The sequence below is a fragment of the Pinus tabuliformis genome, chromosome 3_2 (genome assembly GCF_031772625.1).
Source record: "Pinus tabuliformis cultivar Carrire ecotype Pingquan chromosome 3_2, CPIR1, whole genome shotgun sequence".
In the NCBI taxonomy this organism is placed as follows: domain Eukaryota; kingdom Viridiplantae; phylum Streptophyta; class Pinopsida; order Pinales; family Pinaceae; genus Pinus; species Pinus tabuliformis.
The window spans coordinates 932,747,050-932,819,138 of NC_142302.1; the positions used below are offsets into that span (position 1 = coordinate 932,747,050).

General features: G+C 42.3%; 1 protein-coding gene across 1 annotated transcript; it reads left to right on the forward strand.

Moving 5' to 3' along the window:
* Positions 1 to 849: 849 nt before the first annotated feature.
* LOC149183707 (uncharacterized) lies at positions 850 to 19,102 on the forward strand. The gene is made up of 2 exons (XM_089415038.1): positions 850 to 2,187; positions 16,874 to 19,102. Exons 1-2 carry the CDS (start codon positions 850 to 852, stop codon positions 19,100 to 19,102), a joined length of 3,567 nt encoding a protein of 1,188 aa, XP_089271164.1.
* Positions 19,103 to 72,089: the final 52,987 nt, after the last annotated feature.

The following is a 72,089-nucleotide window of genomic DNA, read 5'->3' on the forward strand; positions in this document are numbered from 1 at the left end:
GCTCCCCCATCTCCCTCTACACTGCTGGGGAGATGACTCGGTCAAAGCAATAGGGAACGCAGTCGGAAAATACATAGATCGAAGTGAACCCAAGGATAACATGCAAGCCTGCGCGCGGATATGTGTTGAAGTTGATCTGGGACGCGGACTACCGGAAGCAATCAAACTGAAAGTAGACGACTGGTGCCATATCCAACAGCTGGACTACGAGCAGATACCCTTCAAGTGCAAGGTATGTCACGAATATGGACATTTTGCTAATAGATGCCCTAAGCTTATAACTGTAGAATCAATAGAGCAAGAAGGACAATGGGAAACGGTAAAAAGAAAAAAATCGAACCCATCCCTGAAGCATGCAGAATCTGAAACCCCGGGGCCTTCCCAGCAACATCCCTCTCATCCTCAATCATCCCATCAGCAACCCCCCTCATCCTCTCAGCAGCACCCTCCCCATATCCCCTCCTCACCCCCTCGAATCTCTGACCCCTCCATTCCTCCTTCTTCCAATCCCTTTGCAACCCTTTCTGAGGAAGATCCCGAGCAGGATCCCCTTTCATCTGATCAGCATCTCCATACCTCTCCCCCTCATTCTTCTCAGCCCTCTCCTGAATCCAACTCCATAAGGATCACCAGAAGCTCATCAAAGGACCATGGTGCGTCCAGTGACATCCCTAAAAAGCATGGGCCTGGCAGGAAATCGGCTAAGCAGCATAGAGAAGAAAGTGCACAGAAAGATATAGCAATGGGATCCCAGACACCTATAGAATCCTACATTCTGGGACACTCAGACAAGGAAAACAACAATAAAGGCAAAGAGAGGCGGGCACCTCTCCATACCACTGGTAAATCATGATGAAGCTGCTATCCTGGAATAGCAGGGGACTAGGGCACCCCTCCAAGAAAGCAGCCCTCAGGGAACTAATTCAAAGTGAAAAGCCCGAAATTATACTCATTCAAGAGACAAAGCTAGATCAGTCCGAAATCAACAGACTCATCAATCAACAAAAGCAATACAGTGGCTGCGCCAGTGAAGCAAGAGGTGCCTCGGGTGGCATTCTAACAATGTGGGAAAATAGTAAATGGAGTTGCAGCTTCACCAAAATCCATCAGAACTGGATTAGTGTCAAACTGGAAAGTAAGGAAAATGGAGCAGAGGTAAAAATATACAATGTTTATTCACCAAACCACTACAGGGAAAAAGAAGTATGCTGGAACACTCTGAACACAAATATAGAAGAAGATCATGACAGCAATATTATTCTTGCAGGGGATCTAAACCTGGTCATGCATACCAACGAGAAAAGAGGAGGAAACTTTAGCTCAGATCCATTTAGAAACAGGCTTGAGCATATTATGCAGGAGAAAGATCTGGTAGACATAAAACCTAAGAACAGAAGATACACATGGAGCAACAGGCGATTAGGAGCAGGTAATATTATGGAAAGGCTCGACCGCTTCCTCATCAACATTGCCTTTCTATCCACCTTCTCTACCGGTCAGTCAGACATCCTCAACATCTCAGCCTCGGACCACTATCCAATCACGCTCACCCTGCACAGTCATAGTCAGATTGGACCCCTCCCTTTCAAATACTCTCCCCTTTGGAGCCGAATCCCTGCAGCTAGAGATGCGGTGTGGCAAGCGTGGACCCAGCACGTGGAGGGCTCCCCGACATATATCTGGGAATCCAAGCTGAAGCAAACTAGGCAGGCCCTCAAATCATGGGCAAAGATCAACTACCAGGAACCCGAGCTAGTTAAAAAGGACATCAAAAAACAACTTGAGTTAGTCCAGCAAAATATTGAAGCGTCTGGACTCTCCCAGCAAGCAAAAGAAGATGAGATACGATTGTATACCCAGCTGAGGCAAACAGCTAGAGATGAGGAGATCAAATGGAGGCTAAAGTCAAGACAGTTATGGCTGCGCGAAGGAGATAAAAATACCTCATATTTCCATAAGCAAGCTACAGTCAGGAAGGCAAGGAACACTGTGAGTATAATTAAAGACAGCGAAGGGAAAAGCTACGAGACTCAAGACTCCATTAAAGAAGCAGCAACCGCTCACTTCAAAAATCTACTAACTGAGGATAAGAGCGAGGAGGATTACTCAAGTCTACTTCAATACATGACTAGAGATGTTACCCAAGGAATGAACAGCAAACTCACGCAAGAAATAGAAGAGGAAGAGGTACAAAAAGCAATCTGGAGTCTCCACCCGGACAAAGCTCCAGGTCCTGATGGGTTTCCAATAAGCTTCTACAGAGAGTTCTGGCACCTGATCAAAAAAGACCTCCTAAAGATGATCCGCTGGACCCTTCGGAAAGGCAAACTGGGGGGTTTCACCAACTCAACTTATCTAGCTTTAATCCCTAAAGAGAACAGGCCCTCTACCTTCTCAAGATTCCGGCCCATATCCCTATGCAACTCTGCATACAAAATTATTACAAAAATTTTGTCCTCCAGGCTCAAGCCTCACCTCCCCGTATTAATCTCAGAAAATCAAGGAGGCTTTCTGCCCAATAGACACATCTCTGATTCCATTCTTCTTGTGCAAGAGGCTATACATTCTAGCATAAGTCGAAAGGAGAAAGGCTTTGTCCTAAAACTTGACCTTGCCAATGCCTTTGATAGGGTTGATGAGCCCCAATTTTGGTACAATTTGGGCTCATTTTGGGCCTATTTTGCTTGCTCAAACCATTCATTTTTATTGTTTATGCATACACTTCTTAGTTTATTCATGTTGTTTGTAGGAGAAAGGATAGGCACTTTATCTACGTAGCTAATGCATTGTGATCCCAGGTTTTGGCATTAAAAGGGAGCAAAAGACAACGAAAAGGTGGCAAGGAGACAACGAGTTGGCATTGCTGACGTAAGGAGAGGTTGTCCACAGTCTTGGGGGACATTCCTCGTGATCCTCACCAAGAACTCCGAGCCCCACTCCATCCTCCCTCCGAGCTTAATACACGGCCAGCTGTTCTACAGGAACAGCAGTTCAAAACTGCTCTACAGGAAACAACATTTATGATCATCCTACAGGATCAGCAGTTAAACTATAGATTGAACAGCCGAGCTCCTAGAATCACGGATACTTGTTGGAGCATCATTTTGTATAAGTATAGAGGCCTTAGCCTTGGTTAGGTTGTTGAAACTCTCGTGTTACTATTGTAATTTTGGAGCACAGCTCAAGTTTCGTTCTCTTTTGTAAGCCAATTTGGCATGCTATCAGATTATGAATAAAGAAGACAGTTTGTGATCTAGTTCTGAGTTTCTTAAGGAGACTATAGCTCTCAGGTTAGGGCCCAACCTGAGAGCCATAGATCCCCTCTGCTGTAGTGTTGTTCCCATTTCATTTCCAGCACTTTGAGCTTTTCATTTGTACATGCAATTCGAATTACAGGTTGTTGAGTTGGTCTTTTTCATGAGTAGATAGGATTTTCTTATGGTGAGTTTGTTTACAGTCGTTTAGTGTAGCAGAGGATAGATAGAGTCCATTGGAGCTCCAACAAAAAGGCTGTTAGGACTCACTGCCATCTTTCTTGAAGATTGGGGTGCAGCCCATAGCTAGCCACCAAAAACACGCATTTCTTCACTTGATGATTGCTGCAATACAGTCACTGTTACGTTAGATGCTTCCTTGTCATCCACTCATGCACTGCACTCCTTTACCACAACTTCATGCATATTCTCCTTCGCGTTTTTGATTGTTGATCATTGAATTATGAGCACATGTAGTTAGATTGATGCACTTTCGGTTTGATAACAGTCATAAGCATTCGTTACATTTACACTTCTCCCTCTTGGCCCATTACCTTCTCCTCCACCTTGATCACACATGCACACACATCTTCTCGACCTTCAATTCGCTCTTCTATCTCTCCAAAGACTTTCACTCCTCGCATAGCTCCATTCTCTAGCCCTCGTTGTTGACCTAGTCCTCCATCTTCCAACCTACTCCCTTCATTCACTCCCTATCCCATTCCTTCACTTCTACATCCATCACCAGCCTTATCCCCACCTTGCACATCTCCCCCTACCATTCCATTAATCCTCCATCACTCCAACCACTCATGGTAGGTCATCCTGTAGCCATTTGTAGACATCCTGTAGAAAATAGAGTATCCTGTAGGATCCTCCACAGCCATCCTGTAGGAGGCCACTCTCTCGGTTGCTGAGCATCTGAATGCGAGGAACCTCCATGGATGGATGCTAAGGATCCTTAGGGGCCTCCCCTAGCCTTCCCAACCTGTCCCACGCTTTCCTTCCTTCTCCATCCCATCTGCACAACCAAACCCTAATTAGCACACAATCACAATCATTCCACACATTTAAAGGGAAAATACCAAAACATGTCTTTTATGATGCAAACAACTTAGATCCATGCATTTCCACTTATTAGAGGTAACAGCAGCATTGGTAGAAGTTTCCTTCGCATTCCTTGCAGTATAGAGGTTAGACTAGTTAAATTAGGGTTTCCTAGGTTTACATGCTTTGATTTGCTTTCAGATCATTTTCGCCAAGTAGAGTAGTTTTCTCTGAGTTAGCTTTCATCCATCATTGATAAAGCTTCTTCTGTGAGCCTATAGAAGTTGGCTTGAGCCCTAGCGGACTTGTGCCAACTGACCAAGTGATAGCTGCGACAAGAGCTAGTACTTGTGCATACAGCACCATCGCTTCCAAATTTGTACGAACTACCGGGTTGATAAAATGAGAGACAGGAAGCCCCAGGAGTTGTAGCATTATTGCTACAATACTGGAGCTCACCATCTTTTTGGCGCCGTTGCCGGGGAAGCGTCAGAGTATTAGTAATTGTTGCTTTTCTTCTACTTTCGTACTCCTACTTCTGCTTAGTAGTTTATTTCATTTCCCTTCTGCAAAAGTAGCTTAGCATTTCCTACTTTCATAGCTTAGCATTTCCTGCTTTCATAGATTAGAATTTCCTGCTTTCATAGATTAGCATTTCCTGCTTTCATAGCTTAGCATTTCCTGCTTTCATAGATTAGCATTTCCTGCTTTCATAGATTAGTATTTCCTGCTTTCATAGATTAGACTTTCGATTCTGCAAGTGTAGATTAGAATTTCAAATTTTGCAATCAATCTGTTTCATTTTTGCAGGTGCAAAGGGAAAAACAAAAGCAATCAAAAAAGAGAATTCTTTTTCATTTCATGCCTCGTAGGAACCGAGATAGATCAGGCAAATTCCTACCAAACACCCCCACCACATCACTTAGTCACCCTTCACTCTTCGGTGGTGACAGTGATTCAGAGGAAACTATAGGTGAACATCCCAAGACATACCGAAATCCTATAGAAGAAGAAGAGTTAGAGACCACTCCACCTAAAGCTATGGCTGACAATAGAGAGGATGAGAGGATAGAAGGAGCTTTCCCCATCCGAGAGACCAATGGTGAGATGAAAATGAAAAACATTAGCCCCTCTGCTTTGCCTCACTTCCATGGAATGACCACTGAGGATCCTGATACCTTCCTATTTGAGTTTTCTGTCCTCTGTAGAACCTATGACTATACTGAGGATGAACAAAAGCTAAAACTTTTCCCTTCTACTCTCAAGGATGCAGCACTACGCTGGTTCATGGGTTTGCCTGGGAATAGTATCACCACATGGGCTCAGATGCAACAAGCCTTCAACACCAAGTACTGGGATTATTGTAGGTCCAAGGAAACAAAGGGGGAAATCTTTCGGATGACCATGGGAAACGATGAATCTTTAGAGGACTATGAGGAAAGGTTCCAACTTAGTTACAAGCGGGCCAGGTGCACACTTGACCCTGAATCCCTTAAGTTGGTTCTGCTCCGAGGAGTACCTGAAGATCTCTTAGATACCCTTCACATGTTAGCTGGGGGGGACATTTACCAACTGCCTTATGAGGACATCAAGACTGTGTTTCAAAATCATTCCAGGGCAGCTAGAAAACGAGGTAGAGGAAACCTCCTCTCCACCGGTGTCCCTTTCTCCAAACATGAGCTTACAAACCAATTAGAAGATCTTAAGAGTGAGGTGAGACATACCATTGCCATGCAGCTGGACACATTCAGGATCCAGCAAAAGAAAGAGGAAGCTGAGAGAGCCTTGGCTGTCTTCTGTCCTAGGTGCACCAGAAGACACCCTAAGAATGAATGTCCATTGCATTCGGTTGAAGTGTGTTTCGTTTGTGAGGAGGACCACCCAACAAATCAGTGTCCAACCTTGCCTGGGTTTAAAGCCATGTACCAAGGAACTGAAGCCCCCACTGAACCTCTCTACTTCATCAACCAAAGGAGGCCTCAAGGATCTAGACCTTATCAGCAGGGGATGCAAGGGGCATCTCAAGCTTATTACAACCCCAACCACTTGACTCCCATGCCTTCCTGGGGTCCCCCTGCTCATCCTTCCTGGTCCATGCCTCCTCCATGGTCTTACCCACCTCAGTACCCTACTCAACCTACTTCTCATCCATATCACTCACATACCCAGTCGCAGCCTCAATGGAGTGCACCTCAGTCGGGGTGGAGGCCTCAATACAACAATCCTCCCGCCATTCTGCCTCCACCTCCAGTTCAGCCACAACCATTACCTCCTGCTCCTCCAAGGCAACCTCAAATGCCTGCTCAACCGAACCCGAACCCCAACAATAGACAGGCTCAGCAGGTATATACTGGGGAGACCTCGTGCCCTACCTATGCTGTGGAGATCCAGGAGATCAATCTTAGATCTGGAAAGACTCTTCCAGATCGCCAACCTCCTCCCCCAGAGGAGGAGGAAGACCATCAGGAAAGTGAACCAAAGCCTATTCCACCCTTTCCTGAGAGACTTACAGCCACCACACAACCCAACCCGGAGGAAGATGAGCTTTTGGGAGAGCTCAAGCAGTTGTGTGTGAAGATACCTCTTCTCCAGGCCATCAAGGATGTGCCAATCTATAACAAGCTGGTTAAGGAGAAGTGTTTCAAACATCCAGGCAGACGGAAGAAAGATGCTTCAACTATCAATGTCATAGGACAACTGTCTGACCTTATGCTAGGACAAGTCATCTGCCGAAAGTACTTAGATCCTGGAAGTCCTGTAGTAGATGTCCACATCAATGGCACCATCATACCCCACACCCTGATTGATCTGGGGGCTGCCATTAATGTAATGACCAGGGATACCATGTGCAAGCTCAATCTTCAAGGTTCCTTGAGGAAGACCTCGACAGTACTGCAATTAGCAGATCGCTCCACTGTGACTCCCGAAGGAATTGTGGAGGATGTCTTGGTCTCTATTGACTCTTGGGAGTATCCTGCAGACTTCCTGGTTCTGCAACCAAAGGCAAAGCTTACTGGATATCCCCTCATTTTGGGAAGGCCTTGGTTAGCCACTGTAGATGCCTATATCAGTTGTCGTGCCGGAAATATGACCATAAAAAATGGTCCTATGTCCAAGCAACTTGTCCTATACCCTCCTGCCCAACCCTCTTTAGAGCATGACTTACCACTCTGGTTGGAAGAAGGAGAAGAAGACGAGGTGTATTCAGCACCTCTATGTACCATAGAAACCAATAGAAGAAATCCCCCAACCGAGGATGATTTGATCGAGAACTTGATCCAAAACCCACCTACCAGTGCACTACCTTTAGAAAAATTGGTGGAGGATGCCCAAGCCAGCACCTTAGTGGATCTTTGTACAACCAACCCTGTCACTCCCAGAGTTAAGAATGTGGAGTTCGGCCCTGAGAGAGCATTGAAAATCAGCTCCTCCCTATCTCCTTCTCAGGAAAAGGAGCTGTGCAACCTGTTGGCCAGCCACTTAGATGCTTTTGCTTGGAGCTATAAGGAGATGAAAGGAGTCCATCCCTCGGTCTGTACTCATCATATATACATCAAAGAGGACTGTAAACTGGTTAGGCAACCGCAGAGGAGAATGAATCCAGCCCTTAAAAACATTGTCAAGGAAGAATTGCTAAAACTGTTAGATGCCAGATTCATCTACCCCATCTCAGATAGTGAATGGGTGTCCCCTCTAGTGTTGGTTCCCAAGAAGAATGGGAAGTGGAGGATCTGTGTAGATTACCGGGAGCTGAACAAAGCTACCAAGAAAGACCATTTCCCTCTACCTTTCATAGATCAAGTGTTGGATGGACTGGCAGGAAAGAAGTTCTTCTCTTTCCTGGATGGGTTCAACGGGTACAATCAAATCCAAATCAGCTCGGAAGACCAAGATAAGACCACCTTCACTTGTCCTTGGGGTACCTTTGCCTACCGAGTCCTTCCCTTTGGGCTATGCAATGCTCCTGCTACTTTTCAGAGAGTTGTCTTGAGCATCTTCTCGGAGTTGGTCCATGATGCAGTGGAAATCTACATGGATGACTTTACCCCTTATGGGGCCAACTTCCAGGAAGCATTGTCCAACTTGGGAAAGGTCCTAACCAAGTGCATCGAGATGAACTTGTCCCTTAGCCCTGAGAAATGTGAATTCCTAATGACTGAAGGGACAGTGTTAGACCATACCATTTCTTCCCAAGGATTGCAGGTGGATCCTAACAAAATTGCTCTCATCAAGAGGGTTCCACCTCCTCAAAAAGTAAGGGATCTTAGGAGTTTTTTGGGATTAGCGGGATACTACAGGAGATTCATTAAGGACTTCAGCAAGCTCGCCTCGCCATTGTTTGGCTTGTTGGCAAAAGATGTGGAGTTTAAGTGGACTAACGCTTGTCAGAAGAGTTTGAATGAGTTAAAGGACAAGTTGGTGTCAGCACCAATCTTGAGAGGTCCAAACTGGGCCCTACCTTTCCACATCCACACTGATGCCTCAAACAAAGCCATAGGGGCAGCTTTAGGACAAATTGAGGAAAAACTTCCATATGCCATTTACTTCGTTAGTAAGAACTTGTCCAAAGCTGAGCTGAATTACACTGTAACCGAGAAAGAGTTCTTAGCTGTAGTCCATGCACTAAACAAGTTCCGTCATTACATTACCGGATATCAAACATTTGTACATACTGACCATGCTGCTATTATATATTTGATGAATAAACCAGATGTGAATGCTCGTATTATTAGATGGTTACTTTTATTGCAGCAGTTTGATCTAACCATTGTTGATAAACCAGGAAGAGAAAATGTTGTTGCTGATTTTTTATCTAGATTGGATTTGTCTGCAGGTGAAGCTGAGACGGTGGATGACCAGATGCCTGATGAGCATCTATTTTCTATTTCAGTACTCTCTCCATGGTTTGCTGATATAACAAACTATCTTGTTTCAGCTCAGTTTCCTCCGCACCTCTCTTCAAAGGAGAAGAGAAAAATCATCAGAAAAAGTACCTCATTCACTTGGATCGGGGGCAACCTGTTCAAGCTTGGCCCTGATCAGATCTTAAGGCGTTGTGTAAGGGAGGAGGAAGTCTTTGACATTCTCCTCACCTGTCATGATGGGCCTTGTGGAGGACATTTTGCAGCAAAGAGAACTACCTTCAAGATCCTGCAGGCAGGCTACTATTGGCCCACACTTCATCAAGATGTCAGAAGATATGTCAGCCAGTGTGACCAATGCCAAAGAATGGGGAAACCTACCCAAAGGGATGAGATGCCTCTCCAACCTCAAGTGACTCTTGAGCCATTTGAGAAGTGGGGCATGGACTTTGTGGGTCCAATCAATCCCTCTTCGAGGCAGAGTTCCTACATCATTGTGTGTACTGACTACTTGACCAAGTGGGCAGAGACTAAAGCAATCAAAGCAGCAATAGAAGAGAAGGTGGTCGAGTTCTTAAGAGAGAACATTTTCTACAAGTTTGGCTACCCAAGAGAGCTGGTGACCGATCAAGGGAGCCAGTTCACATCCAACTTGGTTGAAGATCTACTAGCTCATCACAAGATCAAGCATAGGACTTCCACCCCCTATCATCCTCAAGCAAATGGGCAGGTGGAAGTCACCAATAGAGCATTAGAAGGGATCTTGACCAAAGTGGTGAGTAGCAGCAGGAAAGACTGGGCAGATCGCCTAGTTGAGGCCACATGGGCTTACAACACCACTTGGAAGACCACCACTGGTTTCACACCTTATGAGCTGGTCTATGGGAAGAAAGCTTTGTTGTCCATTGAGTTTGAGTATAACACTTTGAGGATGGCAGCTCAGCTGGACCTAGATCTCAGCCATGCACAACAAGAAAGGTTATTGCAGCTGAATGGACTGGATGAGCACCGCATGCAGGCCCTCCTTCACTCAGAAGTGGTTCAACTTCAGAGGAAGGTGTGGCATGACCAACATCTCCATGACAAGCAATTTCAGCCGGGAGATTGGGCCTTGTTGTATGACTCCAGATTCAAAGATTTCAAGGGGAAGTTGAGGACCAGATGGCTAGGACCATATGTGGTGGAACAATGCCATGATAATGGATCAGTCCTCATTCGAACCATTGATGAGGAAGCCATTCCCATGCTTGTCAATGGGCACCGCTTGAAGATCTACAAAAGACCTCTCTCAAGACAAGAGTTTATCAACACTATGGAGAAATCTGTTTTGGTCATAGAGAAGGGTTTTGCCTCCACTTTGGGCATACCCTGAAGGATCTAAAACACAAAAAAAAAAAAAAAAACAAAAGAGAAAAAAAAGAGAAAAATAAAGATCCTTGGGTGAAAACCTCTCTGAGGCGCCCAAGGCAGGCAGTAGGGGTGAAAACCTCATTGAGGCGCTCCTATTGTCTTTCGAAAAAGAAAAGAGAGAAAAATAAAGATCCTTGGGTGAAAACCTCTCTGAGGTGCCCAAGGTAGGCAGTAGGGGTGAAAACCTCATTGAGGCGCTCCTATTGTCTTTCCAAAAAAAAAAAAAAAAAAAAGAAAAAAAGAAAGAAAAAAGGAAAAAGCAATCAGCACCGTAAAAGGTTTGCATGCAGATGTTCTATGGAGGAGAAGAAGCCTCTCCACTCCAAGCCAGGGGCCTTCATCATGCTAGCAAAGATGTCATCAGCACCTCCTCCAAGAACAGCAATGTTTTTTTAAGGTATGTGCAATTATTATCATGCTTTGGATCTTCTACAGGAGGATACAATTTTTCTACAGGAATAGACAGTCTTCCTACAGGAAGACGCGGATCTTCTACAGGAGAGTGCCAATTTTCTACAGGAAGCTCTGTGTTCTACAGGAAACTTCCTGTAGAAGGTTATGATGGCCGAAATGTGTTTCAAATGAAGATCTAGCGACTGAGGAGTGGATTGAATGCATGCATGCCAATGATGGCACCCCTGAACATTTCCATTATCGTCCTCCACCATCCTCGTCGCCATGCAACCAAGATCCCTGCAGCAGCACAACAAAGTAATCAGTTCTCGTGAGAAAGCATCTGTCAAAGAAAAACTAGGCACCGAGAACCATACCACATCCACGTTGATACATCAGAAGCGCTGGGATCGTGATCGAGAAGCCAGAACCGCCAGCATGCAGCATACACCCGAGGAGAAAGAACGGTGACAAGACCCCTCGCGGGGATCCTGTAACAGTTCAACCTGCTCAAGTGAAGACCGTTCACAGCATCGCCATCTGAGATCAAACACGGGCGCATGAACGCAGAACCATTCACTCCATCGCCAGCATCCTGTAACCACGAGCCTACAGGAATGTGCAGCCACATGCGGCAGGTAGATCCATCGCTCAAAAAACTGGAAATCATGTGCAGCCGCGCGCAGGTAAGTGTTCTAATCCTTCTCTCCATCAAACTGCATGATTATTACTTCGATTTGTTTTGCATGGCATAAAGGTGAATGGTTGAGCGGCCTAAAGGCCAGTGATTGGCCACGTCGGTTAGTAAAGGGATAGTCAGAGGACGAGGTGGCAGCCACGACGAAAGAAACACGCAGCAAGAACGTGAAGATCAGTCCCGTCAACCGAGAAGTGAATTTTAACCGAAAAGGGCGGCAGCAGATCTGTGGGAATGAATGCGGCAACAAACAAATGTGCATGCGGATGATGGGTGACGTCACCCAACGGTCCGGCGAGGACAACTCACCCCCGCGCCACGAGCTGCGCCGATTCAAAATCTAATCGGCTCGATTAAGCGTGTATCTCCATCAACCTCACTTCAAAACTCGAGTCGATCCTCTGCTTACCTCTGCATGTTGATACGCTGAGCTCTCGGCTATTTGAACATTGGTAAAGCACCTCTCGACCGCCAGCCAACTAAAGCTCTTCCCGAAGCCTGCGCACTGCTCCTAAAGGAACAGTTTCTACAGGAACGCCGTCCTACAGGAAGCAGTTTCTACAGGAACGCGGCTCTACAGGAAGGTGAAGTCTTCACGTAAAAAAAGGTGGCAGAAAAGAGGTAACCCTGCAACTCCTTCCGCAATTGTTTTTCCAAAGGTGGCAAAGTCATTTTTTCACCAGCTGGTCATAAAAAGTTGGATTGCCGTGCCTATACTATCGCTCCTACAGGATAGCTGTATAATCAACTGTGGTCTGAAAATTCATTGCATGTTCTGTCTTTAAGACCGAATTTCCTGTGTATCCACCACCTCTGGTATAAACCACTGTGTTCATCATGTCTGGCGGGTTTATCAGGCGAGAGCCCACTAATTCAAATGCATTAAGGAGAAACCCGGCAGTGGTTGAGCTCTTCACTAGAGCACAATGGATGCCTTTCTGTGATAAACTACAGGGCTACGATGATGAAGTAGCCGAGGAATTTTTGCAGGCTCTGCAGCCTAAATCACAGACATTGGCCACGGTAACCTTCAGAGGTCTCAGCCTCAAACTCACCCCAGAGCATATCAGTCGGATTACAGAGCTGCCCATGGGTCTGCCGTGGGACAAAGAAGAGCGGAAGATGAGCCAGCAAGCAAAGAAGGAGTTCTTCCCACCGGAAGAGTCATTCACCGAAGACAAAAATGGAGTCAAAAGGGCAAGCCTGTTGCCGCCATGGAACGAAGTCAGTTTACAAATTATGAAATATATCACCTGTGAGGGTTGATATAGCATTGGATATGCGTATCACTTCAGGCTGCTTAACGAACTAAGACACCAGATTGACCTCCCTGCAGCACAGAGGTTGAGCATTCCTTACTTTCTACTACAGTCCTTAATGGAGTGTTCCACCAAGCTCAAGGACGGAATTCCGGACCAGATAGCCCACCATGGGCTAGTCAAGCTCCTCGTGGAGGATGCTCTCCGCTCATATAAAGTCCCCCTCGCTTGGGAATCATTTAGGAACTTATCCAGAACGGGGAACATAAAAATGTTGCTTGAAGAAGCGGAATCCTCTAACGGAGAAGAAGAAGAGCCAGCAGCCGGGAGTAAGAAAGGAAAAAGCCAAAAAGTTCCGGCTCCAGCACAGAAAAAGGAACGAAAGAAGAAGGAAGAGGGAAAATATGACAAAGTCAAAGAGGACACCCCCATCCTATCAGCAAGGGAATAGAGGTTGAAAAGCAGGGCAGTCAAAGCTGAGGTGGCCCCTGCCAGCCCAAGCACCTTGTCAGCTTCTGTAGTCAAAGCCAAACGCAAAAGCCACGAAACAAGGCAAGAGAAGGTGGTGAGAGTTGCATCTGCAGGAACGCAATCACATGCTTCTACAGGAAGCCCGAAAACGCAAACTCAGGCCTCTACAGGAAACCCGAAAACAAAGACAAAGGTTTCTACAGGAAGCCCGAAGATCAGTACGGAGCAGGCTTCTACAGGAAGCCCAAGAGCAACGACCAAGGCTTCTACAGGAAGCCCGAAAATTGTTGGAAAACAAGCTTCTACAGGAGGCCCAAAGACGGAGACAAAGGCTTCTACAGGAAGCCCGACAGTACAACCACAGGCTTCTACAGGAAGCCCGAAGACAGAGACAGGGGCTCCTACAAGAATCACAAGGCTGGAAAGAGGGGTTTCTACAAGAGGCCCGAAGGTCATTGCGAAACAGCCTCCTGTAGAGAGCCCGAAGACAAAGAAAGAATCTTCTACGGGAGGCCCGGAAGCAGGCAAAGCAGGGTCTTCCACAGGAAGCCTGAAATCAAAAAAGGAGGGACCCTCTACAAGGAGCTCCGAGGGAGCAAAACACAAGAAAGAGAAGGTTGACATCCTCGATAAGGAGGCAGCAGCGGCACTGGCTGCCCTCAGCACACCTCCAAAACCGAAAGAGAAAAGGGAGAGGGAGACCCCTCTGCCACCTGAAGCCAGGAGAAGCAAGAGGATGTCCCCGAGCAAGCCACAACCTTCACCCAGCGGCCATACCACTTCAAGGGACGTACCTACTTCACCCAGTGCAAGAACCCCCTCTAAACCATCAGCTACCCCCGAAAAGGGGAGCCCAAAAATAACTTCCTGGACACGAAAGATAGGCCAGTCGCCTTCTGAAGCCCGACTCAAAGAAATAGAAAAAGGGAAGGAAGCATCACCCTCATCACCATCAGGGGCAGAAAAGGCAGGGCCATCAAAAGTAGAAAAGAAACAGCCTGTTCCGGTCCCGAGTCCTCGGCCAAGGACGAGGAGCAGGGGCAAGGTTGCTCAAGGATGAGCAAATGGTTCAGCTAGGGGGTGATGATGAGCCCCAATTTTGGTACAATTTGGGCTCATTTTTGGCCTATTTTGCTTGCTCAAACCATTCATTTTTATTGTTTATGCATACACTTCTTAGTTTATTCATGTTGTTTGTAGGAGAAAGGATAGGCACTTTATCTACGTAGCTAATGCATTGTGATCCCAGGTTTTGGCATTAAAAGGGAGCAAAAGACAACGAAAAGGTGGCAAGGAGACAACGAGTTGGCATTGCTGACGTAAGGAGAGGTTGTCCACGGTCTTGGGGGACATTCCTCGTGATCCTCACCAAGAACTCCGAGCCCCACTCCATCCTCCCCCCGAGCTTAATACACGGCCAGCTGTTCTACAGGAACAGCAGTTCAAAACTGCTCTACAGGAAACAACATTTATGATCATCCTACAGGATCAGCAGTTAAACTATAGATTGAACAGCCGAGCTCCTAGAATCATGGATACTTGTTGGAGCATCGTTTTGTATAAGTATAGAGGCCTTAGCCTTGGTTAGGTTGTTGAAACTCTCGTGTTACTATTGTAATTTTGGAGCACAGCTCAAGTTTCGTTCTCTTTTGTAAGCCAATTTGGCATGATATCAGATTATGAATAAAGAAGACAGTTTGTGATCTAGTTCTGAGTTTCTTAAGGAGACTATAGCTCTCAGGTTAGGGCCCAACCTGAGAGCCATAGATCCCCTCTGCTGTAGCGTTGTTCCCATTTCATTTCCAGCACTTTGAGCTTTTCATTTGTACATGCAATTCGAATTACAGGTTGTTGAGTTGGTCTTTTTCATGAGTAGATAGGATTTGCTTATGGTGAGTTTGTTTACAGTCGTTTAGTGTAGCAGAGGATAGATAGAGTCCATTGGAGCTCCAACAAAAAGGCTGTTAGGACTCACTGCCATCTTTCTTGAAGATTGGGGTGCAGCCCATAGCTAGCCACCAAAAACATGCATTTCTTCACTTGATGATTGCTGCAATATAGTCACTGTTACGTTAGATGCTTCCTTGTCATCCACTCATGCACTGCACTCCTTTACCACAGCTTCATGCATATTCTCCTTCGCGTTTTTGATTGTTGATCATTGAATTATGAGCACAGGTAGTTAGATTGATGCACTTTCGGTTTGATAACAGTCATAAGCATTCGTTACATTTACACTTCTCCCTCTCGGCCCATTACCTTCTCCTCCACCTTGATCACACATGCACACACATCTTCTTGACCTTCACTCCGCTCTGCTATCTCTCCAAAGACTTTCACTCCTCGCATAGCTCCATTCTCTAGCCCTCGTTGTTGACCTAGTCCTCCATCTTCCAACCTACTCCCTTCATTCACTCCCTATCCCATTCCTTCACTTCTACATCCAGCACCAGCCTCATCCCCACCTTGCACATCTCCCCCTACCATTCCATTACTCCTCCATCACTCCAACCACTCACGGTAGGTCATCCTGTAGCCATTTGTAGACATCCTGTAGAAAACAGAGTATCCTGTAGGATCCTCCACAGCCATCCTGTAGGAGGCCACTCTCTCGGTTGCTGAGCATTTGAATGTGAGGAACCTCCATGGATGGATGCTAAGGATCCTTAGGGGCCTCCCCTAGCCTTCCCAACCTGTCCCACGCTTTCCTTCCTTCTCCATCCCATCTGCACAACCAAACCCTAATTAGCACACAATCACAATCATTCCACACATTTAAAGGGAAAATACCAAAACATGTCTTTTATGATGCAAACAGCTTAGATCCATGCATTTCCACTTATTAGAGGTAACAGCAGCATTGGTAGAAGTTTCCTTCACATTCCTTGCAGTATAGAGGTTAGACTAGTTAAATTAGGGTTTCCTAGGTTTACATGCTTTGATTTGCTTTCAGATCATTTTCGCCAAGTAGAGTAGTTTTCTCTGAGTTAGCTTTCGTCCATCATTGATAAAGCTTCTTCTGTGAGCCTATAGAAGTTGGCTTGAGCCCTAGCGGACTTGTGCCAGCTGACCAAGTGACAACTGCGACAAGAGCTAGTACTTGTGCATACAACACCGTCGCTTCCAAGTTTGTACGAACTACCGGGTTGATAAAATGAGAGACAGGAAGCCCCAGGAGTTGTAGCATTATTGCTACAATACTGGAGCTCACCAAGGGTCAGACACTCCTTTCTGTTTGCAGTATTACACAAAATGGGATTTAACAATACCTTCATTAACATGATCAAAGCTTGCATCTCAAACCCTTGGATCTCCCCTTTGGTTAATGGAAGACCTTGTGCTGCCTTCCAATCCTCCCGAGGCCTCAGACAAGGCTGCCCCCTGTCCCCTTACTTATTTATTCTCATGGCAGAGTCCTTTAGCAAAGCCTTGGACTACAACCGAAGAATTGGCCTAATCACTGGCATCCAATTCGAGCAGGGCACAAAGAACATCAATCATTCCCAATTTGCAGACGACACCCTCTTGATGGGAGGAGCCTCGATCACCATTGCAAGACGTTTCAAAAAGATACTAGATCAATTTATGGATTATTCAGGAGGAAAAGTTAACCAAGTTAAAAGCTGCATCTATGGATGGAATGCAACGAATCACACCATATACAGCATTGCAAACACTCTTGGAGTCTCATACAAGCTTGACTGGAGTCACTTCACATATCTAGGGATGCCAGTGAGTATGGGACCTCTGAAGATTGACACTTGGAATGAAATCCTTGATAAAATAAAAAGGAAGATTCAACAATGGGGATCTATGTGGCTGAACCCAGCTGGTCGCCTAGTACTCCTAAAATCAGGGCTGACCTCTCTGCCCATCTACCGCTTCTCTTTGATCCAAGCTCCAATGACCTTCCATCATAAAATGGAAAAAGCCCTTAGACACTTTCTCTGGCAAGGAGGAAAGACGGAGAAAAAAAAGTTTAACCTGGTTAACTGGAAGAATGTCATCCAGCCCCTTGAGAAAGGAGGACTTGGAATAAGATCCCCAAGTCTGCTAAATTTAGCTCTTGGGGCTAAAATTGTTTGGAGGCTAATCACAGGAGACTCAGCTTGGTGGAAAACAGTCCTTGAGGCCAAATATCTGAACAGCACTAGGCATCAATTGTTGGACACCAATATCCCCAGCAGGGACAGCACCAACATATGGAAATTATGTAAGAAAATCATTCCCTTTATGGCCCATCATACTTCAAAAGTTCCCGGGGGAGGGGGCAGCATTAGCATCTCCAATGACAGAATATTAGGCCAGTGCTCTATAGGATCCAATATAGAGGCAACCCCAGCAATCAGTTGGCTTAACAACAGAGGAATCTGGAGTTTAGCTCAAATAACGCAGTGGGGAAATCAATCCCAAGCTTGGATAGGCTGGTCACTTCCGGACTACCCCAGAGAACTTGAAACAAGCTTCCTAGTCCTAAAGAGCCTTCTGCACAGTAAAGCTCCGGTTCAAAAAGGGAAAAAAGACAGCTATCGCTGGGACCCTACGGGAACTCTTTACACAACCAAAGCAGGGTATCAACAACTGTGTGAAAGCGCCTCTCCACAGGCCATTTGGACTCATTGGAAATTGGTCTGGAAGGCGGAAGCCCCTCCCAAAGTTAAATTTTTCTTCTGGCTCCTCCTGAAAGGGAAGATTCTAACAGCAGAAAACTTAAAAAAAAGGGGCATCTTGGGACCCTCCAGGTGCCCAAATTGTTGTCAAGCCGAAGAAACAATGCAACATTTGTTCCTAGATTGCCAAGTAGCAGAAAAGTGCTGGAAAGATATGGCCTCAATAGGGGAGGTCACATGGGAACCAAAGGCATCCATAGTTGAAACTGTCTACAATTGGAAGAAAAATTGTCCCTGGAAAGGTAAGAAGGGCAAATTAACACAAAGGATATGGAACACAATACCATTAACTCTTGTCTGGAGCATCTGGTTGGCCAGAAACAAAAAGATTTTTCAAGACAAAGGGCACAATATCAGAGTTATGTGCCACAAAGCCAAGAGTTTAGCGGTGGAAGCAATCACCACCCGCACTCAAGGCAAGATTGATGCTACCCACTACAGTGTAGAAGAAAGAAATCTGATCAATTATGGACACGGAAGCCTCATCAGCGCCCAGGCACCAAGAAAAGAGAATCTGCAGCTGAAGGAGACAAGTAATGTCTGGAAATTAAGGCTCAAGGAAGAAGAATTTGCTCTCTGGTTGAGCAACTGCAACAGGTTCTATATGTTTTTCGATGGAGCCTCAAAGTCAAATCCTGGCAAAGCAGGGGCCGGGGGTCTCATATGTAACGCTAATGGTGAGTCAATTCTTCACTTTGAATGGGGGCTGGGCGAATTATCAAACAACAGGGCCGAGGGACTGGCTCTGTTCCAAGGACTTACCCAATTGATCAAGCTAGGAATCAAGAAGGCGACTGTCTTTGGCGATTCTGCAATCATAATTCGACTCATGGTGCATAGGCAGACCTCGCCAAACACCTTATTGCAGCAAATCAATAGCAGGAATCAGATACTTCACAATATGATGGAGGAGGCCAGTTATTACCATATCCTACGTGGCCTCAATAAAGACGCTGACAACTATGCCAACAAGGCTTGTGAACGCCCCAAAGGCCACCTCAGATGCAACAATATCTTGTCCACCCAACCATTGCCATGATCACGCATCCAGTCCAAGTAAGGGGCACCGTAACCAATAGAATCAGCAGCTGCAGGCAAATCAGCAGAGCAGAGGACAGCGCAGATAAGGAAGAAAGGAATTACATCAGGAGCCAGATCGGGCAATCAGCTCAGCACCCTCTTTTCAACCGCCCCCATGATTCACACGAATATAGTCAAACCTCACTGTACAGAGCAGGCATGGTCGATGGGAAATTGCTCAGAAATTGGATTGAGAAATCTGCCCAAAGTGTGGGAACCAGACGAATTGCAGGAAAAAATCGTCCCGCCCGACAGAGCACTTGTGCCAATCCAGATTTGCTTTGGGCTGTGTGGATCAATTTTGGAGATAGCATACAGGATGGCTCCCGCCTCAATCGCACAGAAGCGCTATTTATATCCAGACTGCGCCCCAGTATCCTCCATTCTGGAGAGGCATCTTGTGATAGTATTCTCTCCCTTAGAGTCGTTACAGTTCAAGCAGCTTCAATCTTTTCCACCAGAGACGCTGGTCTACAGATTTCTGGGGACTCAGCGGAAACCACCGGTGACAAGAAACGTTCCCAGAGCTACTGTATCAGAGAGGTGTCAACAGAGAAGAACAGAGAGCTAATCCATCAGAGCCATTATATCAGAGAAGTGATACCTATGGAGCGCCCTGAACAATGTTTCCACTGCCGCGATCTGCAGGCAGAATTTGAGGAAGTGCGCGCGCAGCAAAGGACTCTGGAAGATCAAGTTCGCAGCATGGAGGCAAGGCATGCAGATCAAATCCGGAATCTGGAAACAAAGCTTGATGAGCAGTGTAGAATCCTTCATGACAAATATCGAGCCGAGATGAATCTATTCCTTCATAGAGTTCACTCATTGCACGAGCAGTTCAACAACCTTAGCAACAGATGTGCTCATGCCGAAGAATCAATCACAGTCCTCAGGTATATGATGGACAAGAAATTCAAAGAAGCTTCATCCTCCTCCAGTGCAAAACCGAACGAGGCTGACCCAAACCCGGAAGATTCTACTGCGCGAAAGATTAGTCACATAGAAATTGATTAGTTATGTGTTGCAGCTGTAAGTTTTGGTGTTTTCAGTTTGTAAGAATCTATAGTAGCAAAAGATGTCTCATAGCTAGAAGCAATAGGATCAGGATCAAGGAAAGGAACTATTTTGTAATTCCTTGGATCCGTAATGCTCAAGAAGCACTCTATGTATGGCAAGATGCCTCCCTCTTTTTTCAGACTAATACATAGCAACCGAACTTGTTAAAAAAAAAATAACCCCTCCGCATACATAAAGTTTGGATTTTATTTAACACCCAGTTAAATAAAAAACAACACCCGAAAAAATACAATAACCAAAGGTTTTATACCCCGCAACACATATAAAACAATAAATAAATTGGGCGAGCCCCATGTCATATACCTCCGCCAACTTACCCCTCCATCACCCATCCGATTCAGGCTTTCCATCAGACGATCCACGTCAATATCGGAGGCGCCCCAATGACCGAACGATAGGCTCTGATGAAAAGCGGTATTCCCACCGTACTGCGGGACGCGTGTCGCCACCATGCTGTATCGTGTATGTTCTGCCAAAAACCGCCGTTGTACATAAAGTGGTGTGATAAAACCGTAAACCACTCTCCCTTCCCGCCGCTGACGTCAGCTGCCACCTCGTCACTATTTCGTCTGCCATGTCCGCCATGTCGGTGCCAAGTCACCTTTCGTACCCCCCGCTACCCGACAAAGATGATGTCATGCTGACGTCACTCGACCAAAGCGCGCCAAAAACCCGCCAAAATCAAAATTTTGTTAAGTCGTTTAAACATCATTTTTGTCCATTTCTATTTGTTTTTCTACATAAAGCTCTGCATCGTTATTTACGTTCAAAATGCCATTTTCACTGCACAGTCCGCCACCTAGGGGAATTCACTCTGCAGCTCGGCCCCTCAGCTCAGTCTTCTACCTGCATTTCTCACCAGGCGTCCATAGAACAGGTATTTACCTGAAATTCGATAATAAACCCTGTTTTTCCGAGTTTTTCTGTAAAAATCACCCGAAGAACTAAAATTCAAGTTAAAATGCACTGCGGCCTACAACCCTCTGCATTATAAATCACTGTTTTACCCATTTCTCCAAAGAAATCTTATGAATTCTGTTCTCCTCTGTAAAATCGCTCGTTTAGCTAAAATTCAATCCTGTTCAGCTTGCAATTTCCACAGAATAGCCCATAAACTATCATTTTATCATATTGTTGCTGCAAAATCCCTAATTACAAGTTGAAAAAGTCATAACATTTGTTGAAAATGGAGGCTCCAGTGGCCCTGAATGTTGCCCCCTTGAATGCACCACATAAAGAGTTGGAGTGGATACCCCTTGCTGATAGGGATTTCCAAATCAAGGATATGATGGGTGACAAGCCTCACCTGCAGGCATTTTGTGAAATTAGGAATAGCTACAGAAGCAATACTGATGTCTTGGGAATTTTGGAGTCCAACATGCCCATCTACTACCTCCCTTAAGTGAATGTGTTGCCTGATCTCATCCATTTGTGCTGTGCAAATTATGACCCCATACAAAGAGCAGTTATGGCTCCATTTGGGACTGTCCTCTTCTACATTACTCCTCAATCCATAAATGAGATGCTGCATTTTAAGCCAACTCGGCCTCTGGCCCCTCTCACCATGAAATTCTTGCTTGACCAAGCTGCCAAGCTACCCAGCTCAGAAATAACCAGAATAGCTAAATTATTCATGAGACCAGAAATCTAGCCCACACATCCACCTCCTTTTAATCAGGTCTGGTTCAATGAAGCTGGTGTATTCATTACTGATATGATTTCATATATCTTGGGATTCAAAACCAGTGAGCATATTGATGAAACTGTCTTAGTATTGATGTCCATATTCACTCTAGGACAGCCCCCTGCTGTCCACTATGATTATGCCACCTTCATAGCCAATAAAATTCATGAGCAATTCATGAACTTGGATAGAGAAAGAGTGTTCAAATACACATCCTACATATATCATTTGCTGCTGTACTGTTGTTGGGTCCCTATAATACTAGTGATTACCCCATTACTATTGTAGTTATACCCCTTATTTATATTGTTGTGCCCCTATTAGCCCCATATTATTATTTATGTGCCCCATAGAATCCATCTATTGTTATTTTTGTGGCTTTATATTATTATTGTTAGGACGACTGGATTATATTGTGACTCCTTAGACTCCTATATATAGAAAGGAGGTTTTGTCATTTGTATCATCCAAGAATTGTTCATTTATGTAATGTAAAGGAGGTTTCCCCCTCGAAGAGGCTGAATTATAAGGCGTGGATCTCTCTTTTCTATATTTTTGTGAGATGGTTTCATAACATTTGGTATCAGAGCTTTGGATTCTAGGGTTTCGCTGCTCCAAACAGGTCATCGTGGCATTTTCGCTATAACTTTTTTTTTTTTTTTTTTTTTTTTTTTTTTTTTTTTTTTTTCTGTGATGTTTCAGAAGTTGCAAAAAAAACCCATTTGAGAAGAATTCACGCTAAACCTTGGGTCCGAATTTCAGAGCTTTGTGCGCGATATTTGCGGAGATATGATCTGAGGAAGTTGGTCTTTTTGCAGACTCCTGAATTACATTCAAAACAGGTGACCTGGGGAAAATCATCATAACTTTCTCTCTGGGGATTGGATTGAAATTTCATCAGAAGGTACAGAAAGAGGATGGACTGTAGTTTCTTGTATGTGTGTTTCAGATTCAAAGGTTGAAATAGTGACTCGTGGCACGTCGTACAAGTTTTCTCTACTGAACCAGTCTAAAAGCAAGTCACTGTGGGAGATTTCACATAACTCTTCCTTAGAGAATCCAATTTGGCTCAGACTTATGGCATTGGAAAGAGGACGCAGAAGGCTACTACAGGTAGAAATTTTAGAACTAGATGATCCGAAATTACAGAGATACATCAGATTCAATATCAGGCTTCTATAAAGTGAAAAAAGGTGTGTAGTTTTTTTTTAAATTTTTGTGTAAGCTTGGTTTAACGGAATTCAAAGGGCATAGTAAAGCATTATTATCGGTAACTGATGCCCCGAGGAAAGAAAATGAAAACACCTAGTAAGGAACCTAAAATCTCTAGCATGACTCATGAAGAAGAGGAAGAAATGCTACATGATATATCAAAATTACAAGAACAAGTGCAACAAATGTCACGCTCACAAAAGCTAACATAAGCTAAGATAAGTGGCGTGGAATCTAAGATAAATGGTGTGGAATCTAAGATAAAGGGAATGGAAGCTAAGATGGAGGATTCGATGGCAGATTTGAAGATAGATTTGAAGACAGACATGGAAGAATTGAAGAAGCTGCTACAAGAAAGGGTCACTAATGGTGAAAAGGTAGTAAAGGAAACTCATGATGAGAACAAAAGAAATGTTAATCATGATTCCATAGATGCTAATGTTGGATCGAAGAATCACCATATTCCAAAAATCGATATGAGGAAGTTTGATGGCAAGGATCCCGCCACATGGATATTATAGATGGAGCAATTCTTCGATCTCAATAATGTGAAAAACGCACAAAAGGTACGTATGGCATCTGTATATTTGGAACCAAATCAGTTTGTATGGTATCAATGGCTTTGCACTCGTAAACAATTTATCACTTGGGCAATTTTTATGGAAGAATTGATAGCACATTATGAAGATACAAAAAGCAACACTTTTTTTAGCCAATTGATAAGTCTCAAACAAAAGGGTTCAGTAATGGAGCACATTGAGGAGTTCCAAAAATTGAACATAAGGGTAAAAGATATTCCAGAGCATAGGATTGATGTGTTCATAAGGTCTTTAAAGGATAATATCCAACATGATGTTCGCCTTTGGGAACCTGATTCATTAGAGAAGGCATTCAGGTTAGCAAGAAAAATGGAAAGCAAAATTATGGCAACTAGGAAGCATACCACTCACAACTATAAAGACGGAAGTGTTGTTGCCCCTAGTCTTCCACAACCTATAAGGTTGACACCACAAAAATTGGAAGAAAAAATAGTAAAAGGGCTTTGTTACAGTTGTGATAGCAAATACACTAAAGGTCATAAGTGTGCTAAGAAGAAATTATTCTACATAGATTGTGAAGAGGAAGAAGTAAAGGAGAAAGAAAGGTCAAAAGAAGAAGATATACTCTAGGAACAAAGCCTAGATGAAGAACAAATAAATCCGACCATATCTTGTAATGCATTGGCGGGAATTACCACTCCTCAAACCATCAAGATAGAAGGACAAATCAAGAAGAAGAAGGTAATAGTGTTGATTGATTCAGGAAGCACCCACAATTTTATTCATTGTAGGGTAGCAAAAGAATTGAATTGCTTCCTATATCCAGCACCAGAGTGTCAAGTGATGATTGCAAATGGAGGAACAATAAATTGCTCTGGAAAGTGCCATAATATCAAGCTATCCATGGGAGAATATGTATTGACTAGCCCAATGCTTTCCATTCCAATGGGAGGTGCTGATGTTGTACTAGGAGTCCAATGGCTACAATCCTTGGGTACAATAGCTTTTAATTTTCAAGAACTTTTCATCAAATTTTCTATGGAAGGAAAGGAAGTTGAATTAAGGGGTATTTCAGGGAAACCAGGAAAGATAATCAGCTCTAATGGCATGACTAAGCTTCTTAAAAAGAAGCAAAGAGGTGTAATTGCACAATTATGTTCGCTAGATGTTTCGACATTGGAATCATCTATTTCTCCAGATCTCCAAAATGTCCTGGACAATCATTCCAAGGTATTTTAGACTCCCAAAGGTCTCCCACCTATGCGTGATCATTATCATGCTATTAATCTGATTCCAGGAAGTGTTCCTCCAAACATAAGGCCGTACAGATATCCCTATGCCCAAAAAAGTGAAATTGAACGTATGGTTGCCGAAATGCTAGAGGTCGGTATAATTCAACCAAGTCAAAGTTCTTTCTCAGCTCCAGTAGTATTGGTGCACAAGAAGGATGGATCATGGCGCATGTGTCTGGATTATAGGGAGCTGAACAAGCTCACTATTAAAGATAAGTTCCCCATTCCTTTTATTGATGAATTATTGGATGAATTTCATGGATCAATTTACTTCACCAAGTTGGATCTTCATTCGGGATATCATCAAATCAGAATGAAGATTGAAGACATTCCGAAAACGGCATTTAGAACTCATGAGGGTCATTATGAATTTTTGGTCATGCCTTTTGGCCTTACCAATGCACCTTCAACATTTCAAGGTTTGATGAATTCAATTTTCAAACCATTCCTTAGAAAATTTGTGTTAGTATTTTTTGATGATATACTAATCTACAGCAAGTCTTGGAAGGATCATGTTGAACATGTTGACAGGGTGCTACAACTATTGGAGGAGAAACAATTATATGCAAAAAGATCCAAATGTTTCTTTGGAGTCCAGGAGGTGGAATATTTGGGTCATATTGTATCTCATGAAGGAGTTAAGGTAGACCCTAGCAAAATTAAAGCCATTAAGGAAAGGAAAATCCCCACATCCATAAAGCATCTGCGAGGATTTCTTGGGTTGACAGGGTATTATCGCAAGTTTGTTAAGAATTATGGGAGAATAGCAGTACCTCTGACAACATTATTGAAGAGAGATTCATTTTCATGGACTCCGGAAGCAACAAAGGCCTTTGAACATCTTAAAGAGGCAATGTGCCAAGCACCGGTCTTACTTCACAAAAACCTTTATTGTGGAATGTGATGCTTCAGGAAATGGAATTGGTGCTGTTCTAATGCAAGATGAAAGACCCATTGCTTTTGAAAGTCATCCAATCAAGGGAAAGTTTTTAAGCAAAGCTATTTATGAGAAGGAAATGTTGGCAATACTCCATGCACTTAAGAAATGGCGACCCTACCTAATGGGAAGACACTTCAAGGTAAAAACAGATCATGATAGCCTTAAATAGTTTTTAGAACAAAGATTATCCTCTGAAGAGCAACAAAAGTGGGTCACAAAGATGTTGGGTTATGACTTTGAAATCATCTACAAAAAAGGGAAGCAAAATGTGGTGGCAGATGCACTCTCAAGAAAGGATGAGGATGTGGAAGCATTGTTGTGTGCCATTTCTATTATCCAACCAGATTGGATAAACGAAGCAAGGGAGGAATGGAAGAACGACGAAGAAGTGTGGGCACTTATTCGAAAGCTACAACAAGATTCCAGTACTTCTGATACATTTAGTTGGAAAAATGATTTGTTATGGTACAAAGATCGCTTATACCTCTGTAAGAATTCCCAGCTAAAACAAAATATTCTTATGGAATTGCACACTTCTCCCTTAGGAGGGCACTCAGGATTTTTAAAAACTTACCACAGGGTTAAGAAGGAATTTTTTTGGGATGGCCTTAAATCAAATATTCAAAAGTTTGTGGCAGAATGTTTGGTTTGCCAACAAAATAAAGTTGAAACAATTAAGACACTGGGTCTATTACAACTTTTATCCATTCCAAGCCAACGTTGGGAGGAGGTTTCAATGGATTTTATCACAGGTTTACCCAAGTCCGAGGGAAAGAGTGTCATCATGGTGGTAGTTGACAGACTTACTAAGTATGCACACTTTTGTGCATTATCACATCCATTTAAAGCCACTACAGTTTCTACTGCATTTATGGAAACAATTCAAAAGCTACATGGAAACCCAAAGATTATTGTAAGTGACAGAGATCCCATTTTCACTGGAAATTTTTGGACAGAATTATTTTCTTGTCTTGGTACTCAGTTAGCTCATAGCTCATGTTATCATCCTCAATCTGATGGGAAAATTGAGATAGTAAACAAATGTTTGGAAGGATATCTTCGTTGCTTTGTATCTGATAAACAGACACAATGGGTCAAATGGTTGCCTCAGGCTGAATGGTGGTATAACACTTCCTTCCATACAACAACAAAAATGACCCCATTTATGACACTTTATGGGTATCAACCACCATCCATCACATCATATTTAAGAGAAAATTCTAAGGTTCAAGCAGTGGAACATCACATTGAACATCAACAACAAGTCCTCCAACTCTTAAAGGATAACCTCGTGTTGGCACAAAATAGAATGAAACAACAGGCAGATCAACATCGCAGTGAAAGAAGTTTTGATGTAGGTGATTGGGTATTCCTACGGCTACAACCATATAAACAAATGTCCCTAAAGCAAGCTAAGAAGGATAGTAAATTATCACCAAAGTATTATGGTCCGTACAAGGTGTTGCAAAAGATTGGTACTATGGCATACAAATTGGAGCTTCCTGCAGCTTCTCGATTGCACCCAGTTTTCCATGTTTCATGTTTAAAGAAGGTTATGGGTGACAAGCTTCCAATTCAAACAATATTGCCAGAACTTGACGAGGAAGGAAAAATTATATTGGAACCGGAAGCAGTCACAGAAATAAGAACTCGACAACTACGAAATCGATCAATTTCAGAGTATCTTATCAAGTGGAAGAACTTATCCGCTGAAGATTCCACATGGGAGGATGAGAATTTTATGCAGAAGTATCCAGAACTACTCAAGCATTGAGGACAACACTTTTTTGAAGGAGAGGGGCACGTTGGGTCCCTATAATACTAGTGATTACCCCATTACTATTGTATTTATACCCCTTATTTATATTGTTGTGCCCCTATTACCCCCATATTTTTATTTATGTGCCCCATAGAATCCCTCTATTGTTATTTTTGTGGCTTTATATTATTATTGTTAGGTTGGCTGGATTACATTGTGACTCCTTAGACTCCTATATATAGAAAGGAGGTTTTGTCATTTGTATCATCCAAGAATTGTTAATTTATGTAATGTAAAGGAGGTTGCCCCCTCGAAGAGGCAGAATTCTAAGGCGTGGATCTCTCTTTTCTATCTTTTTGTGAGCTGGTTTCATAACAACTGTCAACCTGATAGTTTCCAAATTCCCCTTAGAAAGTTGGACCTCAAGGGAGAAAAGAGGTCTGTGGTATTTTGGACCTCAGTATTCCATGAATTCCATAACTACCCTTATAGATATTGTGAGTTCATTGACCTATTCATATATCCAGCCACTTCTTTGTTGATGATAACTCCTCTTGCTAGGGTCTTTGCTAAAATGCAGAAAATTTTGCATCTCCCAAAGGAATACAGTATTAGTGACTGGTATTTTTACCAAAATCACACAGTGATAAGAATTTATGGCTGTGAACTATCCCCCTACAAGCTGCCAAAGTATGTCCCTATGAAATTATTTGCCTTGGATTACTTTAGGAAATTTATTAGTTCAGATCTGACTCATTTCTATGGAGCTAGGAAAAAGGCACGGCAAAATATAAGAAATCAATTGGGCCCTTTCATATTCAATAAAAGGGAAGCCTGGGAGGAAGCATATAAAATTTTAAGGGATCAACTTATGTTGAAACAAAGCTTTTATTGGTCACCATATGACCCTAAACATTTCATAAGTTTTAGAAGAGTCAAAAACAAGCTTACAGGATATGATCACCACAAAAGCCCTCAAATTCAACAATATGCTAACCAACAAGAATGGGTAGAAGGCACATTAGTTGAAGAGATCACTGAAGAAGAAAGATTGGAAAAAGAAATGAAAGAGCTTGAGAAAACACTTGACCTGGACTCTTTTGGACAGGTCCCTTTCAAATTGCCTCAACACATTGGAGTGAGCACATCATCTGCTACAACTTCACAACGGCCTGCCCAAGAAAGCACTCCACCTGCAGGGACATCCAAAGGCAAAGAAGTGCTGCATTCAGAGCAGGAAACAATGGCAGATCAGCTAGATGCATCAAAGGGGCAAGGCCCTTCAACACAAACAAAGGTACCTGAAATCCCTGTGTTACAAACTCCTCTCAATGAGGAAAGAGCCAAGAAAAGAGACAGGCAAGAAGACACACCTGTAAGTGGATCAGTAGAACAACAAGGGGAAAAGAGGCAAAGGTTAAATCCTTACTCTGAAGATGAACTCTTGGGAGAGACAACAGGCAACTTGAGCGGTGAGGGAAGAATTGAACAACAGACTCCTCCAATTTTGGAAACATCAACTAGCTCATATCAACAAGAGCTAGAGAGGTAGCATGGTGTGGAGGTTACATCCACCAGCCCACAGAGCAAGCAAGGCTAAGATATCAAAAAAGAATTTACTGAAATAAAGGCTAGAAATGAGCCAGTAAGGATCCAACTTTATAATCAATTTCTGAGAATGGCCCCCACAAATCAACAAAGGCTAATGGAAGCCTATGATATTCAAGAATGGAAAATGACCCTTATTCACTTCAGGCCCACAATGCAGCAGCCACAGTCAGCTGCTGATTATATCAGGACCAATCTGGAATTTCTCTTTAAAGACATCCACCCAATGGACTAGATTGAATTACATAAACAAACCGAAGAAATGGTGTACTCCACCTTGGAAAACAAAGCATTATTAGCTCACAAATTGTAGAATTCATTGCACAATACCTCTGCCCAATTAGAGTTGGAAAAGGCTTCCTCTTTAGCCAAGGATAATAGGATCAAATCCTTGGAGGAAATTATTATTGAGCTGGGACATGATCCCAAGGATCCCAAGGGTAACCAGGCATTAATAAAGAAGAACGAAGAAGATATTGCAACCCTCAGAAAGCAATTGAAGCTGCCAATTACAGTGCACCCTCAAACCATAGAAGTTTCACAGCAGAAAGAAGAGGAGGACATGGTGGGTTTGCTGATGAGGATGAATGAGAGACTGGCAGAAACAGAGAAGGCATTGGAGGAAGCACTACAAGGAAAACAGGGAGAGTTGGCCTCTCAACCATCTCAAACAGCTCCAATTGTTACAACTGCTCCTTCTACAGTCACAACAACAGTCCCTCCTACTGATCTGGCATCAACAACACCAAGCACTACATCAACAACAGCAACAACAACAACAATACCAGATACCAGCATGAGCATGGAAAATATGATGAAGGAAATAAAAGAGTTAGAACTCCAGATGGCAGAACTGAAGGAAGCCAAAGAAAAACTGGCCAAGTTAGAGGTAAGCTATGATAAATCCAAAATAACTGTGGCTGAGAAAACAAGAGAGGTAAAGGCCTTGGAAAATAAGGTAAAATCCTTGGAGAAAGACCTTACTCTTCATAAAACTCTGTCAGAAATCAAAACAATTTTGTGGACTAAAATTGGCCAGTCCATCACTGATCAATGGAGATCAATTCAAACAATCTATGAGCAAATTGAATTGGTAGAAATAGCTCAAGGTGAGATTCAAAAGGCCAGAGCATTATTAGCAAACAAGCCCGAATAGGCCAATAGACTAATTCATTTTTTGAATACTCATACCAGATGTTGGTAAGGTAAATCCCCTCTGCGGACAGAGGCGATCCCACTAGCCTATCACAGAACTAGCCACAAACAAACCACGCTGCTACGCAAGTTCCTAGTTATGCATCAAAGGTGAATCAAGAGGACTAACCTGGAGTCCAACGCTATGATTGAAGCAGAGTTGATATCCTCGCTCCCTTGCTCCAACAGACCATAAACGAACACCTGCACATGCAAAGGAAGAGACAAATACCAACATAGAAACTACCAAGGCACAACTATATTTCAGTCAGAAAGGAAATAAATCAACATATCACCATGATAGATAATGAGATTGGAACTATAATAGCAGTCGCTCATCAATTAATAAATAGGAAAAGTTACAACCATTGTTCTGACGTCGACCCTTCTCCTGGCTGGGTAAGTAACTATATGTGTCTTGACATGCATCTCCTCTCCGGCAGCATAACCTCTCTAGCACTCATTAGCATTCTCTCCATGACCAATAATCATCACTACTATAACTCAATTACCAAATCACTAGCATAACACTACCACCAACACTCTCGAACTAGCTTGTCCAATGCATAATGACAAGCTTATATAGATGGAGAAGGGAGGAGGATGCGATGAACCGGGACACCTTTTGTGGAATTAGCAAAAGCCATAAAGATGGATAAAGCTCGACAAAAGACTGATTTTCTATCCTCAGAAAAGCTCCATGTAATGAAGGAAACAACAGTCGGACGTGCATTAAGGCAAAAAGCATGACTAAATTTGGTTGGCGCGACTGTTGTTCTAAGATAGGGCGCCAATGGTCGCGCCCTCTTTTGAGGATCTCCATCATTGGCGCGGGTAGGATACTGTGGACTTGCGCCAATGGAAAAAGAGCACTTTTTAGGGATGATCTGCAGAAGGTGTCTTCAGGGAACATGGAGTACATACTCAGGGGAACATAATGCAAGTGTTTTTAGCCCTTGTCACTTCTTATAACTCCCGGAATGAGTCCTCCAAGGTACGACAAGAGGAGTAACAGGGATGGTGACAAATTACTGTGTAACAGATGCCCCCTAAAGCATGAAGTCCGAGAGGTGGAGAGGGGTGAAATGCTTTACAAGAACACACACATAAGAGCACACAAGAGCACATATAGTTACTGCCGCCGAGGAGCTGTATTAAGAGACATGACTGATAGTTCAATTACAAGATGTACGTGGTATGGTCGCAGCCATCCATAAGAGAGTACATAAATAATCTAGATCCATAGTATGGACACAGCAATCTGGTTAGGATCAATGATTTGACTCAGGTATGGTCGCAGCCATCCAGTGAATGAGTCAAGTATCAAGAATCACGCCTGGATTACAACAGACACAATCCAGGGTCTTGCGCTCCATCTCGACCCGAAAAAGAGTACAAGTCCAAGCATGTGAATATATGAGCTGAAGTCGAACATGCATGAACATCGCCTGATTACCAGTCAATAATGGAAACTGTTAACAGACGCGAGAGGTACCACCAATAATGACAATGGCCCTCAAGGTACTATAGGTACAATCTACGGCGTGTGAATCAATGTGCTGAAGTCGAACACCCGCAGAATCATTCGATCGGAGGCCAGTGATGAAAACCTCACGTCGAACACGAAGAACCTGCCATTGAGGCATGCAGGCTCCAAGGCACCGGAAGGGAGTCTCTAGGTCAACTTCCTGGATAATGAGCTGAAGTCGACAGGGAGTGACCTTGATTGAAGGTGGGCCATAATTTTTCCCACATCATCGACACGAGACAGAGAGATAATGTCGTGAATCAAAATTGTGCGAACTATCAGAGGGAGGTTGTTTATTTTCAGAGGTCAACTTCTCTTGAACATATCAGCGGCACATTAACAGAATTGGCAGTATTTGACATCAATGTATTAAAGGTCATTATGACGAGGCAATGAGTGAATGAGAGGTCAAATAGGGTACCCAAATCCATGGAAGCAAGCGAAAGATATGAGATGAAATATCCCCACCCTGGACACGAAAGCAAAAAGTGCCATGTTCAAGAGCGACATACTGTCGTTACAGTAATAATTATGGTTCAAAAAATATTATTTTCCCCCACCATTTCTGGCGAGTACCCTAGTTATTTTTAACAAGCTTGATGGGGATAGCATATGCTTGTGTTGTGAAAAAATCCGATGTCATTAAGTTTTAACGAGTCTGACAAAGGAAGAACTCGGCGTCTTTTCTTGTTTAGAGAGTTTGAAAAGACGGAAGAAAAGGAAACTCCAGGGATGTCATTTTTCGTAAATTTGTGTCTCTCGGGCCCGAAAAAGTATAAAATAATACCCGAAAGAACCGCCCGATCATTACGATCGAGGAGTACTTTTCATGATTAGTGACTTTGACCTGAAAAAGTAAAAAAGCGGTCAAAACCACGTCGTTTCGTAACCACTAACGAGTTTGAAACGACAAAAACCCGGTCATCTTTTTATGCTTTAACGGTCGACAAAAAGAACTTGAAACGACCGCCCCTTATCACCATTTAACGAGTCAAGAGGAGCGAATCGGCAATCTTTTCCTCTTTAAATGGTCAGAAAAGAGCTGAAAGCGGACCTCCATTTTTATTTTCTTTAACGAGTCAAAAAGGGAAAAATACTCAGCAACCTTTTCATATTTTACGAGTTAGAAAAGATCATAAAGGCGACTCGTCCTGAAGGAACGAGTGGTATAAGGGATAGCAATTGGTTCCGGTAATGGTGGAACTTTACTTGAAACACGTGAAGGTTAAGAGGCTGGCTAACAAGACCACTCATCGCTGCGGTTCCTCAGGAAAGGAGAAACAACCAAGTGAAAGCGTATGATCAGCCAAAAAAGATGGTGGCGATGGAATGAAACAACCAAGGCTCATCTAGCATAATTTTAGCAGATAAAAGGCAATCACGGGATGTAACTGGGTTCATTTTTACACAAGCTTGAACCATGAAGAACTTTACTTGGATTCGGTTTCATTTTTACACAAGCTTGAAATGAAAAACTATGCTTGTTAAAAAAATATTTTGTTGCATGCCCCCAGCATAATAATGCAAATCGAGGTACATGCCCCCCAAGCTTCATTGCATTCAACAAAGTGGATGGAATGAAGGTTCACTTTCGAGATCTAGGAAAGACTCGACTTGTATTTTACGAGATCTTAATCAAAGACTCGATTTGGAAAGGAGGAGATGTTTCATTTTTTAATGAGGTTGACCTAGAAAAAGAACTATCCTCATAATCCTTATTTCATTTTTTAATGAGCTTGACACAAGATCAGGAACTATGCTCGAATCTTGCGTTTATTTTTTAACGAGCATGAACTGTGTGCTAAAACTGCTCGATTATCCAGTCATATGATAAGAATGTCTCCTGTAAGATTCCATTTTTTATGGAGCTTGCGCCTTACAAAGCATTGCTCTGAATCCTTTCTTTATGCAAGTTCAGAAACGGCTAATCCTACGAGTTTAAAGGGTTAGACCTACAGGTTTAAAGGGAGGACCTAAAAATTTAAAAAATAAATAGTCGCCCCTTGCTTGCACTCAAAAAGGTTTGCATGCCCCCAGGCATAAAGTACGATTTCAAAGTTACCTCTCAGTTTGCAGGTAAAACATTTGCTTTACCAGGAAAGGCCTACCTCTTTCAGGTTACCCAAATATTGTCTCATTTGCGCAGCAAACAAAACACTTCTTCGGCAATGTCTACCGAAATAGACAAGGGTGAGAGACTCCGTCTGTCAACTCACATAACTTTGACAAAAGAATCTTATTCTAGAATAACCCTCTTCCAGCATGGGCGGGGTACAGACTAGTCATATTCTCCCACGGAAACCTACTCTATACCTAAAGTTTTCTCTGCTCGAAGCAGACCAGGATGCATGCCCCCTGGGTCCCAGTTACATCTTTCCGAATTACTCGCGCTCATCGGGAAGAAGGACTGGGGGTGGAGACATTTCTTGCAGTGATAATATCATCGGAGGATGTAACTTCTGAAGGCGAAACTGGGTCACTTGTAATCCGGACCGTTTGACTATTGTCTGGTTTGGATTCAGATGTAGGATCATCTAGGGGTGTAAGTTCTGAAAGCAAAACCGGGTCACTTGTAATCAGGACCGTTTGACTTTCGTTTGGTTTAGATTCAGATGTAAGAGCAGCTAAAGATGGAACTTCTGTAGGCAAAACCTTTTTAAAGACCGGGTTACTTGTAAGCTTGAACTGTGGACTTTCGGTTGGTTTGGACTCAGGGGGTTCATCTTTGATGATCAAGTAGTGCGTAGATGATGAATATAAATCACTTGTTCCGACCAGGGACTGGTCTGGAACAGGCTGAGCAACATTCTTTCCGACCAGGTACTGGTCTGGAACAGGCTGAGCACAGGTAGGTTCAGGAAGAGAAAGCTGGACCAAAGAGGAATCATGTTTGACCACTTGGTTAGCGGAGAGACGCTCTGCAGGTGTAACAAGACGCTCTGCAGGTGTGAAAAGACGCTGATATCCAGCGGGTAGTTGGGGTAAGGAATTCGACAGACTTGCCAAAAGACGGGAAGCTTCATCCATAAGTGGACAAAGGCGAAGGAGATGATTACCCTCACAAAGTCGACAAGGGAAACAAACCTTCCCTTTTCTGTTACCAACTAGTAAGGTGTCGTCAATTTGCGACAGCAAGGGACGAGTCGGGTCACGGGACCATATATCTAGGATCCTGGGAATGCCAGGACAATCAGAAAGAAAATGGTCGCCTTTGCATAATTGACAAGGAGACCGGAGCTTCCGCGGAGGAGCAGAAGATGGTTCCACTTCTGATAGCTTCGTGGTAGATACGACCTTTCCCTTAGGAGACTTCTTCTTTTTGGTCTTCTTCTTCTTCTTCTTAGCCACCTGGTTAGTGAAATCCAAGGTTTCACCAGGCGAAGTAGAAGATGAGGACGCAGCAATAGGTGAAGAAGGGAAGGGGTCCACCTTAGAATCAACATGGTGTTGTTCGGGTGGAGGAGGTGGTGGTGGGATAGGAGTCATCACACTTGGGACCACCGAGTTTGAAAAAAACCATACGGGTAAACCAATGGTCAACCCAGGCAAAGACAATGTTGCGATATACTGAACACCAACATTTCCAACAGAAGGAAATGGGCGAGGGTACTCATCAGGAGGAACACCTTGGCCGGTGGGCACCAGAAAGGCTGCCATTGAACGAGAATTAACCTTACTCAAGCTAACGCACACAAAATCTAATTGGGTAGATGTTATCGCGGCCAATAAATTTTTAAGACACTGAACTCAACCTTTTCATTTTTTAAGAGTCGAGAAAAGGGTAAAAGATGACTCTAGTCTCCTTCGAATATTTAATGAGCACGAAGTGACAAGACGCTCACCGGCACCTTTTCGTTTAGGGAGTCCGAAAAGGATCAAAAGTGACTGCTCTGGAATTCTAGGTAGAGGGTGTGCCAAACTTTTCGCAAAACCACAGAATACTTTTTAGAGTACGGGTGGTCGATCTTCGTGAATGCTGTGTTCACTGCATTGCGAATCGTAGGGCGGCTGACACGGCTTCCTATGGATAAAGGCTTTATTCCTATAGGGGTCTCCCAATATATACTCGACGGTACGTGGGAGCATAGTCCATATTGGCATCTACCGTTTGACCGTGGAGGAATCACCCAACCACTCGACGATAAACTTCCAAGTTTAGCAACGCCGGAACACGTCTCTAACCTAGACCTCTAGAGTGTTTGCGTTATGTTCCAATGCGTTGTTATGTTCATTGAGTTCATTTTAAAGTTTATCTTTGATTATGTTTCAGTTTTTTGGTCCTACCGTATATGATATCTCGGAAACTTCTTACATGCAAACTATATGCCGGAATTAAATCAATTGATTTGATGAATTCTATCTACAGGAGGGTTGAGATCTTTTTTCACAAACGAAATGATCACTTCAACAAAGAACAAAGATCCTAATGCAACTAATAACAAGAAACGAAATTTTGTCTTTTTCTTTTCGATAGCAACAAATAACAATAAATGCTAACTACTATAATGCAAAAGATTTTTTGTTTTCCTTTCCTTTAAGATGGCATGATGCATGTAAACAAATTCTAAGAGATATGCGCAATCCAAGTTCAGTCAATGAAATAGAACCAACTCTAAAACACAAAATGAACCATGCAAGCAAGGAAAAACACAAAAACTAGTGAACTTCAAAGAGGCTAGAAGTGAAGTATTCAGAGTATAGAAGATCAAGCTTCAACAAAGCATTGGATAGGTGTAGAACAATCAACAAGCTGACTGGATGATCAAGAGACCGAAACTTCCCAGAGAAGGCTAGACATGCAAAGTCACTGGAAATAAGCAAACAGCTGAGGGATACAGGCTAAGATCAGTCAAGCAGAGGTTCAACACAGTTCCAGAGGCTGAAAGAGATATATAAAGAGACTGAATGAGCTTTCTACCCACACACATGCAAACTTTACAGAGCTGGCGCGACTGTCAGCCTGCAACTTGCGCTACCACAGAATTGGCGCGAGTTTCTTTTGAGCAACATGCACCAACTGGTGCGACTGTCAGAGAAATAACCACGCCAATAAAGCTTGCCAACTAAAAAGATAAATGATACAACCTCAGGTCGGGTTGACAGTGCTCAGATGGGTCAAACAGTAAAGAATCAACTCAAAACTGACTCAGGAAGCTCATGCACTCAAGCAAGCAGAAGAAAATTAACATGCAAGACAGAAATCAAAGAGTTACTCCCCAGTGGAGTCACCAATTTGTTGGTAAGGTAAATCCCCTCTGCGGACAGAGGCGATCCCACTAGCCTATCACAGAACTAGCCACAAACAAACCACACTACTACGCAAGTTCCTAGTTATGCATCAAAGGTGAATCAAGAGGACTAACCTGGAGTCCAACGCTATGATTGAAGCAGAGTTGATATCCTCGCTCCCTTGCTCCAACAGACCATAAACGAACACCTGCACATGCAAAGGAAGAGACAAATACCAACATAGAAACTACCAAGGCACAACTATATTTCAGTCAGAAAGGAAATAAATCAACATATCACCATGACAGATAATGAGATTGGAACTATAATAGCAGTCGCTCATCAATTAATAAACATGAAAAGTTACAACCATTGTTCTGACGTCGACCCTTCTCCTGGCTGGGTAAGTAACTATATGTGCCTTGACATGCATCTCCTCTCCGGCAGCATAACCTCTCTAGCACTCATTAGCATTCTCTCCATGACCAATAATCATCACTACTATAACTCAATTACCAAATCACTAGCATAACACTACCACCAACACTCTCGAACTAGCTTGTCCAATGCATAATGACAAGCTTATATAGATGGAGAAGGGAGGAGGATGCGATGAATCGGGACACCTTTTGTGGAATTAGAAAAAGCCATAAAGATGGATAAAGCTCGACAAAAGACTGATTTTCTATCCTCAGAAAAGCTCCATGTAATGAAGGAAACAATAGTCGGACGTGCATTAAGGCAAAAAGCATGACTAAATTTGGTTGGCGCAACTGTTGTTCTAAGATAGGGCGCCAATGGTCGCGCCCTCTTTTGAGGATCTCCATCATTGGCGTGGGTAGGATACTGTGGACTTTCGCCAATGGAAAAAGAGCACTTTTTAGGGATGATCTGCAGAAGGTGTCTTCAGGGAACATGGAGTACATACTCAGGGGAACATAATGCAAGTGTTTTTAGCCCTTGTCACTTCTTATAACTCCCGGAATGAGTCCTCCAAGGTACGACAAGAGGAGTAACAGGGATGGTGACAAATTACTGTGTAACACCAGAGAACAACTGGCAGCTCTAGATATCAGGGATAGAACTGGTACCATTTTGACAGTTAAAAAGGTGCTGACTATGAAAATTTTTGTACAAAATCTGGAGAGAAAGTGTCAAGAGATGCAGATAGAGATAAATGCTTTTACAACAAAGTTTACAGTCTTGCAGCAAAAGGGTCTACCCAGTTTGTTAACCAGCAATCAAAGACTGTTGACACATGAACAATATGCACACAGGGTAAATACATATGTTACCAATTAGATCACAACATCATCAAGCACTTCAGAAGACACAGTACCTCCCTCTGGATAGAGCTTATATGACAAATTGGAAAATCTTTTCTACATTGAGCATGAAATAACACACCTTTTTGAAGTCCAGCCCAATTACTACAGGTATACTGAAGCTGATGAAACATTAATAAAACTACAAAGACACCAGTTGCCAACAGACCAATGGTGGCAAGGCATGTTAGAGGTTTTACCAAGGTAGTTTTGGTTCTCTTTCTTTTGATCATCTGCATTTAATCAAATTCAATATACGTGCCACACATCATGAGAATGAAAAAAAACAGGAAAAGGAAGGCACGCCAAAACGCACTAAAGCAGAATTGGGCATAGATGATAGGGCCGGGATAGCAACGTAGGAACGCAAATTAAAGAGACAGCTACCAGCCAACTTGTTGAATTTTAAAAGTCAAATATATCAGACCACCTAAGGCAGCCAGTACATCGGAGTTACTCCTACATTCATTGCACTCTATTTTCAATGTCATTTATTGCCTTTGAAGAAGTAGATGGATAAATTTATTGCTTGATATTTTCTCTATGAGAAATTTTGAAACTCTTTTTGTATAAATACCTCCTCTAAAGATGTATTGGGGGTTGGCTAGTGAATATCATTCTGGACCTGCGCTGTAAATTTGAGAACTCTTCTGAATAAAGATTTCTGGAATGCTTTTCTGATGAACTCGCTGGTTGTGGGATTAATGGTAGAAGAATATGTTACAGAATTCTCGTATTACCTCATGGATCAATAAGTTTTCTAACTCATATGTTACAGTTTATATGTTTTATATATCATCTATATATCATGCTCTGAATTGCAGGAAAAAACAATAGCCCAAAATTTACTTTGTTGTACTCTGTGTTCAATTCCTGTCAATTTTTATGTTTTCTTCAGGACTAGCATAGGCAGGAATTCTTGACTGCTCCTGTCTCCCTGGTTCTTACACCCTGAATACAGTTAAGGAATTCTTAACTACTCCTTAGTAATATTCATACACATTCCCTCTGTTAGGATAATGAAATATCCTTAGTTTCCTTTCATTCCAAGACTTCATTTCATCTTATTCCAGCTTGAAAATTGTTCTATGTTTAATTATCTTGCTTTGTAGTTCCACCTTTTTCCTAGGAAACCATACCCATAAATTCATTTCCACTGACTCCATTAACCCAATGGTATGAAATTCTCATACTTTGCAGCTCCGTTTTATTGAATGTCACCTTCCAAACACCAAACAAATACTTGTACTTCATAACTAGCCTAACATATAGCAAAACAAAGCTAAATCATAAAGAGAGAGCCCTCTCTGGTTGCATATTGGCTAGAATCTGCAGCTAAAAGACTGGTTAGTGGTTACCTCGGCTGTATTCCCTTTTCCACTGCTTTTGGGGAACAACCTGAGTGATAACAGACTCATTGTAAGGACGTCAAGTTTTCTTCAATGATTCTAGCCATTAGTCTTGAGTTTTGTATGTCATATATCTCTACCATATTGAATTATTTACTTATGTTTTCTTTTAATCCTACTATGGATATTTTTCAAAGATAATCATCTAATCATTTAGGAATGTGAGTAACTAACACATATAAATTGTTAAAAAACACATCCTATGAACCCAATTATTGTAATTGATTGAGTTTTAATAAAAACTTTTTTCTCTTTCAAGTTTATCTGTAAACTGCTATGGATATTCCACTGGACATTTTGTCACAACAAATCTGACAATATTATATTAAAATTTTGAAATTCTACACTATTACACTTTTATTTAATTTTAGACCTGTAGAGTTTATTGTAATTAGTACATGCATGTAAATCGAAATTATGCAGAAAATCTGATAATGACACCATCAGCTCACAAACACACATAAGACATGAAATATTCTCTAAGAAGCCCTTTCGGAAGAAAACCCAGCTAGAAGGTGAGGCTTCTTTGTTCTCTTTCTCTGTATAGAAATATGGTTGTAGGTACAAAGAATTAATGCCCGTGGGCTACAGTGCACAAATCCTCTCTATGTACTCTACCTCATATCTCTCCTAGCTATCTTTTCTCAACTATGGAACCAAATTCTCTTGAAAGAATGGAATGCCTCTTCCTCCTAGTGGCCTAGTTATAACATAGCCCGATATCCTACTAATGGTTAAGTTTGACTACATCAACTCTTAAATAGAGTTAAAAAATAGACTCTTCTAGAGTATTTTACATCACAAACACATGGATAACCTATTTTCCATGAATAATGAGGGCTAACGCGGGATCCTTCTGAACTATAGGTGTGAAAACATGAAGGTCAACTTCTAAGTGGCATAATGTTTACATACATAATCCAATTGACACACTTCTTGAACTATTGGAAAGATATATGTGTGTAGAATATTATGAAATGATGTGGCTCTAAAGAGACAAAATTTTACCCCAAAAAAACATAATTCGATGCCTCAAAATTCTCCCGAAAGGTTTCAAACCTCGTTTCGCCAAGCTGGGTCCCGCCGGTAAAAATGGTAATGTGAGCTAATTCCTTCACTTTTTCCACTCCAAATGCATGGAGGTGGATGAAAAAAAATATAATTATCTAATTAGATCACACCTACCCATTTTGTGAGGCTTTTTGTCCCAAAAAGCTTCTACTGAATGAGGTGAGGAAACTTTTCCTCCAGCTTCTCTCTAGTGTATCATTTAGCTTTGCTTGGAAGTTGTCCCTTCAACCCAATTTTATAAAGGTCATGCCACCCCTGTATTTTAGTTCTTGATTCTTCTGAGAAACTTTATCTTCTATCAACTCGTCCTCAACATCGGGGGCAAAATTCTCCACAGAAGGTAGGAATTATTCCTCTTCCTTGTCTAGCATGGAAGGCTCATAGAGTTTCAAATTATTTACATTCACAATTGAATAAATGCACATATATGGTGGTAGACTAAGTTGATAGGAATTATTACCCACATTTTCTTGTATCTCAAATGGACCATACCTCAGAGCCTTGATTCTCTTAGCAGACATCTGCATCCTCTCCTTATTCAACTGTAGCCATACTCTGTGTCCCAACTTGAATGATTTCTATATTTTGTGTTGATCATGCTTGGCCTTATACTTCTTTTTCAACGTCTGCAGTGTGTCTTGTACTTATAGATGGATCTTCCTGATCTTCTCTATAAAATTTTTAGCCCTCAAAGAATCTCCTCTAAGATCTTACCTTACTCCTTACTACCGATATGCAATATCCAAAGGTGAAGGCGAAAAATATATAAAACAAGTTTCAAATGGGGACTTTCCTATAGAAGTGTAGACTGGTAGATTATAAGAACGTTTTATATATACTATATTTTCATCCCATGTCTTCAGCTGCTTCTAGTTGTATCCTCTTAGAAGTTGCACCAAATTCCTGTTGGCTACTTCTTTCTGCCCATTTGTCTATGAATGGAATGTTGTAGATCTCTTCAACTTCATGTCCATATTCCCCCATGGTATCCCAAAGTGCACCTGTAACTATGTGAAGAACAAGTTTGTTGCTTCTTTTCCACTGATGGTCTTTTCACATGGTGTTATCACTCCGTAAGTTCCCTATGCTGGAGAGAAATCCCGAGGTAACCAAAAAAACACTTTTAAAATTGGGATCTAGCCTTTCCATCTTTAGAGAGGTATCTATCTATATGATTTAGATTTTTGTTTCATATTTTAGTCTAGCTATTTGAGTTTGAGATGCGTTTTTTCAAAATTTTGGTTGAAAGATGCAAGAAAAGTCCATTTTTTTGCAAGGAGTCATGAAAATTTTGTTGGGTTGTGGTATATTCTTTCCACAACTAGCCTACGTAGTTAACTGGGGGGTTAGAAGGGGGGTGGAGCCCCCCCTTTGTTGTGTCGATTGCATAGTGGGGGGAGTCACAGGGGGTTTGAGGGGTGTAGGTAACCCCACTCTATGGGGTCTTGGGCACCGCCCCAGAAAATTTTGGTTTTGGACCCTATGTTAGGTTGGGCGGACCTACCTATGGTTTTATGCAAGATTCTCTGCACATGGTTTTGGACATGATGGTTTTCGGTCCATGGTTTCGGACGCGATGGTTTTTGGTCCATGGTTTTGGATGCGATGGTTTTAGGTCCATGGTATTGGATGCTTCAACATGTATAAGTATGTATTGTAACATTGAAAGAAACATAATGAAAAATGAAGCTGGTAGTCCTAGTTTTGGGATCCAGGGGAAAATCTCTGTGTATATGTGTTTTATGTGTTGTGCTCTCGCGTTGTTTATTTTCTGTGTTTTAGAATTCGTATGTAGGTAATTTCTATACAGGGTTAAAACCTACGTTTGGTGTCAAAGATGTTTTGTATTCAAGGTGATGCCTTTGTTGCTGAGGGGTTTCGCTCGGACCTATGGTAGACCCTGTTTAGTGGGAGATTTGTGAGATTGATTCTAGTGGTAAAAAAAGATGGCGAGCAGTGGAGAGATAGAGATCGAGAAATTTAATGGTCAGAGTTTTGAGTTGAGGAAACTTAAGATGGAAGATCTTTTGGTGGATAAAGATCAATGGATTGCGGTAGATATGGGTACTAAATCAACGGGAATGTCCAATGAAGAATGGAAGAAGTTGGATCAGAAGGCAAAGAGCACAATACGATTATGTGTCTCAGATTCAATATTGTTGAATGTATCAGGGGAAGCTATGGCGAAGGCTTTGTGGGACAAGTTAGGGACTTTGTACCAATCTAAGTCTCTGGTGAATAAATTGTTCCTGTGGATAAAGTTGTATAACCTGAGGATGAAAGATGGAGATTCGGTGACAGAGCATCTGAATGCGTTTAATAATGTGGTAAGTCAATTATCGTCTGTTGATATCAAAATTTCAGATGAAGATAAGTGCATTAGCTTGTTGTGTTCTCTACCAGATTCGTGGGATTGTCTAGTTATTGCAATAGGTAGCAATGCAACTGCCTTGCAGTTTGATGAAATAGTCTCATCCTTGCTGACGGAGGAGATGAGACGGAAAAATATGGAGAGCCAGAATGGTGATGCCTTGTCTATACGAGGATGGTCCTAGAACAGAAACAAAAATAAGTCATCGAGTGGGAGATCTAAATCTAGAGGGAGATCTAAATCTCCAGGAAAACCTGTAAAGGTGGTATGCTGGAAATGCAGAAAGGAAGGGCACTACAAAAGGGACTGTAAATCTAAAGCTCATGACAAAGGAAAGGGATCTGATGATGCTCATTCTGTAGAGGTGAAAACAACCTTAGATGAAGGTGGGGATGTGTACATGGCTTCTTCAAGTACACATGTACATCATGAGGCATGGTTGATTGACTCAGGTGCATCCTTTCACTTCACTCCTCATAGAGAGTGGTTCTGCGAGTATGAGAAATATGATGGTGGTGATGTTTTCTTGGGTGATGACAAGAAGGCTAGAATCGTTGGTTACGGAAAAGTAAAGTTGAACTTGCAAGGTGCAAGGGTTAGAACACTTTCGGGTGTTCTGCATATTCGTGCATTAGCCAGAAATCTGATTTCTGTAAGCAAGATGGATGATGCAGGTGTAAAAACAGTGTTAGAGATGGATACCTACAAGATAGTTTGAGGATCACTGGTATTAACGCAGGGAGTTCGGACTAGAAATCTGTACAAGCTGCAAGGTAGCACTGTTGTTGATGGGCGCAACAGTTCTGTGGTTCCTGAAAGTGGAGTAGAAAATCTAGTGGTCTCTAGAGAGAATACCATGCTGTGGCATCAAAGGCTTGGACATATTGGAGAGAAGGGCCTTCAAATACTTCATGGTAGAGGTATGGTAGACGGTATGAGTAATAGCACTCTGGATTTTGATTTCTGTGAAAATTATGTATTTGGGAAGCAGAATGGGGTGAGTTTCCCCTTTGGTGATAAGAGGGCGAAACAAATATTAGAGATTGTGCACAGTGATGTGTTTGGACCTGTGAAGGTTCCATCACTGGGTAAGTCTGTGTACTATGTATCATTTATAGATGACTTCTCAAGGAATACATGGATATATTTCCCTTAGAAGAAATCTAAAGTCTTTTGATAGGTTTAAATAATTTAAGGCTCTGGTAGAAAACCAGACAGAGAATAAGATAAAGGTGTTGAGGACAGATAACTGTGGAGAGTTTTGCAGTAAGGAATTTGAAGAATTCTATAAGAATTGTGGTATAGCACGGCAGAAGACTACTCCATATACACCTTAGAAAAATGGAGTTGTAGAAAGAATGAACAAGACGCTGATGGAAAGGGCAAGAAGCATGCTCAATGGTGTCGGGCTAGGACAAGAATTCTGGGTAGAGGCGGTGGAGACAGCATGTTACCTGGTCAACAGATCAACTTCATCAACGTTGGAGGATAAGAATCCACAAGAGGTATGGACTGGTAAGAAACCCTCTCTTTCACATCTGAGGGTATTTGGATGTGATTCATATGTACATGTTCCAAAGGAGAAACAAACCAAGTTGGATAGTAAATCTGAAAAGTGCATCTTTATTGGGTATAAGGATGGTTTAAAGGGTTATAAGGTTTGGAACCCAACGACAAGGAAAGTTGTGTACAACCAAGATGTGGTGTTCAGAGAGGTGAAAGATGTTATTAAACATGAATTACAACCAAAGGGACCTGAGAAGATATACTTTTAGCTAAAGGAGGAAGAATCAGACTCTACAACAAAGGAGGAATCAGAAGATGAAGAGCCACACTTCGGGTGTAAGAAGATCAGTTCGAGAAAGAAGGCAACCAGAAAGGTATAGTCCATTTGCTTTCTATTCAAATTTTTCTTTATCTATTACTAATGATGATCCTAGAACTATGAAGGAAGTAGTAGATTTAGAGGATGGAAAACTCTGGAAAGAGGTCATGGTTGATGAAATGATATCTTTGCACAAAAATCAGGCTTGGGATCTGGTGGAGTTGCTGGCTAGAAGGAAACCCATTGGTAGCAAATGGGTGTTCAAGAAGAAGACAAATGCAGAATGAAAGATGGAAAATACAAAGCTTAGTTGGTAGCAAAAGGTTATTCCCAGGTGTCGGGAATTGATTTTGGTAATATTTTTTCTCCTGTTTCCAAGATAACTTCTATTAGATTACTTTTATCTATTGTTGTTGCTTTTGATTTTGAGGTAGAACAGATGGATGTGAAGACATAATTTCTTCACGGGGATCTGGAAGAGGAGATCTACATGAAGCAACCTGAAGGCTTTGCGATGAAGGGTAAGAAAGAACTGGTATGCAAGTTAAAGAAGTCTCTGTATGGGTTAAAACAGTCACCAAGGATGTGGTATCAGAAATTTGATACATTTATACAGGGACTTGGCTTCACCAGAAGAAAAACAGATCATTGTGTGTATTTTAAATTAATTGGTGACCGTGTTATTTATCTGGTCTTGTATGTGAATGATATGTTGCTGGTTGGAAATGACAAAGAAATTTTCCAGGATTTGAAGACCCATTTGTCCTCCAAATTCGACATGAAAGATATTGGTGCTGCAAACTATATTTTGGGGATGGAAATTAAAAGAGATCGAACAAAGAGGAAGCTTTGATTAAACTAGAGGAAGTATGTTGAGACAATATTGCAGAGGTTTAATATGTAGGATAGTAAACCAGTGAAGGTTCCTATTCCTATAGGTGTAAAGTTATCTGCTGAACAGTGTCCCAAGACACAAGAAGAGGAAGAGGACATGTCCTATTTTCCATATTCAAGTGCAGTTGGTATCTTGATGTATGTGATGGCCTGTACTACACCAGACATTGCACATGCAATGGGAGTATTGAGAAGGTTTATGTCAAAACTAGGGAAGGAGCACTGGACAACAGTGAAGCGAGTTTTCAGGTATTTGCATGGCACTAGTGATTATGGTTTGTGCTACCAAGGAAGACCAGGATTGGATAGAGTGTTGGATATTCATGGATTTGTTGATGCAGACTGGGGTTGAGATCTGGATCAGAGAAGATCTACAAGTGGGTATGTTTTTAACCTATTTGGAGGTGCAGTCAGTTGGATGAGTAAGAAACAATTTGTAGTGGCACTATCAACTACAGAGGAAGAATACATGGTAGCCACTCATGCAAGCAAGGAAACAGTTTGGTTGCAGAGATTGTGATCAAGTATGGGGTTAGTACAAGGAGCTATAAGGATAGATTGTGACAACCAAAGTGAAATTTTCTTGGCAAAGAACCATGCTTATCATTCAAAGACAAAGCACATTGATGTTCAGTATCACTTTGTGAGGGATATGATAGAAGTCAAAAAGGTGTTGCTGGTAAAGGTGGACACTTTGAAGAATACTGCAGATGCATTGAAAAAATCTGTGAGTTATGAGAAGTTCTCTTGGTGTAGAGAAACAATGGGCATTGCAGGGCTGGGTAAATGACTAAGCTCTCTTATGGCCCCCTGTGGAAAGAAAACAACAAGTGGGAGAATGTTGGGTTGTGTTATATTATTTCCACAACTAGCCCACGTAGTTAATCGCAGCGTTAGAAGGGGGGTGGAGCCCCCCCTTCGTTGTGCCAATTGCGTAGTGGGGGGAGTCACAGGGGGTTTGAGGGGTGCAGGTAACCCCACTCTATGGGGTCCGGGGCAGCGCCCCGGAAAATTTTTGTTTTGGACCCTATGTTAGGTTGGGCGAACCTACCGAAATTTTGTGCATGATTTTCGCACATGGTTTTGGACACGATGGTTTTCGGTCCATGGTTTTGGATGCGATGGTTTTTGGTCCATGGTTTTGGACGCGATTGTTTTCGGTCCATGGTATTAGATGATTTGGCATGTATAAATATGCATTGTAACATTGAAAGGAACATAATGAAAAATCAAGATGGTAGTCCTGGTTTTGGGATCCAGGGGAAAATATTTGTGTATATGTGTTTTATGTGTTATGCTCTCATATTGTTTATTTTATGTGTTTTAGAATTCAAATGCAGGTAATTTTTGTACATGGTTAAAACCTACACCTTTGGGTAATCAATCAAAAAATGACAAAGTAACTATGACAGGGAAGGATAGGCAAAATTTTGGATCTTATAAAATGTATGTGGGGTGAATAGGCTGAATATGATTTAATTTCAATTAAATATAAAGCATAATGAGATGAATTCTATATTTAAGTTCAGAAAGAAAACATGGATATTTCTAACAAGTTCAACCCTTAATCTTCTTGCAACAATAAAGAGGGAAAAACATATGGAAACTGAGAGAAGAAGCAATTTAACATATGAAAGCACATCACCAATTGTTTGACATGAGAATCTTTGAACAAAACTCTCTGTATTTCTGGAAATTGATCACTTTGATTCAAATCGACAACTTACATCAATGCAAAGCCCTTTTCTTCATATAAGTTCCAACATTGTCTACATATTCATAAACTGTTTATATAGTGCTTTACCTAACAATTTTGCAACATAATAGTCATTACATAATTACAGAAACAAAGATATTTTAAATATCTCTCAAGTTCATGTATGAAAAGATAAGATTAAAAATATTATGTATGTCCTAGAGAAAATAGAGGAAAATATACTTGCATTCATGAAAAATAAATATCTGGTCAACTGGTTCCCTTGAAAGTAGAACAGGTCCCTAACCGAAGTTTTAGCATTTCTGCTATCATAACAAGTCCCTTTGCAACTGCTCCTTCGTTCTTCTTCAATTGTGTTGGAAAATCCTTAGCATACAAATCTGTAAATTGGTTCAATAATGTCGAACCTCTACCTTTAAAACTAGAGTGGCTATAGTTATTTTTGGAGAGACTTGTTGACTGTCCATTTGAAATTTTCATTTCCCTCTTTTCTGCAATTCCACAGTTGGCGACCCATACATCTGTTAACACGAAGAAGTTTCCACCTTGTTTCGACCTTACTTTTTCACTGATACTCTTTAAATCCTTGCATTTTTCTCCATTGGCCTTGTTTCTGTTGTATAATTGGGCCAATGATCTCAGGTCAATGCTATCGGTGCTCCTCTAAAACATGATTTATCATGAATTTACACTTTTGTCCTATCTCCTTTTGCTCTAGCCCCTCCCACATTTATTTGCATAAGACCAAGGGATGTGACCTGATTCTTAGCTTTAGGGAAGTATGGTATTTAGGCTACCTCTTAAAACTGAAAAATCGTACACTTGTCAGTATGATCCAGAAGACACTAAAAGTGTCCAGCAGAATGCATAGGTGGACATTTTCTAGCAGAATAAATTATGAAGTTTAAAAACTCAAAGTTCTCCAAACGTCAAAATTTTATAAAGGAAAAATAATTAAAGTCGCATGTATATTTCTTCGATAAATGTGCGCATGAAAAATAAACTCCAAAAGTTGCACGATTGTAGAACAATATGACTCAGCAATCCAAGACCACTTTACACACTTGGGGCTGATTTTCTGACCTAAGTTCAATCCTATACAACCGAATTTGAGTGACCTTGGAGATATGTATCCCTCAAAGGAATCATCTTGTCCTACTGATGTATATTTATCATACATGTACCAAGAGAGGGAAGAAGGATTCAAATTTTTTCTATATAAATAGGCCATGGGAGAACCAAAACATGAGACATTGTTATGCTAGCGAAATTGTTGTTTGAGGAAACCACCATTGTATTGTTGAAGCCAAAGAAGTGAATACCACTAGAATTTTGGTCATATTTCTTATAAGAAACCCATCATCTTAGTGAGAGAAGAGGAATCCACGATTGGAGAGTCTTCACACTTCTTTGAGAGAGAGGAGAAACTTGCAAACATATTGAGAAAAGAAACTCCCTTGTTGAGGACTTTTGAGCTCCATAGATCAAATAATTCTCTTCAAGTGTCTAAGATTCGTCTATTGTATTCAACCTCTACCACCAGCAATCAATAAAGGGATATTTTTCCATATATTATTGATGTTTTTTCTCCATTGGAGCATTGTTTTGTTTATGTACTTATTTTTTTAGTCTATGTTTATGTATGCATTGTTTCCACTATTTACAATGTTGTGCTTATTTAAGTCTGTCCATAACAACACCAATTTTGACTATGATCCTTTGCAAGGAAAAATTCACTGCTAAGGGGGTATCTTTTGGTACACTTGTGCTCCAAAAAGACTACAATAGGTATGGCGACCATACTACTCTCTTTTCATTAATCTAGAGATTGTTTTTGCAGGACCACCTCTCTGCACAACCATGCTACAAGGTTCTCTTCACCTCTTTGGATTTTTTACAGACCCTCAGGACTTGTTTTGAGCCTGTGGAAGTGAAAAAGATTATGTTCTTTTTTGCCTGAGTGCCTTTTCTCTGATAGACACGGCTTATGCGCCTTTTTCTTTGACAGACGCAAGCGCATGTCTGTGATTGCAAAAATTGTGCGGTCAAACGGAAGCACAAAAATCCTTGTATTTTTTCTCTTTTCTCAGGTGATTGGAAGCCATTAGGGAATTAACTTCACCTATGCATATCTTCTATTTAATACCTTTGGTTTCTTTATGAAGCATAATTGGTGAAGCAATTAGATTATTTTTCATTATGTATTTGCAAATACCCATGTAGCTTAATTAGGGAGAAAAGTAAGTGGCCAAATTCCACATATATCTTTCAAACTATTTTTCTTAAAATTTTTGCAAATCACATAGCTTAATTAGTGAAGAAGTAAGTGGCTTGTTATCCACGAATCTTACTACTAACCAAAGCATTTTTTTGGGACTAGGAGAAAATGTTACTAGATAAATTAAGTAATATCGGCTTCCCCTGCGTATCTTAGGTGAACCTGGGATTGCATATGAAAACTCTCTCGAAAACATTTGAATTTCCATCTCCCTTATTAAACTCCACATAGTGTAATAGGAAAAAAGTAAGTGGCCCATTATCCACAAATACATTTCTTTTTTCCATGCAAGGAACAATCAACACTTGGCGTAATTACAAGGATATTGAAAAGGATCATCACATATCCACATCTTATCACACTTCGTATGTTCAATTACATCACAGACTAATCCTTCATATGCTTTGTACTCAGGGAGTATCTAGTTTTTGGAGCTTTTGGTACTTAGTCTATTTTGGCTTACAAAAATCACTCCATAAGTGAATTAAGACTCCTTAAAAATAACCATAACTTGAACCAATTAAATTTCCCCACAGGGGCAACCAAAAAATATATATTTCAAGTTAAGACCATTGGGGGTAGGCATCCCATAAGCTGTCATGGTCATGTTACACCATAAAAAATATAGTTTTTGACATTTGAGGGAGCTTAAAGTCCTTCTATCATTCCATGGAAAAGAATACCCTAGCATGGTAGAGACTTGATTTAGAGGGGGTTTGGCTTACGTCCAGTGTGTGCAGTACTCTTTGGGGTTACCTGACCCATCTAGTGCTCAGTACTGGTAAATAACTACTAAGAAGTTAAAGACTTGAATGCTCATGTGGGATGAAGGTACTTAGTGACCAGATCAAGGGCATCCTTTCCCTATAGGCGATGTTGCAGGAAACACTTGAGCCTCATTACCATTACCTTGGTTGATTTTTCGGTTGCTGGAAGGCATCGCAAGTTATTTGGGGATGTTTCCCCAGGACCGATCATAAGACATCTTCATAAGGCCCAATTAATTTAAGAGTGGACAAGGTGATTAAGTATACATAGGTATTTTTATTTTACGCAACAAACAAAAACCTTTTTCTTTTTTCCTTGATCACATAGTTTAAATTAAAGGAAAATAAACCATTTATATTTTTTCTTTGTTTTATGTATGTGACCCAATTTCATTGACATTTATCTCCTTCACTCACCGTACAAAAAGTATCACACACTCTAAATCGACACAATAGGGGACCCCACGACTCCCCATTGATCTAGAAATTTTTTAAACCTTCCCCCATTACCGAGAGGTGTGCCAGAACACCCATCATTTTGGCAGAGAGGACGCCACTCAACCATCATTATTGGGTCTTCCTTTATTGGTGCATCTTTTCTCAAAACTCATCCTTGACAAAGTACACCCTTCACCACTCCAGAAGGATCCCCACATGCTACCCCCTTTGGGAGTGTTCACACCTCTCCTCTGGATAGTCCCCGAGATACCCATCAAGGTAGCTCTCCCATGACATCCCCACAGAGGACTCCATTGCATATAGTTGTACAAAATCATTTTAAGATGGCAAGTAATGCATAAATCATGTTCTTAGATTCGCTAAACCTACCAGATTTAAGTAAGCTAACCAATGGCCCGCTCGCCCATGGCCAAAATTGACCAATTATGCCCACCAAGCTCCCTTCAGAAATTCCAAAATTTGAGGGAAAACAGGGTGAGTACCCAGGCAACCATGTCATGATATTTCATCTGTGGCATTCATCTAATAGTATCACAAAGAATACTATTAGATTATGACTAATTCAATGCACCCTAACTAAGCATGCCGCTAAATTGTATGTGGACCAGGCCTCTGTGTCACATGGGAGCTTTAGTTCATTCGCTACTTCTTTCGTCACCTTCTTCTAGTTCCTGGTCTGCCATGATTTGGGTCTGGAACTCCTCACCAACTTCAAACAAGCACCCACTACTCATATCTTAGACCATCTCCATGAATGGCAAAAATGCCATAGCCTGTGCAAAACCCAGTTTGAAGATAAAGTCCTCTTGGACATATTCCCGAGATCCATCACATATTAAATCTCTAAGGACGTGGAAAATTCATCCCAAAAAAATAAGAAAGAATCCATTGGTAAAGCCCAACAGTTAGAGCTTACCTATACCCAGTTTGGGTACATTTATCATATTCTTCTAGATTCCTCACACTTGTAAACTTATAAAGAGATCCTAAGCACATCCAATGTTGTTGTTGGATTAATTGGGTCCCTATCCCACAATCACCATAAGAACAACTACCCAAACCCTGGGTATTTGTTCAATGGCCAAGCATGTGATGCTACCCACAACGCACCACCATTGCAACATACAGGGTAATATAATGGTCAACCCGCATCTATGCAGAACATAGCCAACAGGGTTAACCAATACCAACCCTCACAAGGAGGTTCATATCTCCCCCCCAGGGTAAGAAATACTGCTCTAGGAATACATATATGATGTCCACTCCCCCCAATTAGTACATTAACTAGGTACAAGGAAACCAATAATCTCCTTTTCTAGCACAACAACAGAACATCCTACCAACGCGAAATAATGCATGGGTTAATCAAGTGCAACCTTCTCTAGCTTCATAGTAATAATCAGAGAAACAACTGAATTCAGTTAATCGTTACAACGTTACTAATAAAAAAGAAAAAAGAAATCCAAAGGGAGAGCTTGAGTGGGGGGTAGTAGTCAGTAGCAACCCCCAAGGGCACCGAGAAGGGACAATCCCAACCAGAATCAAAATTAGGGAATGACAAAAAAAAACTCAGAGAAACAAGGCAAGAACAAAAGTATTCATACTAATCATGCATGCACTATCTATGGCGAGTATGAACATTATACCCACCACTGCACTCAACTTCTTGATTTCAAAAGGATAAAAGATAGTATGGGGCAAGGCATTCAACAAGCTATAGTTATGCTAGACCCCTTCCTCAATCAGGGAGTCATTAACACCCAACAAAAAACTCCCTAACCTCATCCATCTGGAGGGAACCTCCATAACACTCCTAATCATGATATTTTCATGACAGGGGAAGATATCCTCTTGAAAACAAGGAATCAAAGTTATGAAACTTCCCTAGATCTCAATCCATCCACCTTGGCTAAGGAAATACCTATAGGGTCATTGACCATCCCTCAGCCTTCTATAGAAGACATGCCTAAAATGGTCAAAGGACCCTTACGACGCGTAGGACACAACTCGTAAGCTGCTCATATCTACAACATAGTCGATGAGTTAGCACAATCACCAATATCTATGTCAGTGCTAGAAGTCCTGCAAACGTGCCAAACCCAATGGAAAGCCTTACTTTTTTCTCTAGGTGCACTCAACCCATCCAATTCCTGCCAAATGGTCTTTAACTTGGAAAAAATCTACTCCATGGCTATCTGTTTTCTAGTTAAATCCTCTATGTGGATAGAGATGATCCCTCTAGCCCAATGAGTGGGTCTAGCAACCGAAGTGACAATATACTAGACACTTTCCTAAGTTGCAATTGAAAAGAGAGACGAAGAAGATGGCCTACCTCGATCTGATGCTATCTCGATCTCCTTTGCTGAAGACCTTGAATCACTTGCATCATAAGATCGTTCTTGTTTTTCTCAGCATTTATGCACCTGCACAAGAGATCAAGACACAACAAGGCATGAAATTAAAATTATCATATTCAAAAGCAACCTACTTAACTGATCAAGGAATGTTAAGCTAAATGATACATGAGCATACACATTTAAGGAAAATGAACCGGTAGTTGTATATTAATAGAAAATAAGGGGAAGCATACAACCAAGCCTTGATGTTGATAGACTCTCCTTGAATTAATATCCAAGTCTAAGCTAAGCTCTCCAAGCACTCCTTCTCCAAGCTAAATGAGTAGCATATAGGCACAATCTTAGCATGAGGGTGCAAATAGACATAGACCAACCATTTGGGAATGGGAGAGGATGAATATATAGGCTGGGAAATGGAGTTAGGATCTCTCCAAAGATAAGAGTAGGCCCTTATCAAGGAGGTAGCTCATAGGTATAAGGCCAAGGGGCCAAGTTGGGAGAATTTTACCTTGAGCTTGCTGCTATGGAAGCTTCTAGATCATGAAGCTTCTCATCCTCTTTGGGAAAATGGCCTTTTTGGGATCATCGCGGGTATACAAGTGAACAAAGCAATGCCATCATGAGCTAAGTACAGTGAAACAGGTGATCATCGTTGTTTTTATTCTCATAAGGGCGATGATTCTCAAATTGGGGTTTTAGAGCTATTTCCTTCAAGGGAAGCTCAAGGCATTTTCCAATCAAAATCTTGGGAAGGATCTGAAATTCATATATTAATGAGTACATTGCATGATGGTCATGTTTTGGTAACTTCAGGGTACGTCACGGGGAAGTGCAGGAGGTTTGACAAAATACTGTATAACAGATGCCCCCTAAAGCATGAAGGCAGAACAAGGAGTGATGGTTGAGATTCTTTACGAGCTTTTGTAAGGACGAGGACAAACAATGTCAAGAGCCCTGCAAATCAAGGACACATATACATATACATATTTGATATCAAAACATGAATCCATGGTATGGACGTAGCCATCCAGATGATAAGGAATATATGAAAGGATCCATGGTATGAGCGCAACGATCCAAAAGAGAAGGATCATCTATGAATCTAAGATCCAAGGTATGGTCGCAGCCATCCAATATAGAAGGATCATCATAAATGTAAAGTCCCACTGTATGGTCACAACCATCCGTATAGAAGAAAATATGTACAATCATGAACAATACATAACTCCATGCAACCTAAGTTATATCATACAAAATTCAGGGTCTTGCGCTCCATCCAAATCCGATCAAAGTATGAATTCTAAAATGTGAATGAATGTGTCAAAGTCGAACATGCTAGAAAACTTCCTAATTACTGGCCAATGATGTGGACCGTGAACAAGCACGAGAGAAACCACCAATAATGAAAATGGCTCTGAAGGTACGACATTACAATCAATGAATGTGATAATGAAGTTGAAGTCAAACACTCATGGAATCATCTGATAAAAGGCCAATGACGAAAACCTATCGTCGGATGTGAAGAACTTACCATTAAGGCATGCAAGCTTTAAGGTACTGAAAGGGAATCTCTAAGTCATATTCCTGGATAATGAGCTGAAGTCAATAGGAAGTGACCCGTCGAAGGATGGTCATAGTGATTCCCTCATCATCGACATGAACAAGGAATAAAGTGGAATAATTGAGTATGATCTAGGACAGTGGCAGAAGGTCAGAAAATGTATAGGTAGTAAATTGTAGATAAGAATTTTCTTGAACAAATTGGTGACACAACTTCGGAGTGTGGCAACATTAGACTCAACATAGGACCAAGGGTCATAATGATGAAGTGGAATAATCAAATGAGAGAAAAAATGGATTACCCAAACACAAAAGGACAAGTGACTAAGTGAGGATGTCCCAAACCCGACACGAGAAACATATGAGTGTCATGTTCAAGAGCGACATGCTGCCTATACAAGAGATGTTTCACTTTCACTTTTTCCCCCACTATTTCTAGTGAGTACCTATTTTTTTGTACACAAGCTTGAAGAGGATACCATATTCTTGTCGTATAAGTTCATTCGTCAAATGAATCCATCCTAGTAAGTTTAATGAGATCTAGGAAGAAGAAAATCGGTCTCATCATGGTGATGAGTCTTTCATCGTAAAATTGTTAACGAGTTCGACAAAAGAATAACTCGGGATCTTTTTCATATTTAGAGAGTTTGAAAAAGAGAAGAAAAAGAAAAAAACAATATTGAAGAGAACCTCTTCCTCATGTCGACGAAGGTGTACCTTTTTCATAAATAGTCAACCTCAGCTTGAAAAATGGTTAAACATATACTACGATGACGTCAATTCATTTAATCTAACGTGTTTGAAAATACAAGTACTTGGTGATCTTTTCATATTTCAAGAGTCAGAAAAGAGCTGAAAGATGACTCCTCCTGGAAGAATGAGTGGTATAAAAAGATAACAAATGGTTTCAGTCATGATGGAACTAATCAAAGCATGTAATGGTCAAGAGGCTAGCTAATAATACTACTCATCATAGATGTTCCTCGGGCAAGGGTAAAACAACCAAGTGAAAGAATATGATCGGCCAAAGAGATGGTGACGATGGAATGAAAAAACCAAGGCTCATCTCACAAAATAGGCTTGTTAACACCCAGGTTGTTCCCTTTGACTCCTAAGGGAATACGGCCGGGGTAACCACTAACCAAGCTTTGGATCACAAGTTCTAGCCAACCTGTAATCAGAGAGGGCTCTCTCTTTGACTGTTTAACTTTGTTCTTAAGAATCTTAGGCTAGATATGAGGTGAGGGTTTGGTTTGTAATTTTGGTTGAATGATGTCTCTCAATACTTAAGGTGATATCTTCAAACAGTTTTAGACCATTGGGAAATGGAGTATGTGGTTACAGGTTGTTTGAAATGTTGAGTGGGATTGTCTAAACTGCAGGGCCATTTAAATATTCCATGAAACAAAATTTAAATTATGGTGATGAAATATGATTAGCCAGTGGAAGGCAATTAAGAGTTTTCCACTAAACTGGTGGTGTGAGAAAGAGATGTATTAACCAGGAGCAGGTTTGAATTCCTGAACGATAATCACTGTGAAAGGTATAGTTTGGAAGTGCATCAATTAAGAATTACACTTTTATAACTATAACTGAGGAGAACATACATAATAGCTTAGATTGAGCTCAGGGTATTCCATGAATAAATCCTGGAGCTATTCTTTTTCTTTGCCATTAAACTTGTGAAACAGAACATGAATGGATTATGAAGAAAATAACAAACATAACGAACAGTTTAAAGAAACTTATTGTTCCATGAAATACACAGGAATCATGTAGCATTCAGCAAGCACACTGATGAGCCCCAATTTTTACAATTTGGGCTCATTTGGCCTACTTACCTTGCTCAACCATTCATCTTTTATCACTTATGCATTCATTTCTTAGTATATTCATGTTATTTGTAGGAAAAAGGGCAGGCATTATATCTATGTGGCTAATACATGATGATTTCAGGTTTTTGGCATTAAATAGAGCAAAAGACCACGCAAATGGAGACAAGGAGACAAAAAAGGTGACATTGCGGGTTCATAGGGAGGCTGTCCACAGTCTTGATGAGCTTCCTCGTGATTTTCACCTTAACTCTGAGCTCCAACAACTCTCCCCACCAAGCTTAAAGGCAGCCCACAGATTCTACAGGATCAGCAGTTTGACTTTCAGTTGGACAGCCAAGCTCCACGAATGGATGAAGCCAACTTGATCTTCATTGTGTATAAATATGAAGGCCGTAGCCTTTCATAGGAGCTTTTTGAACTTTTGAACTAATATTGTAATTTCTGAGCATGAGCTACAACTCGGTGTTTGTTTTTGTAAGCCAGTTTTGGCATGACATTAGACTCTTGATTATGAATAAAGGCAAGCAGATTTGGATCTAATTCTGAGATTTTAAGGGAGCTATAGCTCTCAGGTTAGGGCCCAACCTGAGAGCAATAGACCTCCTCTTCTTTGTAGTGTTATTTGCCTTTCTTTTCAGCACTTTGTTTCTTTGTTTTGACATGCATTTCAAGAACACAGTCTGCTGATTTGATTTCTTTAATGAGATTGAGTAGGATTATCTTGTGGTTAAATCGCTTTCAGTTGCTTAGATTAGAATAGGAGGATTGTAATTCATTGGAGCTCTAAGAAAAGGTTGATAGTGCCTTCACTGCCATCTCTGTTTAGAGATTGGGGTGCAGTCTGTACCAACCACCAAAAAACGCAGTCTTTTTTACTTTTATGCAAGCTGCAACACAGTCATTTTAATTATAGATCCATCCATGCACTCTGATCTTGAGCCATAATTCTTCCTTCCAACTCCATGCACGACTTCTCTTCACGATTTACATTGCTGTTCATTGGTTTAATAGCAGAGGTAGCACAGGTTAATGGATTCTCGTTTTTGGTGCAAGACATAAGCAATTTGTTTTATTTACACTGCTCAGTATCATTCCATTTCCTTCTTCTTCTTCTTAACCACGCCTAAAGCCACCTACTCGACCTCTTTTCAGCTCGTTTACCTTCCAACTCTTCCATTGCCCACGTAGCTCCATTTTCTTGACCTTTCGTTGCTTCCATCCTTTTATCCACCAACCAACTTCATGCACTCTTTCTCCATCTTATTTCTCTGCCCCTAAGCCATCACAAGCTCCATCTCCATCTTACCTATCCACCCATACCGCTCCATCACTTCACCATCACCCAAAACTCCCACAGTAGAACATCCTGTAGAAGTTAGCAGACTTCCTGTAGAATTCCTGAGTTTCCTGTAGGATCCCCTGCAGACATCCTGTAGAAGCCTGCAAACTCGGTTGCCGAGCACCTGAATGTTGTGGACTTCTGTGGACTGATGCTAGGGATCCCCTGGGACCTCTCCTAGCCCTCCTGACCTTTCCCAAGCTTTCTCTCCCTTAGCACCACCTCTGCATAGCCAAACCCTAATAAGAAACAAAACCATAATCACTCCAACCACTTAAGCAAAAATACAAAAACAATGTTCTTTTCAATGGAAGTAGTTTAAGTTCATGCATTTCATATCACTAGCAGTAATGGAATCATTCTTAGACACTTGCACTCCCACCATTGCATCATAGAGATTAAGCTAGTCAGATTAGGGTTTACTAGGGTTTCCATGTTTTGGTTGGCTTTCAGTTCATTTTTTCAAAGTAGATTAATTTCCTTTGAGATAGCCTTCGTCCATCATTTAGAAAGCTTCTTCTGAGAGCATATAGAAGTTGGCTTGAGCCCTAGCGGACTTGTGTCAGCTGACCAAGTGACAGCTGCGGCAAGAGCTAGTACTTGTGCATACAACACTGTCGCTTCCAAGTTTGTACGAACTACCAGGTTGATAAAATTAGAGATAGGAAGCCCCAAGAGTTGTAGCATTATTGCTACAATACTGGAGTCCACCATCTTTTTGGCGCCGTTGCCGGGGAAGCGTCAGAGTATTAGTAATTGTTGCTTTTCTTCTATTTTCTTACTCTTGCCTTCTGCTAAGTAGTTTATTTCATTTCCATTCTGCAAAAGTAGCATAGAAATTTCCTGCTTTCATAGATTAGCATTTCCTGCTTTCATAGACTAGCGTTTCCTGCTTTCATAGATTAGCATTTCATTTTTGCAAGCGTAGATTAGCATTTCCATTCCTGCAATTTCATTTGAGCAAAGTAGATTAGTTCTTTCCTGCTTTCAGTTTAATTCTGCATCTTTATAGTTAGTTGTAGATCAATCTGTTTCAGTTTTGCAGGTACCACAGAAAAACAAAAGAAATCAAAAAACAAAAAAAAAGTCTTTCCATTTCATGCCTCGTAGGAATCGAGATAAAACAGGCAAATTCTTACCCAACACCCCCACCACATCACTGAGTCACCCTTCTCTCTTCTTCGGTGACAGTGATCCAGAAGAACCTATAGGTGAACCTCCTGAGATATACGAAGATCCTATAGTAGAAGAAGAATTAGAAACCATCCCATCTGAAGCTATGACTGACAATAGAAGAGAAGATGAGAGAATAGAAGGTGCCTTCCCCATCCGAGAGACCAATGGAGAGATGAAAATGAAGAACATTAGCCCCTCCGCCTTACCTCACTTCCATGGACTGACTACTGAAGATCCTGATACCTTCGTGTTTGAGTTTGCTGTCCTTTGTAGAACCTATGACTATACTGAAGATGAGCAAAAGCTGAAACTCTTCCCTTCAACTCTTAAGGATGCAACATTACGCTGGTTCATGGGCTTACCTGGGAATAGTATCACCACTTGGGCTCAGATGCAGCAAGCTTTCAATACCAAGTACAGGGATTACTGTAGGTCCAAGGAAACCAAGGGAGAAATCTTTCGGATGACCATGGGAAATGATGAGTCCTTAGAGGATTACAAGGAGAGGTTCCAACTTAGCTATAAGCGGGCCAGGTGCACACTTGACCCTGAATCCCTCAAGTTGGTCCTGCTCCGAGGAGTCCCTGAAGACCTCTTAGATACCATTCACATGTTAGCTAGGGGGGACATTTACCAACTGCCTTATGAGGACATCAAGACTGTGTTTAGAAACCACTCCAGGGCAGCACAGAAACGAGGTAGAGGAAGCCTCCTCTCAACTAGTGTCCCTTTCTCCAAACATGAGCTTGCAAATCAATTAGAAGATCTTAAGAGTGAGGTGAGATAGACCATTGCCATGCAGCTGGACACATTCAGGATCCAGCAGAAGAAAGAAGAAGCTGAGAGAGCATTGGCTGTCTTCTGCCCTAGGTGCACAAGGAGACACCCTAAGAACGAATGCCCATTGCATTCGGTTGAAGTATGTTTCGTTTGTGAGGAGGACCATCCCACAAATCAGTGTCCAACCTTACCTGGGTTTAAATCCATGTACCAAGGGACAGAAGCTCCCACTGAACCTCTCTATTACCTCAACCAAAGGAGGCCACAAGGACCTAGAACTTACCAGCAGGGGATGCAAGGGGCACCTCAAGCTTATTACAGCCCCAACCAATCGACTCCTATGCCTTCCAGGGGTCCCCCTGCTCATCCTTCCTGGTCCATGTCTCCTCCATGGTCTTATCCACCTCAGTACCCTACTCAACCTACTTCTCATTCATATCATTCACATGCCTAGCCACAGCCTCAGTGGAATTCACCTCAGTCGGGGTGGAGGCCCCAGTACAATACTCCTCCCGCCATTTTGCCTCCACCACTAGTTCAACCTCAACCATTACCTCTTGCTCCTCCAAGGCAACCTCAAATGCCTGCTCAACCGAACCCAAACCCCAACAATAGACAGGCCCAGCAGGTATACACTGGGGAAACCTCATGCCCTACCTATGCTGTGGAGATCCAGGAGATCAATCTTCGATCTGGAAAGACTCTACCAGATCGCCAACCTCCTCGCCCAGAGGATGAGGAAGATAAAAAGGAAAGTGAACCAAAGGCTATTCCACCCTTTCCTGAGAGACTAACAGCCACCACACAACCCAACCCAGAGGAGGATGAGCTTCTGGGTGAGCTCAAGCAGTTGTGTGTAAAAATACCACTTCTTCAAGCCATCAAGGATGTGCCAATATACAACAAACTGGTTAAGGAAAAGTGTTTCAAACACCCAGGCAGGCAGAAGAAAGATGCTTCAACCATCAATGTCATAGGACAACTGTCTGACCTTATGTTAGGACAAGTCATCTACCCAAAGTACCTAGATCCTGGAAGTCCTGTAGTAGATGTCCACATCAATGGCACCATCATACCACACACCTTGATTGATCTGGGGGCTGCCATTAATGTGATGACCAGGGATACCATGCTCAAACTCAACCTTCAGGGTTCCTTGAGGAAGACCTCGACAGTACTGCAATTAGCAGATCGCTCCACTGTGACTCCCGAAGGGATTGTGGAGGATGTCTTGGTCTCTATCGACTCTTGGGAATACCCTGCAGATTTCTTGGTTCTGCAACCCAAGGCAAAGCTTACTGGATATCCTCTCATTTTGGGAAGGCCTTGGTTAGCCACTGCAGATGCTTACATAAGTTGCCGTGCAGGAAATATGACCATAAAAAATGGTCCTATGTCCAAGCAGCTAGTCCTATACCCTCCTGCCCAACCCTCCTTAGAGCATGACTTACCACTATGGTTGGAGGAAGGAGAGTAATACGAGGTGTACTCAACACCTCTGCGCACCCTAGATACCACTAGAAGAGACCCCCCAACCGAGGATGACTTGATCGAGACCTTGATCCAGATTCCACCTTCCAGTGCACTATCCTTAGAGAAATTGGTGGAGGATGCCCAATCTAGCACCTTAGTGGATCTTTGTACAACCAACCCTGTCACTCCCAGAGTCAAGACTATGGAGTTCGGCCCTGAGAGAACGTTAAAGATCAGCTCCTCCCTATCTCCTTCCCAGGAAAAGGAGCTGTGTAGCCTGTTGGCCAGTCACCTAGATGCTTTTGCTTGGAGCTATAAGGAGATGAAAGGAGTCCATCCTTCGGTCTGTACCCATCACATATACATCAAAGAGGATTGTAAGCCGGTTAGGCAACCCCAGAGGAGAATGAATCCAGCCCTTAAGGACATTGTCAAGGAAGAATTGAAAAAACTATTGGATACCAGATTCATCTACCCCATCTTAGATAGTGAATGGGTGTCCCCTCTGGTGTTGGTTCCCAAGAAAAATGGGAAATGGAGAATCTGTGTGGACTACCGAGAACTGAACAAAGCTACCAAGAAAGACCATTTCCCTCTACCTTTCATAGATCAAGTGTTGGATGGACTGGCAGGAAAGAAGTTCTTCTCTTTCCTGGATGGGTTTAGTGGGTACAACCAAATCCAAATCAGCCCGGAAGACCAAGATAAGACCACCTTCACTTGTCCTTGGGGCACCTTTGCCTACCGAGTCCTTCCCTCTGGGCTATGCAATGCTCCTGCTACCTTCCAGAGGGCTGTCTTAAGCATCTTCTCGGAGCTGGTCCATGATGCAGTGGAAATCTATATGGATGACTTTACTCCTTATGGGGCCAACTTCCAGGAAGCATTGTACAATCTGGGAAAAGTCCCAACCAAATGCATTGGGATGAACTTGTCCCTTAGTCCTGAAAAATGTGAATTCCTAATGACTGAAGGGACCGTGCTAGGCCATACCATTTCTTGCCAAGGGTTACAGGTGGATCCTAACAAAATTGCTATCATCAAGAAGGTTCCACCTCCTCAAAAGGTAAGGGATGTTCGGAGTTTCTTGGGATTAGCAGGATATTACCGGAGATTCATTAAAGACTTCAGCAAGCTAGCCTCGCCATTGTTTGGCCTGTTGGAAAACGATGTGGAGTTTAAATGGACTGACGATTGTCAGAGGGTTTTGAATGAATTGAAGGACAAGTTGGTGTCAGCCCCAATCCTGAGAGGTCCAAGTTGGGCCCTACCTTTCCACATCCACACTGATGCCTCGAACAAAGCCATAGGTGCAGCTTTAGGACAAGTTGAGCAAAAACTCCCATATGCCATTTACTTTGTTAGCAAAAACTTGTCCAAAGCTGAGCTGAATTACACTGTAACCGAGAAAGAATTCTTGGCTGTGGTCCATGCACTGAACAAGTTCCGACATTATATTACTGGCTATCAAACCTTTGTACATACAGACCATGCTGCAATTAGATATTTAATGAATAAACCAGATGTGAATGCTCGTATTATTAGATGGTTACTTTTATTGCAGTAGTTTGATTTGACCATTGTTGACAAACCAGGTAGAGAAAATGTTGTTGCTGACTTTTTATCTAGATTGGATTTGTCTGCAAATGAGGATGGAACAGTGGATGACCAGATGCCCGATGAACATCTGTTTGCTATTTCAGTACTCTCTCCATGGTTTGCTGATATAGCAAACTACCTTGTTTCAGCACAGTTCCCTCCGCACCTATCTTCAAGAGAGAAGAGCAGAATCATCAGAAAAAGTGCCTCATTTACTTGGATCGGGGGCAATTGTTCAAGCTTGGCCCCGATCAGATCTTAAGGCGTTGTGTAAGGGAGGAGGAAGTCTTTGATATCCTCCTCACCTGTCATGATGGGCCTTGTGGAGGACATTTTGCAGCAAAGAGAACTGCCTTCAAAATCCTGCAGGCAGGCTACTATTGGCCCACACTTCATCAAGATGTCAAAAGATATGTCAGCCAGTGTGACCAATGCCAAAGAATGGGAAAACCGACCCAAAGGGATGAGATGCCTCTCCAACCTCAGGTGACTCTTGAGCCATTTGAGAAGTGGGGTATGGAATTTGTGGGCCCAATCAACCCTCCTTCGAGGCAAAGGTCTTACATCATTGTGTGCATTGACTACCTGACAAAGTGGGCAGAGACCAAAGCAATCAAAGCAGCAACAGAAGAAAAGGTGGCCGAGTTCCTAAGAGAAAACATCTTCTATTAGTTTGGCTATCCAAGAGAGCTGGTCACCGATCAAGGGAGCCAGTTCACCTCCAACCTGGTTGAAGATCTACTAGCTCATCACAAGATCAAGCATAGGACTTCCACCCCCTATCACCCTCAAGCAAATGGGCAGGTGGAAGTCACCAATAGAGCATTAGAAGGGATCTTGACTAAGGTGGTGAGCAGCAGAAGAAAGGACTGGGCAGATCGCCTGGTTGAAGCCACATGGGCTTATAACACCACTTGGAAGACCACCACCGGCTTCACACCTTATGAGCTGGTCTATGGGAAGAAAGCTTTGATGTCCATTGAATTTGAATACAACACGTTGAGGGTGGCAGCTCAGTTGGACCTAGATCTCAGCCATGCACAACAAGAAAGGTTATTGCAGCTGAATGGACTGGATGAGCACCGAATGCAGGCCCTCCTTCACTCAGAAGTGGTTCAACTTCAGAGAAAGGTGTGGCATGACCAACATCTCCATGACAAGCAATTTCAGCCGGGAGATTGGACTTTGTTGTATGACTCCAGATACAAAGATTTCAAGGAGAAGCTGAGAACCAGATGGCTAGGGCCATATTCAGTGGAAAAATGTCATGACAATGGATCTGTTCTTATTCAGACCATTGATGAGGAATCCATCCCCATGCTTGTCAATGGGCATCTATTGAAGATCTACAGGAAGCCTCTCTCAAGACAAGAGTTCATCAAAACTATGGAGAAGGTAGTGTTGGTCATAGAGAAGGGTTCTGCCTCTGCTTTGGTCATACCCTGAAGAATCTAAAAAAATAAAAATAAAAAATAAAAAAATAAAAAAATAATAAAGATCCTTGGGTGAAAACCTTTCTGAGGCGCCCAAGGCAGGTGGTAGGGGTGAAAACCTCATTGAGGCGCCCCTATTGTCTTTCAAAAAAAAAAAAAAGAGAGAGATTGGAAAAAGATCCTTGAGTGAAAACCTCTTTGAGGCGCTTAAGGCAGATGGAAAGGGTGAAAACCTCAATGAGGCGCCCCTGTTACCTTTCAAAAAAAAAGAGAAAAAAAGAAAAAAAAAAGGAAAAAAAAAAAAAAGAAAAAACAAAAGAAAAAACAAGGTCAGCAGATTCATTATGTAAAATTGCATGCAGGTTGCAGGTGTTCTATGGAGGAGAGGAAGCCTCTCAACTCAGAGCTCAGGATCCTTATCATGCTGTCAGGAGACCTCACCAGCACCTCCTCCAAGAATACTCATTTTCTCCAAGGTATGTGCAATTTTATTACAGCTTGAGTCTTCTACAGGAAGACGCAGATTTTCTACAGGAAGACACATATTTTCTACAGGAAGATGCAGATTTTCTACAGGAAGGTGCAGACTCTCTACAGGAAATGCAACCTTTCTACAGGAAGCTCTGTATTTCTACAAGAAACTTCCTGTAGAAGCCCAGGACGGTCCAGAATCCATGTTATGAGAAGATCTAACGACTGAGGATCGGTCTGGACGCATGAAAGCTATTGTTATCTCCCTTGTACATTGTTGTCACCTCGTCCTGCCATCCTTGTCGACATGCAACAAAGTTACCTGCACCAGCAAAGCAGATCGATGAGTTCTCAAGAAAAAGCAAATTTTAAATGAAAAACGCTGGAGATCTCACACCATATTCATCCCAGTCATCCAGAAGCTCCGGGAGCGTGATCGTGAGGCCAGATCCTTCGTGGTGCAGCATGCACCCAAGGAGGAAGAACTGTTACAAGACATCCCGCGGGAGTCTTGTAACAGTTAAGCCCGCTAGAGTGGATACCATTCACAGCGCCGACCATATGCAATGAAACGCGGGAGCATGCAACCAAAGCATCCAATCCATCGTCGGCAGCCTGTAAACATGAACCTCCGGGCTTGTGTAAGTTCGCCAACAACAGGTAAATCCACTCATCAGCGTCAAAAAAAAAAACCGAAACATCGTGTGCAGCCGCGCAGGTAAGTGTCTCGACCCTTCCTTCCATCAGATTGCATAAATTTTACTTTGAATTGATTGCAAAGTGTAAAGGTGAATGGGTTGAGTGGCCGTATGGCCATTTGGCCGGCCACGTCGGCCAGTTAATGGTCTAGTTGGATGTTTGGGTGGCGCCATGACAAAAAGAATGGGCAGCACGCACGTGAGAGCAATCCCGTCGGGAAAAAAACGAGTTTAACAGAAGAGGCGGCGACAGATCTGCGGGAATTGATGCAGCAGCAAGTGAACGCGCAGTTGAATGATGGGATGACGTCGCCCAACGGTCCGGCGGGGACAGCTCACCCCCGCGCCACGGATTCCGCCGATTCAAAATCTAATCGGCTAGATTGCCCTCATGCATTTCTCAACCACCGTTTTGAACTCGAGTGGCTATCCTGATCTTTCTGTAGTTCTATACGCCGAACCTTTGGTTATCAAAATGCTTGTGAAGCACACCTAGAGCGCAGACCAACTGCAGTCTTTCCCAAAAATCGCGCGCTACTTCTACAGGAACGCTGTTTCTACAGGAACGCAATTTCTACAGGAAGGCAGGCGCCTCACGTAAAAAGGTGGCAGATTAAAAAGGTAACCCTGAACTCTTCATGCAACTGGTTTTTAAAGGTGGCAGAATCGTCGTCCACAGTCTGGTCATAGAAAAGTGGTGGAATTGTTGTCTGCTGTGCCTATACTGTCATTCTACAGGATGTCAGGTTAATTAAACTGTGTTAGGTTCCTCAGGGATAAGTTTTGTGGATTATGTGCATGACAGAAGCGTAATCCTACGCTCTGTCTCAGTAGACCAAATTTCTTCCACAATCACCACCTCTGGTTAAGGAAACTGTTTTATCATGCCGGGTGGGTTTATTAGACGAGAACCCACTGATTCAACCAAGTTAAGGGAAAACCAGGAGGTGGCGGAGCTCTTCACATGGGTTCAATGGATATTTTTTTGTGACAAATTGCAGGGTTATGACGATGAAGTGGCAGAAGAATTTTTGCAGGCTCTGAGGCCGAAATCCAAGACACTGGCCACAGTGAACTTCTGGGGCCTAAGCCTCAAGCTCACCCCGCAATATATCAGTCGAATTACTGAACTTCCAATGGGTTTGCCATGGGATAAGGAAGAAAGGAAGTTGAGCCAGCAGGCCAAGAAAGAATTCTTTCCACCTGAGGAGGAATTCTCGGAGGACAAAAATGGGGTGCGAAGAATCAGCTTGCTGCCACCATGGAATGAAGTTAGTCTGCAAATCATGAAGTATATAACCTGTGAAGGCCGTTTTAGCATCGTGTACGCGTATCACTTTTGGTTGCTCACTGAATTGAGGCACCGGATTTATCTTCCTGTAGAAAAGAAACTGAGCATTCCTTATTTCCTGCTACAGTCTCTAATTGAGTGTGCCACAAAGTTAAAAGAAGGCATGCCAGATCAGGTAGCCCACCATGGGTTGATCAAACTTCTTGTGGAGGATGCGCTTCATTCATATAAGGTTCCCCTCTCATGGGAATCATTCAGAAATTTGACAAGAGATGGAGACATAAGGATGTTGACTGAAGAAACGGGTTCCTCCAGCAGTGAGGAAAAAGAAGCAGTGGCCGTGGAAAAGAAAGAAATAGGCCAGAAGACCCCGACCACAGTGCAGAAGAAAGAACAAAAGAAGAAGCATGAGAAAAATGATGACAAAGAAAAAGGTGACACACCCATCTTGTCAGCAAGAGAAAAGAGGTTGCAGAGCAGAACGGACAAAGCTAAGATGGTCCACATCAGCCCAAGTACCTCATCAGCACCCGCAACCCAAACAAAAAGAAAAACCCATGCAGCAAAGCAAGCCAAGGTGGCGACACCTGTGTCTACAGGAAAGCAGAAATAGGCTTCTACAGGAAGCCCGAAAATCATTGAAAAAGGGGCTTCTACAGGAAGCCCGAAAATTACCAAAACAGGGGCTTCTACAGGAAGCCTGAAATTGGCTAAAACAGGGTCTTCTACAGGAAGCCCTGAAAAGGTGAAACCCAAGGAGAAGAAGGTGGAAATTCTAGCAAGGGAGGCAGCAGCTGTACTAGCTGGCCTCAGAACGCCACCTAAGCCAAAAGAAAAGAGAAAGAGGGAGACCCCTCTATACTTTAAAGCTCGAAGAAGTGTTAGGATAAAGACGGGCAAGCCACAACCTTCGTCCAGCAGCCCGATTGTCATTGAAGATACCCCTGGTTCTCCCAAGGAAAAGTCCCCCTCAAGGATAACAATCACCTATGAGAAGGGGAGTCCAAAGAAAAATACATGGCAAGAAAGGTTAGACCTGTTGACTGAAAAAGCTCGGCTACAGGAGGCTGAAAATGTTCTACAGGACACTCTGGCCCGGCTACAGGAAACGGAGAAGAGGGAAGGAGAAGGACCCTCATCACCACCAAGGGAGGGTGAGGTAGAGCCACCTAAAGAGGCAGAAGGAGTACATATACCAGAGCCCAGCCCTCAGCCTAGTCTGAGTTCATACTACACCTTTTTAGAGGCGGGCAAAATCATACCGCAGAAATTTACTGTACCCCTATTTTTTGCATTGGAGGAAGAAAGAGTCCGTACCCACACATGGATGCAGATCGCCAAGTCAAAGGGTATGGCGGACATAGGTCCCTTACAAGAGAAACTCAAGGAAGTCAGGAGTGAATTCGCCATGGCTAAACATGTGGCTAATTGCCAACGTGCGCTTCTACAGGAAGAAAACCAGAAGCTGAGATTGCAGCTATAGGGGCTAAGGGCAGGGGCAGGTACATCCTCCAAAGACACCACAGAATAACAACAAGGCAAAAAGGAGCTGACCACCGGTCTTGAGGAGCCAATGACACTTCTATAGGAAGCAGAACAACAAGCACAAATTGAAGTGCAAGCTCTAAAAGAACAGCTGCAGCAAAAGGAAGCACAACTGGCCTGCATGGCCAGTTGGGCCATGGAGGCAATACAGTGCAGACAACCTGCAAAATCCTATGGTTTGTACTTAAAAGATCAATGGCTGCAGTTCCAAATAAATACCTTGGCACAAAGAGGTATTTCTCAGATCCAAAACCCATAGCAATTTTCTGAATTGTGCAGTACTAGTTCGTCAGAAGACAAAGCCAAATTAGCAGAGTTCTACCTCCACAATTTGGCTTTGCCTAATGAAGTCTCTGTTGGGTGTGGAGCCTGATTATCTTCTATATACAAAGGTATCGCCACATAGGACCCCAGCTCGAAATGGGGGCGGCAACGCCGCCCGTAAAATGTTCGCTGCAGGGGGGGTCCAGGGGGAGGCGGCTGCGACCTTTGGGAGCCCCCCCCCTGGCGGGGGGTTTCAGGGGCAGCACCCCTGAAGCTAAAAACAGCTGTAAAATTGCCTTGTAAAAGTATAGTAATTTCTAGTCAATCTGGGCCGTTCATTAGGCGGATGATTTGATGGTAGAACTTATGTTTAGTTTAGGGTTTTTTGCCCTAGAAGGCAACCCCTCTCTTTGTATGAGGGTATTGTATTTGAGGTTGTGAGTTAGATGTGTATTCTATGAGCGAGAAACAGAGAGGTGAGACTGTGAGAGAAAACAGAGGATATTACAGCGGATTTGCTGTAGGTTGTGTCTCTTCATTTTGCTGGATAATAAAAAGGAAGGACTGGCTGTTCGGGGTGGACATAGCCCAAACTGGGTGAACCACGTATATCTGTGTCTCTCTTGTTTTGTGCATTTTCTGTGTTTATATTTCTGCAATATTTTATGTGTTCCATTGCTCTGTAATATATAATTTTCTAACAGTCTCCTGGGATCCCAATATTTCCTTGGGTGATATGCAATTGATGGCGTTCGCTTCATGGTTGAACCATGAGGATCAAAGAGCAGCTGAAGCAAAATCAGTTATGAACCGAGAATTGAGCAAGCCACTGTTCATTCGAGCAGAACCAGAGGATCTGGTTGCACTCATCTCAGCACACCAACAGTTGTCTACTGATCCCACAACTTCCTTGAGATTTATGGACCAACAGGCCCAAGCCATAGCTCATTTTGAAGACATGGAAAGACTGTTAGGAGAAAGTGCTGCCCAAGCATGCACACGCAGATGGAATACCTTGGCACACAGTTTGAAAATCCGAGAGTACCATACCCCAACTCGGATGAGGGAAGCTTTGGTAAGGGTAGACCTTTACAAGAAATCCATGCAAAGCCTCCAGGCCAGCTGGATTGGCCTTAAACTCAGCCCACCACTACTGCTAGGGTTGACTGAAGGCAACACAGAGGAGGATGACAGTGAACAATGGGAAGAGGTGAACAGGAAAGCTGGGTTTCATATCAGCAAGGAGGACACTACCACAGAGGCTTGGGATGTAAGGGAAGCAATAAAAGCAATGAAGGATGAAGATTTGGACTAAGTTGCTCAAGGATGAGCAAATATTTTAGCTGGGGGGTGATGATGAGCCCCAATTTTTGGTACAATTTGGGCTCATTTGGCCTACTTACCTTGCTCAACCATTCATCTTTTATCACTTATGCATTCATTTCTTAGTATATTCGTGTTATTTGTAGAAAAAAGGGCAGGCATTATATCTATGTGGCTAATACATGATGATTTCAGGTTTTTGGCATTAAAGAGAGCAAAAGACCACGCAAATGGAGACAAGGAGACAACAAAGGTGACATTGCGGGTTCATAGGGAGGCTGTCCATAGTCTTGATGACCTTCCTCGTGATTTTCACCTTAACTCCGAGCTCCAACAACTCTCCCCACCGAGCTTAAAGGCAGCCAACGGATTCTACAGGATCAGCAGTTTGACTTTCAGTTGGACAGCCAAGCTCCACGAATGGAGGAAGCCAACTTGATCTTCATTGTGTATAAATATGAAGGCCGTAGCCTTTGATAGGAGCTTTTTGAACTTTTGAACTAATATTGTAATTTTTGAGCACGAGCTACAGCTCGGTGTTTAGTTTTTTAAGCCAGTTTTGGCATGACATTAGACTCTTGATTATGAATAAAGGCAAGTAGATTTGGATCTAATTCTGAGCTTTTAAGGGAGCTATAGCTCTCAGGTTAGGGCCCAACCTGAGAGCAATAGACCTCCTCTTCTTTGTAGTGTTATTTGCGTTTCTTTTCAGCACTTTGTTTCTTTGTTTTGACATGCATTTCAAGAACACAGTCTGCTGATTTGATTTCTTTAATGAGATTGAGTAGGATTAGCTTATGGTTAAATCGCTTTCAGTTGCTTAGATTAGAATAGGAGGATTGTAATTCATTGGAGCTCCAAGAAAAGGTTGATAGTGCCTTCACTGCCATCTCTGTTTAGAGATTGGGGTGCAGTCTGTACCAACCACCAAAAAACGCAGTCTTTTTTACTTTTATGCAAGCTGCAACACAGTCATTTTAATTATAGATCCATCCATGCACTCTGATCTTGAGCCATACTTCTTCATTCCAACTCCATGCACGACTTCTCTTCACGATTTACATTGTTGTTCATTGGTTTAATAGCACAGGTAGCACAGGTTAATGGATTCTCGTTTTTGGTGCAAGACATAAGCAATTTGTTTTATTTACACTGCTCAGTATCATTCCATTTCCTTCTTCTTCTTCTTAACCACGCCTAAAGCCACCTACTCGACCTCTGTTCAGCTCGTTTACCTTCCAACTCTTCCATTTCCCACGTAGCTCCATTTTCTTGACCTTTCGTTGCTTCCATCCTTCTATCCACCAACCAACTTCGTGCACTCTTTCTCCATCTTATTTCTCTGCCCCTGAGCCATCACAAGCTCCATCTCCATCTTACCTATCCACCCATACAGCTCTATCACTTCACCATCACCCAAAACTCCCACGGTAGAACATCCTGTAGAAGTTAGCAGACTTCCTGTAGAATTCCTGAGTTTCCTGTAGGATCCCCTGTAGACATCCTGTAGAAGCCTGCAAACTCGGTTGTCGAGCACCTGAACGTTGTGGACTTCTATGGACTGATGCTAGGGATCCCCTGGGACCTCTCCTAGCCCTCCTGACCTTTCCCAAGCTTTCTCTCC

Bases quoted from the DNA above. Each gene is read 5' to 3' on its own strand.
- LOC149183707 (XM_089415038.1), top strand. From the start codon at position 850: ATGATGAAGCTGCTATCCTGGAATAGCAGGGGACTAGGGCACCCCTCC. The intron at 2,188-16,873 runs GTACAAAAAGCA...CAATTCGAGCAG, and splicing joins AAGAAATAGAAGAGGAAGAG to GGCACAAAGAACATCAATCA.